The sequence below is a fragment of the Hyposmocoma kahamanoa genome, unplaced genomic scaffold (assembly GCF_003589595.1).
Source record: "Hyposmocoma kahamanoa isolate Upper Pololo Valley unplaced genomic scaffold, ASM358959v1 92, whole genome shotgun sequence".
Taxonomy (NCBI): domain Eukaryota; kingdom Metazoa; phylum Arthropoda; class Insecta; order Lepidoptera; family Cosmopterigidae; genus Hyposmocoma; species Hyposmocoma kahamanoa.
The window spans coordinates 15,049,574-15,121,662 of NW_020654748.1; the positions used below are offsets into that span (position 1 = coordinate 15,049,574).

Here is a 72,089-nt window from a genome sequence, read left to right on the forward strand (position 1 = left end):
TCACGTTGGGAAACTATGTTCTAGTATGTACGCATGAAACAGTAGCTAGAATGAGTACCTGGTTATCGTCGGCTCATTATGATTTTTGGTAACATAACACGGTCGGTTAATGAGTACTCAGATTAATATACATACATATATGATATAATATGTGCCAGACAATCACACCACTTGCCTAGTCTCAAACTAGGGTATTCTTTGTATTATAAGTACAAGAGCAACGAAATTTACTCTGGGCTACTTCCCAGAACATCCGGACTGAACTAATTTAGAAAAGTTCACTTCCCAAATTGGTCCTACCGGGAATCAAACCCGCATCCAGCACCAAGGAGTTTTGAAAGAGTTTGTCCAGAGAAGTACTGCCACCTTACCTATTTCTACTGCCAAGCAGTAATATGAGCATTATTGTGTTTCGGTTTTGAAGGGTAAGGGTGCTTGTTTACTTATGTCTCAGGGTGACAGGTGCAGTAGCACTGTCCCTCAGGTCTTCGCGTTTTAAAGCTCTGATTGGCACTGCAACTGCTATGGATAGGTGTGTCGCTTAATACCAGGTGAACGACTTGTTCGTCCTGTCATTTAATGTTATAAAACCAACTATATAAACTTTTAGGCCTCGACAAATTCCTATTGTCTCTATCCCACGTATACATATCCGAATTGTGTAATAAAAAAAAGAACATTACACCAACTAGAAGAATTACCAAACGTTGATTTAGTAACGGTAATAAAAGGTTCAGCATTCTAACAATAAAGTATTGCTAACCATCTGTCAAAGCATTACCAATTATGACATATTTATGAGTTCAGTATACAAATTAACACGCACGTTAATAAAGCGCTACTGGTTCTGAATCGAGGTTACAATAGTTGTTATATTAGTAATCGTATAAACGTTTCGGCTTTTTGATAGTGGTCAGTAACATTTCGCCGGATAGACGGTAAAAGAAGTGAACTCAATGTCGACAGAATATATTCCCCACATAAAGGCGGTTCACAGGTCGCTGGCTGATATTTGCTATGACATTTGCACACACGTTAGCCAATCGAAACACAGAATCTACCTTGCTCAGTCTTCCTTAAGTGTTTACGCAATTATGATTCAGACTTCACTCACAACCATTTTAGAGAAATTTGGATATAATTTACAACAAAGGTTTTGGAGTATTTTTTGTTGGAAATGCTACTAGAAGATGGCAATCGATGTTTTCGTAACTGCTATTATGAAACTGATGTCCTATTGCACTAAACTTAAGTACGTCTTAAACCAACGCTTAAATTGATAAGATACTCTAAACACAATGATTATAGAGTATCTTTTACATTGCAAGCATTGGTTAAGATGTACTTATTATTATTATTACTAGGATGGCATCATTGGGGACCTATGCGGCCCCTCATCACTGCGACCATTGACTGATCTATTGTGATCACCACTAATTACAGTTCGGAGGCAAGGCCAACAGCATTAAAGAACTGTAGGACTTTCCTGGCTCCGACAGTTTTTATGCCCTCTGGATGTGGCCTGTGCCTACCCAGTATGAAACTTCGCCCATTAGAGGGCAGCACTGGCTGAGGAGATGCACAGGAGTTTCATCCGCGTCGTGGCAGAATCTGCATTTTCTGTACGCGACTTACGTAAGACGTACTTACGTTTAGGGCAAGGGGACAATTAGTATCTTTGTGATAACTTGAAAGTTATTTTGCAGGTTGACTGTCAACCGTGACCATGGGAACAAATATACGCGATTTAAATCCGGAAAAATAGTTTCATTTCCTATGTGTAACAATCGCGAAAACCTAAGAACTCGACTATAACTATGTATAAAGTTGTTTCGTACATCTTGTATTTATCAGTAAATTGTACTATTTTGGGTTCAAAACATTTTTTGCATTAAAAAATATAAGGTTGTTTGGAAACTTGTAGACATAAGTAATATCTTATGTAAAGTGCGAAGTGTGACAGAAGAAATATCTATGTAACTAAGTAAAATATCCAGAAGCTTTACCAATAAGCCCGCAGAAACTTATAGCTCACCTGTGGCTGGAAGCCGTTCTCATCAGCTATGTAGGTAAGCGAAATGAGGTTGCCCTCTGGTGTTTTAAAACTGAACTTTCCTTCAGCCACTTGAACTTCTTCTCCTTCACCTTTCCCAAAGTTTTTCACGTATCCCGATTCTTCAGCATTGATTTCATTGCCTGTCTCGTAACTGAAGGATTGTAAAGAAATAGTTTACATTTATTAAGCTGCCATTACATCTAAGCCTCTAATATTCACTCCAAAATAAACTTTATGAGGAGAAACAATGGTTTTGACGACCTTGGTGGCCCAACGGTTTGCACTGTGCTGATGCTGAACGCGGAGGTCCAGGGTACGATTCTCTGTAGGACCAATTTGGGTAATAAACTTTTCTAAATTGGCTCTTCTCCGGGTGCTGTGGCTAGTGTTTCGGAGTAAATTCCGTTACTCTGATACTTACAGTACCACTTATAGTAGATACAGGGATTTCTATAGTTTAAGAGCAGGTAATTGATACAATTGTTTGGCATATTATTATTTCTTTTATTATTAAAATTAATTATGGAATACAAAACGACAAGCCATCCACATTTCTATATACAGTGTTGTTTGTAAAATACTAACAACCTCGCAGATCTATATTACTAACATCATAAATTTCATTTTTGCTCTGTGAATTTTAATAATTCATAACATTTTACTTTCGTACAAAAATAAAAATAATAATAAGAAACGATGACTCTGTGCAGTAACCAAAGAAAGCGCTGGCGTAAATACCAGTACGATTCAAAACGCAGGAGCCGGGGTTGGTCGTCGGTAAGGACGCTTGCACATTCGAACTTACTACCTTACTACCAAATACAGATCTACAAAGTGTCAGATAGTACAATAAAAACTTATTCCAAAATTTATTTTTAACCTACTTCAAAATAGGAGGTAATTTTTGTAAGTATGTCTCGCGATAACTCCGATATTTGTCAACCGATTTCGATAATTATTTTTGTTGGAAAGAGGGCACTTCAGTAGTGGTTCCATTTAAATATGAAGAAAATGTTCCATCTCTACTTTCGGGCAAAAAGCACACGAACTTTTGAGGTCGGGTTTTAAGTACTCTGTGCTGAGATTCTTGGTAAAAAAGTCATGGAACAAAAGTTGTTGTAAATGATGTTAGTAGTATAGTCCTGGAAGGTTGGTAGTATTTTACAAATAACCCTGGTAACAACCTAAAGTAAATTCCTAAGACTTCATAAAGTATAAGTAAGTATTTAATCGCAATGGATGTTGTCACAAGGTGATCTATATTCAAATGGATGCCTCTAACAATATCCGAAATATGCATTTGTACTTACAGCCATTTATAAGATCCATCAACATTTGGTCCATCAGTTTCATATTTGATAATAGGTATCTGGTCACCGCCACTTGCGCCGGGCTTTTGCGAATACGTTACTACTGTTAGTGAAAGCAACACCAGGACAGTTGCAGAGATCTGTAACAAATGAAAAGTATTTACCACCTGTAAGTTTTTGTGATTTTGGGACTACCACAGAAATTAGTAGCAGTAGAGCTCCATGTGAAAGAGATCGTCCAGGGAAATACTGCCACCTTACCTATTTATATGCCGCCAAGCAGTAATGTGAGCATTTCTGTCTTCCGGTTTTGAAGGGTATTACGGGTGCTGGTGAAATTACAGGCACACTGGACTTGTCAACCAGGGTGACGGGCGCAGTAGGATGCCCTCAGATTTTACGATTTAAAGCTCTGAGTGGCACAGCAAATGTTATGGACAGGCGTGTCGCCTTCCACCAGGCGCATGATTTGTTCGATCCATCACTTGGTATTAAATGAAAAAAATACGCTCTAAAGCCATTTCTAAAGCAAATAAGTCCATTCTGTTTTACAATAACTAAACTGCCTCCGTGGCCGAACGGTTACCATACCGGACTGCCATGCAGAGGTCCCCGGGTTCGATTCCCGGGCCGGGAGAAATATTTGTATGGCCTACATTTATTTCTCTCGTGAGTTTGGGTGTAATTTGTGGTTGTCTATGTGTGTGTCCATGGTACCCGCGACACAGGGTTTCCCTAGTGCGGGGCTATGTTGAATGTGTGCGTTATTATATTATAATATTAAGTACTGAAATATTAATAATAATCATTTATTTATAGAACATTGTGTAAGTATTTACAAAAAAACTAATATTAATCATTTTTATAAACTAATGTTTAAAAGATTGAGAAAAATTAAGTGTATACATATTTTACGCATAGTGGCGTAAAAAGAATTCACATTACCTTCAGCAACTGCCAACCATTCCTAATGCACTGCAGAAGCGCAGCAGCCCAACGCCTAAACGCGTTTGACAAAATGCCTGAAGTAAAATTAACGGCAAACCGACGTCGTTGCGTTTTTATATTTAAGGCGTTAAAATTCATTAAGTATTTAGTCGTAGATGCAGATTTAAAAGCATATTTAAGCATGTCAGTCGATTAGATGTTTGTAAAACATTTTAGGATTTGAAACTGAAAGTTACCGAATAGATTTTCAGTAACTCTAATGTACAAGTATTGTTATAACGTGCGCCTACGAAGCACGCTTATTCTAGCAAAATGTACTGTATCACGGCGCATTCAAGTGCCGGAAGCGGTAAGATTCGAAAGTGCTTTCTCAACGTACAATGCTTGGATACCTATACATCTTATATTTGCAACGATGCATTGAATGGCGAAACCACACATTCATATAAATGCACGCATATAAATATAACGAATAGATAATATGCTTTAAAGCTAAGAGACGGCAAAAGATGAGGAAGTTACACGAATTTAAGTACCTATGTATGTACCATTTACACAGCCGCAACTTTAAATTTATTATTCCTTTAGTGAAAGAAAACAAATGAAAATGTCAAAGACTTTATAATTCCACTAACGTACGAGTTTCGATTATGATCTAGAACTGCTTGACTAAGTGCACAGTTACCCTTTACATTGATAGTGAACACGTGAACCGTCCTGTCTGACATTTCATTCATAATGTCGGCAATTATTTTGCACCACACGTGGATTACATTCGTTCATAGTAAAAGTTTGTCGAATAGAACCTACACTGAGACATTTAGATTAGAAACTCGTGTTTGAGGCGTCGTTTTGATACCATTAACGTTAGGTATTTCAAATGCAGCGTCGAATGATATTTATTGCTTACAGCCTTAAAAGAACAATAAAAATGTACAATATTTAGTTCAACTATACAAAAACGTAATATACAGCCGATCGGACAGTTCCATTAATAGCTGAATTATGGTCGCACCCCAGCATACCCTGTGTGCGTGGGTAATGTGTTATTAAAGCGGTGTTTACAATGTGTATATTCTTCAAGGTGTAATAAAATTTTACTTAAAAGATACATTTAAAACTTACAAAATAATGCGCTACCAATCGGACAACTCCTATACTAGCTGAATTATAGTCGCACACTAGTATTTATTGGTCTGTGCTGTGGTCGCATCTTATTGGTACACTCTGCGTTCGTATTTAATGAGTTATTAAAGCGGTATTTATATTATTTATAAATGTAGTATTTGTCATGATGTTGTGTTTTATCGCATTTTAGGTCTAACGTTATTACTTTTTTTAAATTACCTTTACGAGTATTTCTAAGCACAGTTTAGAGAGGAACCTAAGTGCATAATACAAGGAGTGTACTCCATAGGTTATTTTCATTAGCACTCATGGCGTCACCTGCGGACTCTGCCTATAGTTGAGGTAAGAATGTTAAGTGGCAAGTCATAAAAGCTCTACGTGAAACATTAACTTTAAAACTTAAATATCTGTTTGTTTCCGATGGATGTTTGCGTCTAATGTGTAAAATTTATTCTGTTTAAATATGCCTAACCGACTAGTATGCTATAATACGGATTTAATTATTAAAATTATTTTTAAACAAATGAGACTACACTGTTCTAACCCTTCAATACATATATGTGTCGTTGCCCATAATATGCTGCCGATCTCATTGTCTTCTCTGAAGACGGTTTACACTAAACACGAGTCATCAAAAAGTGTAAACTAAGCAATGAAAACATCGCGATTAAACAATTATAATATGTTGTTTTTATTTAACATCCAATAGATTAAGTAGTAGGCAGTTGGCTAAGTTTCCACCCCTATGTTGTGGATATTCCAAGGAGTCGCCATAAGCGCCTCGCTACCACATTTATACCGCGAACGGCTATGGAATTTAATTCCCAACGAGCAGACTTGCTCTTTGAATGGTATACCTAGAGCCCATTCAAGGCGAGAGCGAATAGATATTGTTTAGATGTGCATGTTCCATGCCGACTTTATCGTCACTTTCGATCAGATGAGATGGAAGTCAAATGCGCACTTATTTTTTAATAATAAAAAGAAAACAAAAAATTACTCCTAACTAAAAAGATTACGAAATTTTCACTCATGTTTGCAATATTTAAACCCTATTACTATAATTTAGATTGTTTAGAAACTTGTACGACTCTATTCATCTAGATTATTTTATTTTGTGCCCTTGTATGTAGTAATCTTACTTTACACATTCAGAAAGTGAAATTAAACAAACAAAAAACACATTAAAGGAAACGTGACCAACTTAGGGCTTTGTCAAATGCGGGAAATAAAGGATCCGTGATACGACAAACATCTTATTCAAGTAAGTGGATGCACGTGCTGACTTTTGCCCCTCGCTCAGTGGTGATAAATTCACCTTACTTTGCATGAAACGCTAAATGTGTTCTCAGAAATGGCTTTAGAGCTTCCTTGTTAGTGATAAACGGCAACGAATTGTACGGCACACCTGTGTTACTTGTTGTTCCAGTGCACAATTTTAGCTTAACCTATAACGTGCTCTTCTTGTTTTGTCTAATGCTATAATCGCGACATCGAGTATATAACCGGAAATACAGAGACGAAATAAGGGCCATCTATCCCTGGCAACTCATCAAGCATCAACTCAGCAATTGAGCCTTATATCACTTTTAAATATCAACTTTCGTTTGCGCTGAAATCACAAATTAGAAAACTGAAATAGTACAGCGCCAACAACTGACACTGTGTACGTCTCCGTATATTCCAAAAATATTCTGTAGTTAATGTAATAACGATAATATCTCTAACAATGGGGCGGTTCCATTCGGTGGTGTGGGAAAAACAGCAAAACATCTAATTACAAAACGAACGGAATCATATTTCATCGGTAATTAAATATGTAATTTTGCAGTTTTCGTCCATTATAGCAGAGCTCTAGTTAAACTGGTCGATATGAAATGAAATAGTTGACGACACCCGTCAATTGTTTTGAATTCGGGCTGGCCAATCGGAGCGCAGTAATGATTTGGCAGAATAGTTTTCAAACAAATTAAATGACATTTCGTCTCTATTTCTGGTTATATACTAATGAATCGTAGCTACCATTCAATTAACCCTTATTGTTTAATTGAAGGGCTTCACAAACTTTATTAAAGTTAATAAATCTCTTTTATGCAAGTCGTCGAAAGGATTGTATGGAAAAAATGCATACAGCGAGTATATATAAATCAAGTTTTCACTAACACTAGTTTAGTGTAATTTTCTCGAACACTAGTTCACTCATTATTATTTGCCTAAGTTGACGATACACAAAGTTATTAATCCAGCATGTTGAGTTTTTACACAACATGCAAGATTACTGTTTTGATTGTATGCATACTGTTTGGAATTCTGTCTGGCTTGAATGTTGAGAATAGTTATAATTGGGATAAGATAGCATAGATAAGCCTACTATATTAATTTTGAAGTATTTTCTATGTTTTCTCTATTGTTCGTGTCGCATACCTGTTATTAGGACATTAACAAAAATAAAAATAAATAATTTAACAGACAACAAGCGGTGCGCCAGTGTGACCAAGAATGCCTCAAATCTACAATGGAAAGTATATAGGTTCATACAGAGCAATAAACTTCTCATCTCTCATAGAATACCTGCATAAAAGCTAGTTATATCTTTAATATGAACTGTTTAGTCGACCATTTAGTAAGAGGTAAATATTAAGAAACTTGATTGAATCGCTTGCAAAGTTTTGTACGTCTACCAATTGCAGTAATGTTCAATTATATTTAATTACATTTTGTTATTTGTATTGCCTGAAAAATAAATAAGTATAATTTTGTTTCCAATACTACAAATAATATAACATTCTGAACGCACTTTCACCATCCCCGTGAATTTATATTTAACACTTGTGACAAAATGCATATCTCACCATGTTGGAATGTAGGGCAGGAATCTCAAGTAGGTCTGGATACAGCCACGGGTAGAATAGGTGTGTGCACGGTGACACTGCATGGGGTTTATATACCGCTCATTTACCTATGAACTTCGCGCGACCTGCGCGCGCGCATCCCGATTCATCTCAAGCTCATAATGCACGACAGCTATGCAGTTGACACCACGTATTTGCTTTTACTCTATTCTTATTCATGAGACGTTATTTGTCCTATGGAGCTTTGAAACTTCGTTAAGTCGTGACGCTGCTAAATATTATTATTTACAATTGAGTGAGTAATATTTAGGTCATAATTCTGTTAACCTTAAGTTTAATTGAAAGTAAGTTCTACTACTTCAGAAAATAGGCCTAACTATTCATGTGTTTGGATTTGGAATTAAGATTTTATTTTAAAATGTGTATAAAGCCAAACGTACGTAACACCAGACTGTTACACCATATCATAATACCATAATACATATATAAAAAATGCTAGATAATTGGATCGTTTTCAATAAACAAAGAGGTAACATGCTGTTACATTGTAAAACACAACTCTAAACAAAATTCCTAACCGGTTGCACTAATGGAAAACAAATTACCTGCAAGGTTTTGTTGAAGATGGAATCGAATTATTTTATACAATTCCGATTGCTTCACAAACACCATGCCCTTTAGTAGCCGCTTGCGTTAATGTTAACATCCTCTCAAGTTCTGAATGTATTAAATTTAAGGGATATATTTGCAAATTTTAATTAGATATGTCTTAAATTAACACATCCACATGGTATGAGTGACGTTTTCTAGGAGACTCCGTTTGCAAAATTTCCGTTACCTTTTAATTTCCTTTTAAAAAAAATCTTGTTAGGCAATCTAAACGTTTTTAATTTCTTTTTTAATTATTGTCTATTTTAACGTACAGTTGTCGTTAGAATAATCCATTTTTTAAATTATTGTCTATCAGTTAATCGCGTTGTTCGACATATATATTACAATACAGCATAAATTATTATAATACATTTACGCATGCACTAGCATTATGCGTAAAATTTATGATAATTAATTTACAACTTGCTTATCAAATAGAGCATCATCCGATTACCCTATTGAGCGGCGAAGGGTCCTCTCTAATTGTATGCTTACAAAACAATTTACTACGAGTACTAAGTAGTATATCTAAATAAGTTCTCAGTTTTAAATTTACGGAAAGAGCATGCAATTTTGTTGCTTATGGGAAAACCTCATTTGTCATATCGTACCAAACTGACAAATTTATTAATAATTAATTTACATGTTTTACTACCATTGACTAATTATTTTACTACCGTTTTTATTAACGATTTATGACTCGACCAAATAATAATCTCAGTACAGAGTACTAAAAAATCGGCCTCAAAAGTACGTAGAATTATATGATTACCAAGTTTTATTGAAATCGGTTATCGGAAACTGCGCAAACCCGGATTCATCTCCTAGTTCGCTATACGGGACTTGACACTTTATCTCCTGATAATAAAATCGGTTCTCACTACTCAAAGTATATTGAGAGAGAAAAACGCTTTGAATTGGAGAATATCAAAATCAACCATTAAAATGATTGCTCCTCATAATAAAATTTAGGCGCTATTTATAAAAATGAATCTTCATGCGTGAAGAGAACGAGATTATGTCTTTATACCAATCTAGGACAACTGCAAAAGTTGCAAATAGTTTATAAAAATAATTTTTATATGTGTGCGACCTTTGTACTACTATTTAATTTTTATTGATTTTATTAATTATTGTAACAGATGTTTCATTTTAATAGATAATCAAACTATGCTTAGTGTAAAAAGACTTCCTTTGCTACTTTTACATCAAAACATTTTCGTACCAGTACAGCCCATTTGAAAGAGTTCGTCCAGGGTAGTACTGCCACCTAACCTATTTCTGCCGCCAAGCAGTAATGCGATGTGATGCATTACTACGTCACTACTACGTAAATATTTTGAAAATCAAACATTAAAAACGATGTCCTTATGTGATAGTAGGCCTCTCAGAGAATTATAATCAGTAATCGTAATGTAGATTATGTTCGCGATATTCACTAATAAAATATGGAAATTTGTCTAACGTCCAGTATGTTCGTTGTGACATACTTTAGACACATCGTGGTGTCTGCAGATCCTGTTCTGCGGGTGGCATGGCGAAACTGATGAAATATTACAGGGCAATAATGAGCGAAGTTTATTTATCGGTACGTTATGTGCATCTAATTTTATAAAGTAATTTGAAAACGCTATGGCTACGTGGGTCATTTTGTAAGACGGAGGAAATGAAAACAAAAATTTTACGGGGTTTCCCAATCTTATCTTTTTAACCGACTCCAAAATGTTTTTTTTTATGTATGTTACGCGATAACTCTTGTAACCGAAATTTGTGAACCGATTTTGATGATACTTTTCATGGAAAGAGGTGAGGTACCCTCATAATGTCCACTGGTAACGGTCCACTTAAAATTTGAAGAAAATACTCTACCTCTAAGGGTTGTAAACTAGGGGACGAATCCGGTTTCGCGTACTTTCCGGTAATGTATTTCAATAAAACTTGGCAAATAGATGTAATTCCACGAACTATCGAGGTCGGTTTTTTTAGTACTCTGTACTGTGATTATAGTTATAAAATTTGACATATTTACTGATTAGCGCATATTTCAAAAAGTTATCATATGCAAAGTAGCTCGTTGTGCTTTTTGTATGCTGATGCCTACCCTGTTTGAAAGCATTTTAATCTAGGTACTGTTAAAAACTTGCGACAAACGATACGAGTGTTCATTCATGAGCAAACAATACAATAAATCAGCAATAAAAAAAAAGAATAGCACGCTTTAGAGAGCCTCCTAATAGCTATACAATATTGGCATCAAATATTTGAGCATATCAGTTAGCTGCTTAATTACTGCACTTTTTACGGAAGGGAAACTGAAAGGAATGCTATGATTTTAGTAGAGTATGTATATCCTTCATCATATCAACCGAAAGACCCCCACTGTTAAACTTAGACCTCTCTCAAACATCGTAAAAATACTGACATAACTGATAGAAAGGACTCTTTCGCCAAATTTAAAAACCTCATAACTCCGTTTTTGAACAAAATTCCTTTTCTACTCTTCTAATAAAAATATAGATATAATTATAGATTTAAGGTAAAACCATAGGATGGTAAAAACCAAAGTATTATAGTGATACACAAGTAATTAAAATAAGTCATTGTAACCAGCGTGAATGTCCGTAAGTGATAGGTGAGTATTTTTCAAAAATGTAATAATATGGTTTTTGTGTTACGCTATAAAGTAATGGACAAAAGAATTAAAAAAGAAATTGTTGATTTCAAAACAATTTCAAAATGACTAATGCCGGAATAAAGTTCGGAAAAAATTAAAATTTAGATTAATTAATTCAAAGTCAAAGTCAAAGTCAAAGATGATTTATTCCACAGGTAAAATAAATTTACACTTGAAAACGTCACATTTAAGGTTTCACAATTCATAATAAATAGCAGTAGAACTCCTTATGAAGCAGTTTGTCCAGGGAAGTACTGCCACCTCGCCTATTACTTCGGTTTTGAGGAATAAGGGTGCTGCCGAAATTACAGACACATGGGACTTGTCAATATGACTCATGGTGACGGGCGCAATGGCAGTGCCCCTCCAATATTTGTGATTTAAAGCTCTGAGTGGCACTACAAATGGTATTGCCCGCCTGGCTTACCATCAGGCGAAAGTTCGTCCCGTCATCCGGTACTATAAAAAAATTAAGTAAGTAAATAATGATACAATTGTCTACTTTAGCATTAAATATACTGTTGTATACGACTGCTGTTTACTTTACTTTACTGCAATTCATTTTCAAATTTTTCAAATGTTATGCTTACTGTTTATAAATTTGTCGATAGCAATATTGAGACTGAACGATGAGCAAGTTAGTTCGTTTTGAATAAGGCGCACTGTAGATAAATTTGAAGAAAAATGAAGTCACGTATCTATGAAGTGATATTAAACTTTATATGTTGTGTACTTTATTATTTATTAATGTATTGCGAAAAATAAGTGATTTATTATTATTGTAGTTTGAGATAACACAGAATCTTTTTCAAAACTCATTTCTTTGATAATGCGGCTTAGAGACAAGACTGCAATTCTTAGAATATACGAATTTTATTCGTCATGCATCACGTTATCAAGTTGTAGTCGAAGGCTACCATATTATGGTCGTGGAATATATTTTGGCGTCACTGTCCCCGGATTCATTCATAAATCTATGTCTGGTGGACAGAAAGAAATGGATCACACCCATTTCGGGCTGTAATCCACAAGAAATATTTCTGAAATATACAATTTTGCGTCAAAATTAAATTTAAATCTTCCCCGTTAGATTTATAATTTTATGAAGTAAACTTTTTTCTTTATTTTTAAAGGTATTACGAAAATGCTTGTCGCTTATACGGAAATGTTATGCAAATTACAATGCAATTACGTTTAATATTCAGATGATTTACTGATGATATTACTTGCATCCACCATGTCTTCCTTAAAATTTAAATGTAAAATATCCTAAGATTTCGTATTATCGGTATTTGTAAACACAAAATCTATACGGCAAAAATTACAGACCTAAAACTATATTATGTTCTTCGCGCTTGTTACACATTTGAAATTGGAATTTTTTTTTTTTTTTTCAAACAAACCAACGTTTGTCAGCCGTGACCACAGAACCTGTACAGGGCCCGAAACGTTGGTTTGTTTTAAAAAAGAAGTATACGCGACTTAGATCTAAAAATTAGATTCATTTCCAATATTAGTTACGATTATGGTGATAGCTAAAATATTTTTATTGTAGTGCACCAAGAATGGCCAGATTTATTATTAAACATATGTAAATAAATTTATACCTTATGGTAGCCTAAACTGTGTTTTCGTGATAAGACGGTTTATCAATTTCATATTCTAAATTGCTGAATTTCTATGAGTCATAAAGCTAGCACAAGGTCAATAACAATTTGGAAATGTAACAATTTTTAATGGATCCAAATCATGTACATTTTGTAGTTTCAAACAAACCTACGTTTCGGGTCCTTTACAGGTCGTATGGACACAATTGGCCGACTGATCATTATGCCATGATCATGAGACCAGTAAAGAGCCCAAAACGTTGGATTATTTGAAAATAAAAAATACGCTCTTTGGATCTGAAAAAATGGTTACATTTCATATGCGTAACACTCGCGAAAACCTAAGAACGCAAAAAAAATTGTACAATTTCTTACCATAAAAGGAATCGAAATGAATGTACAACTATTACACAAAAATTAACATTTTATTCATACATCAAACACGAAGATAAGTTAATAAAGTATATACAAAAGTACAAAATAAACACTTCTGTGTTGTATCTCAGTTTCAAGAATGTAAGAAAAGCCTCATGAATATTTACAAATTGATTACATTACATAATTACGAGACCTAGTGTTTAGTATTCACCAAAACGGATTGGTAACAAAGGAAAGGTATGTGTAACATTCAATAGGTTTACGTTGTATTTAATAGGGGGATTGATAATGTTAAAATAACTTATTCCCATTGGTTGTTTAAACATATCTCCTGTTCTCCAGTTCAGTAGATAGCACAATAAATCTTATTGTCTCTGGTAGATCTTGCAAATTCTTTTTAAGGAATCAGTATGAAAATATTTACGTGACTTGCACTAGTAAAAAAAATTCGTTGCAGATGTAGATTTTGTACGGTTATATGTTCTGGTGGTCTTTTTTTAAGAATCTTAGATTGTTAGGGTAAAGCTGATTGTTGTGACGTCACTTTTTTATTATAAATAACGCTGGCAGTCCACGGCTCTTACTACAAGCCATATAAAATTTTTATACATTAGTATATCACTTAATTCACGACCTAGTTCATAGTCAACACTTCGTCAGTCTAATCTACTGCTGGTAGTAGAGACCTTTGTAGTCGAGAGCCGCTTTCTCTTCTTGTTGTCTAGCGGCCTCTGGATTGTTTCTGGCTTCAATTTCTTGACGCTCCTGAAAATGTAATACAATTTTTATGATAAATCTTATAAGATATTTACTATATTTTTTTATTCTTGTATAATCTATATGTATTATATGGATTATACAAGAATAAAAATATCTCTCAGTTATCATCCAATAAAAAAAACGCTATATTCGTTATATAAAAACCTACAGCTATCTGCTTGTCGGCGGTATTCCAGAACAGGATATACCTGTAATGAAGTGTGCCATGGAATTGTATGATTTAATTCCGCCTTCCACTTTCCATTATCGGGAAATTAGACGTAGGCTAGGGTTCCACCCCTTTGTTGTGGATATTCCAAGACACGAAGCGTTACGCTTCCACATTTATGTGGCGAACGGCTATGGAGTGGAATTCCCTGCGTTCACACCTGTGCCCTGAATGCTTCAACTTGAGCCTTTTCAAGGCGAGAGTGCATAGGATTTATTTAGATGTACGTGCTCCATCGTCGAGCGCATTATCACTTTCGATCACGAGAGATGGAGGTCAAATGCGTACTTATTTATCTTATTATTAGGCATATTATCTAAAATTGACTTCATGTACAAGAAGGCACTATTTTTGGCCACAAACTAACATTACACAACAAAATTGGAAGTCTGGATGAAAACTGAGAACCAAAAAAAAGATTAATACACGCTTCAATCATTATTCCTCAATCACCGAATTTACAATCGAATACGTGAAGACAAAAATCGTTAAGAATCGTTTTCAATATGTAGAAGACCTTTATCTAAGTTTGGCTCATCGAGAGCCAGCATGATAATTATGTACGAATAATCTTTGGGCTGTGCTACATTTAATCACTCATGTATATAGATGTACATCTATAAACATCCGAAATCTAAATATCACAGCGAGCCCATTAATCAGAAATCGCGGCCAAAGTCAAATTTTGCATATGAAGATAATCAAAACCGTGATTTGTGGCGACTACTTTTATGTAAATTTAGAATCGATGACAAACGACGCTCTGTCCTTGACTTTTTATGCAAAACTGTTTCGGAATAGGTATTTTTATCATTTGAATGTAGTCAAATGGAAAGTTCATGTCCAATAAATATTTCTTTACAATTAATTACATACTCAAGTTCAAAGTTCCGCTCAATGACGCAAATGACGACATGGGCGTAATATAAATTCAATAATTTTGAACAAATTTGTCATTGACGAGTAACACAAGAAATATGTACCTGGTTGGCTTTGATTCCAGCATAGATGAGGTCAAGACCCTTCTGGATTTCAGGAGATACGGGGGGAGGTGTAGGAATGTGATCTCCCTTGACCCTGAAGCCGAATTCGTCAGCGGTGTACTCTACAGTGATTACTTGACCATCGGGCGCAGTGTAGGTGTAAGAACCGCTCTGGACAAGAGCAGATTGATCCTGGTTTTCACCAACAGTCTTCAGGTAACCTTGCTCTTGGGCCTGGATGTTGTTACCGGTTTCGTACCTGGAATTGATATGCATACTTTGAATGTATGAATGATTCGTTATGTGGTAAGCGGGCAGTAATTGTTAGCTGAACTATGCTATTAATTACTTAGTAATCAATTAAAATTGAATTATGCATCTGTTATACTATAGCTTCGACTGAACAAAACATCAAGTACATAACAACTCGCCAGTTTCCGGCACTAGTTCATTTCGGACTAATATATAATCTTTTCGAATTCGAATATATAACGTATTTTATTTCATGTTCTAGGTAAGGTAATTCAATAAATTCCATCTACAACGACTTGCTTATAAGAATCATCAGTAACTAATATGTTATTAAGAGTACTTACGCAGTCTTGTAGCTTCCATCAGTCCCTTGTTCCTTGTCAAAACGGATAATTGGGATGAAAGTGGTGGTCTCCAGAGAGACTTTGGGTCTGAAGTCTTCAATCGGCCTGGACTGCTGCTGCTGAAGCTGGTGTTGTTGTTGTTGTCTGTACTCCTGCTGGGACTGGTAGTTATTGTAGTTCTGCTCCGCCGTCGCCTGGTCGTCTGCGTGCTGCAGCTCTTGAGGCTTAAGGGACACTCTCCTTTGAGGGAGAGCTGTCGCAAAGGCTAAAACTGCGGCAATTACCTGAAATTTTCATGAAAAATACACACTACATTTAAAACATATTTAAAAGCAATGCACTTGAAATCAAAATACAAAAAAAGAGTAAATTGTATGCCTTTAACTTCAATAATATACTTAATTTTGAGGCGGCCATAGTAATGATATAATATAAATTAATCAGAAGTCCTTGAGACAATTACTTTTTGACCTATACGTAATAGCCACCGACACCATGCTTAGAAATGCATTGGGTACATTAATAATGAAACGAGATGATGTCAGACAGAAGAGCTTAATCATATTCGTAATGTCGCAAGATAAGATGGAGCGGATACAATAGGCACAATGATTGTGAAACAGCCTCATTCGACACGCAGGTTGGGCGAAAGTGGGCTCCGCATAACGTGTATTGGCGTATCCACAACTATGCTATTGTTTTCATTCAGATCCTCTTGCATATTGGTTATGCTTTGTTAGCATTGAAATCTTCCTTGTTGGTCATTAGTCACCGTTGTGTAATAATAAGCTACTTTATTTCATATCAAAATGTGCGATTTTTTTTATTTACTTCCCGCACTTTATACTGTTTATATGAAAGCTTATCTATATTTATGCAAAAGTTAGCAGTAATTGTATTGCAGAGCTTAAATAAATAAATCAGACGATTAAACGTTACTTCACCTTCTTTCGTACGTATAATAACCACATGTGATCACACGTCAAATAATCCAAGTACAGAATGCTAAAAAAATCGACCCCAAAAGATGGTGAATTTTTTTAATAATATCAAGTGACGGAACGAACAAGTAGTTCGTCACTAGCCAAGCAGTAATGTCAGCATTACTGTGTTCCGGTTTTGAAGCGTAAGGGTGCTGGTGAAATTACAGGTGCATACATGGGACTTGTCAACTTATATCTTAGAGTGATGAGCGCAGTGCTGCCAGATCTTTGCGATTTAAAGCTCTGAGTGGCACTGCAACTGTTGGGGACAGGTGTGTCGCTTACCACCGGACACACGACTTGTTCATCCCGTCACTTAGTATTATAAAAAAGAAAAAATTACATTTACCTATTTAAACCACTATACATTCGCCTGTAGAGAAAATAAAATTCAAACTTCAATGTAATCTTAAAATATGTAACACAGTAATAGTCCGACATACATTTCGATATTTACTTTATATTACTAGCCAATCCAATATTAGACCATATAAATATTACTTTCATTCTTTCTTTCTTTTGTTTAATACCGAGTGACAGGACGAACAAGCCGTGCGCCAGGGGTTAAGCGACACGCCTGTCCTTAGCAGTTGCAGCGCCTCTCAGGCTTTAAATCGCAAAGATCTGAGGGACATTGCCAATCCGCGTGTCACCCTGAAATATAAGGTGACAAATCCCACATACCTGTTATTTCACCAGCATCCTGCAATTCAAAATCGGAACGTAGTAATGCTCACATTGCTGCTTGACGGCAGAAATAGGCAAGGTGGCAGTACTCCTCTGGACGAACTTTTTCACTAGAAACTCTACTTATTTCTAAAAATTTTTTTTCTTTCTTTCTTTAGTGCCTAGGTTCGCAAACTTTCTGGCTCACCGCCCACTTAGGCAAGATAAAAAATTTCAACCACCCACCAATACAAAAATAATTGAAGACACGTATTCTTTTAAATCACAAAAAATTACAAGGAAAAATATTATATATATGTTGTGTAGTTTATATTGATAATTGAGATTTTTTATTCCCAAGGACCTTTCAGCGCTCACTGAGGGTGGTAGAGACCACTTTGGGAAACTATACTTTAGTGGATAAATTATTGCAACAATGGGAAAAATGGAGATACTTTCGTTGTAATTTTATTACAATACAATATAAGGCGTTACCAGTTTTAAATGTAGGTAAATATAATTCTTATAGTTTAATGTAACACAGTCTACGTATATTCCCATAATTATACAACTATGTAATAAATGCCCCAATTGTGTAATATTACATAAAGTTGGATGTTGCTGACCCTACAGAGATGGTAAAAGTGAATTAGCGTTGAATAAAATAATTATCATATACCGCAATACAACCTCGCTACCGGAGTAATAGTAACTTGACGTCGTTTATCAAATTGTTTTCTACAAAAATACTCTGTAGCTGTGTTAGTTAATCCATACTATATTTTAAACGCGATAGTACCTCTATCTGTTAAGTTTTCAGGCTTAAGCTGCTGAACCAACACTAATGCATTTTGGTATAGAAACAAATGTAACCTAGGAGAAGGACATAGGCTAGTTTTTTAAAGAAGGTGAAATAGGGGATGAAATTTGTATGGAGAACCAATAAAACTACGTACGAGTATATAATTAATATAGTACAGTATGCTACTCGACGTACTTATTCTATATAGACGAAGTCGCGGGGACCACCTAGTATTATAATAATAAATAATAAAATATATAGGGTGTAATTTCGTAGCGGTAAAGCTCCTTGTGAAAGAGCTCGTCCAACAGCCCACCTACCTTACCGTACCTATTTCTGCCGCCAAGCAGTAATGTGAGCAATACTGCTTGGCGGCAGTAATGCTCACATGATAGATGCGTTTCTGTATAAAAGGGTAAAAGTCCTGGTGAAATTACAGACACATGGGACTTGTCAACTCATGTCTCAGAGTGACGGGCGCAGTGGCAGTGCCCATAAGATTTTCGCGATTTAAAACTCTGAGTGGCAATATAACATAAAGCATGACTTGTTTGTCCCGCCACATGGTAATTAAATTATAAAAAAAAATTGTTTCACGATATTTTAGATGTTGTTTCTACTCACCAACACAAATTACTATGGTGAAAAATGAAGTTAATATTCCATGCTAATCATTTTAGTTTAGGCTGCATAAGCCTTGAATGAAGCCACTCTAATAATAATAATAGCATGGGCTGTGTGTTGCCACTACCGCCCACACTACCTCTATCGTCACCCATGTAGGAGCATGTTTATATTGCTGTGGAATGAAATGGAAGTGAATCTTTGTAACGATATTGTAAATAGCATAATGAATTTTATGGTTAATTGTGTAACGTACAAACTAGATACGAGCAAAAATCTTCCGCGGAAATCTTGGTAATGCACAAGCATTCTCGAAAAAAAAATTCGCTTCCATTCCGTTCCACCGCAATATTAATTGAGCCTTACGTTAAGGTGCACCGAAAAATTCCCCATAATAATAATAATAAAATAAATAGTAAAATAAACAATAATATTATACTAATCTTGACCAAACGTATGGAACAGGTTGTTTTTTTAACAAATTTCAAAGACGAATGTTGTTCTTATTTTTGGATAGGATCACAGCCTAAAGCATAGTGCAATAATAAATTCGCACCCTCAGCGTTATAACACCACATCTGCAAAATGACAACTTTTCAAGAAAGTGATTTAAAGATTCTACGAACGAAATTAGTCGACAACTTTTCATGCTTAAATAGAAAAGTTCTAAAATTTCATTATCATTTAATTGGTTTCATGTGGTTTGTATTATTTTCATGACTTTCGTGTATTAAAAGCACTTTTGACGTATGATCGTACACGTAGTTTAGTAGCAGTAGAGCTCCTTGTGAAAGAGCTCGAGTTACCTACCGCCAAACAATAATATGAGTATTACTGTATTTCAGTTTTGAAGGGTTAGGGTGCTGGTACAAGGACAGGCACAAAGGAATTGTCAACTTATGTCTCATGGTGACGGGCGCAGTGGCAGTGCCCTTCATATCTTTGCGATTTAAAGCTCTGAGTGGCACTGCAAGTGTTATTGATAGACGTGTCGCTAACCACCAGGCGCACGACTTTTTCGTCCCGTCACATGGTATTATAAAAAGAAATGTTTCACGATATTTTAGATGTTGTTTCTACCCACCAACACAAATTACTATGGTGACCCTATTACTATGTCTGGAATTCAGAAAATGGAGTTACTATTACCTACTAATAATTATAGTGATGAGGGACTGCATAAGTCATGAATGAAACCTCTCTAATAATAATAATCAAATTAATCTTTTAGGCCTCGGGAGAGGCGAGAGTCTAAAATTTAGATATATTATTATATATAACTATCTAAAATAATAATAACAGCGCGAGCTGAGTGTTGCCACTACAGCTCACACTACCTCTGTCATCATTCATCACCCATAATAATAATAAAATAAATAGAAAAATAAATATGAATACTAACAATATACTAATCCTGGATCATTTGGTCCGATTAGTATATTAAAGAACTTCATTAAATCACAATTTCATTGTTCATACCGAATTACATAACATTTGTTCGCTTCACTGATTTTTAACGCCTTCTTCACACATACATAACATTTCAGTTGAAAACTACAAATTACATGTCGAATGAACGATATCCCAAACCAATTATAACAAAAAAACGCAAATAAAAACAATAACCAGATAAGTACGTCAGTGTTGCTACATTAAGTAGTGACGCATTAGTGTTTTTAGGGTGTGGTACTGCTATTATCGAATGTTATGGAAGCTATTGCAATTTTATAATGCCGCAGATTACCGAATGCATCTATAGAACCAGGTTAATACATTTATCTTTTTACCTCTTGACCACTACAAGTACAGTACAAGTGTAAGTTGTACAAAATAAATAAATCAACTATCTGGAGCAAAGATTGGGTCTACGATGGAACGAGCTCGCCTAGAAGATGCCTATTCAATCGCATCTCAAAGATATTCGGATTGCATGTGCTCGGAAACACAGTCGCAGCAAAATTTCATTTCTGGGCTGTGCGCATAATAAAAGATGACGAAAAACGCTTAGTATGCCAGAAGAAAATATCGACCAAGTAAGGATGATATCCCGCCGTGCGTCAGGATGTCCGATGGTAAAAGGGGGCGGGCGGGATGATGGAGCTCATGGGCACACCCACCACAATTATTCTGTAGAATCGAAATGATCATAAAAAGACACATCTAACAGACGAACACTCATTTCGAAATTTGTAGTTTCCTTGAAATTGTGCCAAATAACCACAACATTTACCTGGCCTCAAACTAGGTGAAATTCCCTGTAGTACTAGAACAACGGAATCAATCTTGTGAAGTTAATTGCCCACAGATCAGAACCTATTTTGTGAAGTTAATATCCTACATTAGTCCTACCGGGAATCGAACCCGGGACCTCCTAGTCCAGCGTCCACAGTGCAAAACGTGGGACCACCAAGAAATATTACCCATTTCATAATATCAAACCTTAACAGGTACAATCAAAGTTTCCAATAATTTTATAATGTGCCATCTGGAGAGGGTGATAGAAATTGTCTTAATTGTGTATTACAGCTGCCTTTTGTTTCCATAACTCTACATACAAAAAATACTGCTACGATGTTCTGTAAATATTGAACGAATCTTACCACACTAACGGATTTGTTACGTAATATTTATGAAAGTTTTGTATGAAAATTGTAGAAACTATTCAAAAAACTAGACTTGCCACTTTTCCTACATTTACACGCGCTCAAATATGACCTAGAAATACATTATGCAATGCAAATACGAGATCAAGATCATATCAAAACAACTAATCAAACGATGTTGTGATAGAAAAAAAAAGAGAAATTGCTTCTATTTGCAATCATTAATTGAAGTTTTGCAATAAATATCACTATTATTCAATTTTTATGAGTTTAATAAAAAAGCATTTGACCTATTTGACTATAATGTAAAATTTTACCTCCAAAAAATTAGAAACATTCCATTGTATACTAAAAAAGACTCCAATCACGCTAACGACATTCCATAGCAACACAGACAGCTATTCATTAGAATATCACTTACCTTTTAAGTAGATACCCCAATAAGCATGTTACGAGAGATATTGGTCAAGTATTTGTAATATAAATAAAATTATGTACGACAACGCAATTAATACCCTATCGTAACGCACTACGTTCTTAATCTCCAATAAAACTGTAGAGTATATAGTATGAAGCAATAATTAAATGCAGGTATACGAAGATATATGTCAAAGTTCAGCATCAGACACGTTTGACCAGGCTTATTCAGCGATGTCTCTCGCAACAGCTGATCTAGGAAAATCCTTTACACAAATACTACCTCAACCTTTTAATTGCTGCCACTCACTATTAAATTGTCCAGTTCGTCAAACACCAACATTGTTAATGACCTAAATGTACTACATTAGTAATGCACGTATCATTTGGCATTGACCTAATATTTTCAAAGGGTCTCTAAGGGTTTTTGTGAACTTACCAGAACTTTCATTGTTGTTTTTGTAGGGTGACGTTCGACACTGAAGCACGTGGATGCTTGTGAACTATGTCAGAGTGGTAGAAGTGCGCTCACTTTTATACTACACCCCTGCCACTTACCCGCGCTCAGCTCCGAACCATCACACTTTCATACTCGATTTGCCTCTGTAATACAGTGCTGCAGCCAACGCCTCGATTTTTGTGATTTCAATATCGATATAAAAAATCGTGACTACAGATTTGTATGTAGCGTCACATCAATTTATTTTTGGCAGCCATGTAGAACGTTAGGCGTAAGTGCATCATGTGTGCAATCATTATAAACGAGAAAGTGACAACAAGTAACATTACAATAAAATATCAAAGAGATATATTTCGTGATATATTTTGTCCTAATTTTATTATTTGTTTCACTTAACATAGAATTCTATTAAACAATTAGGTGTAAGGAAGTTATAGATAATTCATACACTAAAAAAATTAGAATAAATAATGCTATATATTTAATAATCAGTAATCAACATTCAATTCTAAATTGCGTTCCGAAGCATTGAGTATTCTTCAATTCACAATTAAAAGTGTTTGAACTTATATTAATAATATGAGTATTATGGCATTAAATGCAGAACACAGTAATTACTCATATTGTTAGTGTTTGAACTTATATTAGAATTTATAATCCATTCCATCTATCGAGTAACTGTAAGTATGATTTGCAGCCGTTGATGTCAAAATCTTGTGTGAAATTTTATTTTAAAATGTATAAAATTACTACATTAGTAAAACATGTTATCTACATAATTTTTTTTTGAATGGCCAAGTTGGCGTCAAAGCAGAGATTAAAATGGGCAATTTCTGTTTTATGACTTTTGTGAACACACTATTTTTTTAACAGCGAATTCAATACCTACATTTTCGTAGAACAAAAGATCTTCTTTTCAATAATAATTTAATATGTAAAATTTTATTCTATAATAATTTAACATAAAATTTAATTGTGTAAAATGTATCGAGTTCTTAGGTTTTCGCGATTGTTACACATAGGAAATGAAACTATTTTTCCGGATTTAAATCGCGTATCTGTAAAGGGCCCGAAACGTCGGTTTGTTTGAAAAAACAAATATACGCGATTTAAATCCGGAAAAATAGTTTCATTTCCTATGTGTAAAATGTATTTGTTACTAATATTAATTTTTAAGTGACATTGTAACTAACACTATGGGTCAAAGTGATTTGAAATAAATGAATTATTATTATGTATTATTATTATACACAGTCAACTCTAATGGCGCCATACATATGCAGACAAGATCACATGTCTACAAAATAAACTAATGGGAATATATCCAAGACAATAATAAAGCACCTGAATCCCAAAATAAGGTTAGATCTCTAAGAAATTTGTTGCGGTGTCTTGTTGCGGCTAGTGTTTTACAACATCGTCCTACATAAAACAAAGGACTTAAGTTAGATGGTAGTCAAACCTCGTTTTCCTTCTGAACTAGAAATGTCGAAATCTCGAAAATCGTAGAGATATCGTCCTTCAGGGACGGAAAAAAAACCAATGATACATGATTACCGGTATACCGATTCATCGGACAACGTTTACCGCCGATTACATAAACGGTAGGCGTTGTTCGGCTGTGGAGCAACGAGTTAGTATCAGTTATCAAGGCGCCTTGTGCAATAAGTTCAAAAGGGTGCGTGCGCGCAGCCGGCCGATCTGCCTTGCGTGCCGAATTATTCGGCCTAGCTGGTTGTATTGAAATTAATAAATATTAAATCTTTTGTTGCAATTATATAAATACTAGTTGTAAAGTAAATGTTAACGCACTTTGGATATGAGATAATTACGTTTTTAAGATGACACTTATTGACAACCATACATAAGAATGGTTACACACGGCGGCTTTTAGCTTTCAGCGCGATTGCATCGCTACACTTGCGATTTATAGGCGCGTTGCAATTTCTCGTTTGTATCGATGCAATCGCGCGTTTGCATCGATGCAGTCGCGCATTTGCATCGCTGCTAACACTCGCCATGTGTAACAGCTCTTACATTATGTAAGCCAATCTCTACTTTAGATATAAACTTGGCACTACGTCGATAAATCGGACGAACCAGGAGCGTTGACAAGAGCGGGCGCCTGCATCGTCGCAGCATTGCGTGCAGTGTAGCGGTCGTGAAGAGATGTCCGTTACGTAGCACAGGGTCATTGACCCCGCGCGTGCCGACCGCCTGCCCGACCGACCTGGTGGTACTAACGACCACAATAAACTACTATCCTACTTGAATTAGAGTGATATCGATTTCAAATCATGCTCAGCTTTCAAAGATTTGGCCACAGGAGGACATTTTGTTGTCATCCTTGAATTAATACATACATACCTACTTTGTTCAGAAAAAACAACAGCTGGTTCTTGAACTTGACACATTTTTTTAACGAGTTATTATAACAGTGTATACGCTAAGTCGTTAAAATTTGAAACTAAATTATTTGAATAATTTTCACAGTTTAAGAGCAAATACACCTATCGTTAAAATTCAACGAGAATGTCATTATTGACTTAAAAACAAAGCTTCTCGATTAAACAGTGTCAAGAGCGCGAATCACAAACAGTTGCTCAATTAAAGTGAGAGTCAAATTTTACAACTGATGGTTAATAAGCAGATAGTTTGAATTTCTTCATCATTAAATAGCGTATTATTAACACGTTAGTTAGGTGATGAGATTATGTTAGTGAACAGCTGCAGTTTAGACTACCATCATTTGTTGCACAATAAAAGTGAGAGGAGGAACGAACGCTTCTTCACGACTGCGGTACTTTGAAGATGTGAACTGATCTTGACATTTAATTCTGATATTTTAATTTGCGATCGCGTGAATACGCTCGAAGGTGTTTGTGTTGTTTGATAGAATGCTTTCTTCTCTTCACATTAGGATTATTTTACTTAACGAACCCAGACGAACCGGGTATCATTGTTACGGTCATTGCCCGTCGTTTTAGTTACGTAGTTTCCAATAATAATGTGGATTAATAGAGAGATTGTACTTTATTAACATAAATAAAAACTTACGAATATTTACAAAAACTTCATCTTTCATTAAATGTTTAAAAGATACACAATGCAAAAACAAAACTATTTACATTTTTATACAGGATTAAATAGGTGAACCCGTACCAGATATCTACATTACATACATAACTTTCGTGATATATTTTGCCCGTGATAAGTTTATAACTAAAGTTAATATGGCGCAAATTTTACGAATGTAGGAGGGCTCATAGAAATCTATGACTACAATGGCAGTTAACTTTTATTACTAATTGATTTATATAAAATGTTGTATTATACGGTGGCTGCAGCAGCTCTCGATGCTTCTGTCGTTGATACATTAGCACCTTCCATGTTTGCTTCGGCCTCTTCTGTAGTTTTAATAGCTTCAGTTGTCTGAACCGCTTCAGTAGTGCTTGCTTCTGCTTCTGTTGTGACTTTAGCAGCTTCTGTCGTTGATGCATCGTTACCTTCAGCTGTTTTAGCCACGTCGGTAGTGCTTGCATCAGCTGCTTCAGTTGTTTTGGTTGCTTCTATTGTTGATACGTCGGAAGTTTCTGTTGTCTTAGCCGCTTCAGTGACTTCTACAGCTTCCGTTGTTGATGCACCAGCAACTGCTTCTGTCGATTTAGCCTCCTCAGTCGTTGATGCTTTCGCCGCCGATTCAGAGGCTTTAGCCTCAGCTGTTGATTTAGCAGATCTCGCGTCGACAGAAACGGGTGTCGATTTTTGGTCACCAGAACCTTCTGATCCAGGGTGCTCTTCAGGTGCTTCAGATTTTTGTGCTGACTTTGAAGCGGGTGCGGAACCAGATCCAGCGTTATCCGCAATATTCAAGGCACGCCCTGACTTTTCTTCTGTTGAGCTTGAAGTACTCAAGCCTGGTACACGAGGAATGTGATCACCAATAGGTTGAAATCCATTTTCATCGGCTATGTACCTGTATCAAATTGTTATTATAAACAGTAATTTAACTTCGTTTGATTCACTTCAAAATAACACTGAAAAGCGATGACAAAAAAATTCTGGTCAGACGTGCGTCTATTTTTCATTAATAAAAATAAGTTTTGATAATTCGCAACAAATGTGAATTTTTTCAGTCAAGTGTGGATACCAATTTTACAAAGTGGCAATTGTCCACCGTCCTACAAAACTGTTAGTTAATAGACCCTTGCTCTTACAAGCATAAGTGTATTTAATTCATAGTATTTCGTTTACCTAACGCTGATGAGAGTGCCATCAGGGGCAGTGTAAGAGTATGACCCAATTTGAACATGAATCTCGTCGCTCTCGTTATTTTCTCCTCCCTCGTTGCTGTCCGCTGACCGCCCTTTTGGTAAAACTTTGTTATAAGACGTTTCTTCGCGTTTGATACCGTTCGCAGTCTCGTAACTGAAAATATTTATTTCCTCATTGTGATTGCCTACCATAAAACCACGAATGGAAAAGTAGGAATTGGTAGTACTTCTTAATTACTACCAAATAAATTTGTATTGCTTTATTGTTTAATTTTCGTGTATTGGTGACAAAATGACAGCTTTTATAACCAACAAGACATAATTATATTGTTATAGTTACACAATATTTTCGTCATAATAAATGTTAAGACATTTATTAAAATAATGAAAAATAATGAAAAATAATAATAATAAAAAAGATTTTAAGAAATTGGATGCCCTCCATACTATTTAAAAAAATAGTACTTAATCTGTAAAATTATCGTGTATAGAATTTATTACGACAATGTCAACAAAGGTAATTTGTCTGGTATAAAAATAAATCGAACAGAACAAAAACTTTGTTTCATTGACTTTTTTAAATTACAAAGAAATTTATTTACCTGAATTTATAAGTTCCATTTGACTCCAATTCATCAGATTGTGAAACTATGGGTATGACCGTAGGTTGTTGCTTTTCTAAAGGCACCACGTCCGTATTTGCAGGCGCAGCCATCACACGCCCTGCCCAAAAGAACAAGCTAACCACTATGTAATGCATATCTGCCTAATTTGTACACACTCCCGAAATCCACTGATGAATGGCACTCCAGACCTCTTTACCACCTATATGTAAGTGTCATCTATTTACACTACCCCCCGCCCCCGCCTTCCAGTGGAGCGAACCTTAGCGGATGCTAAATACTTCAACCTTAGCGCTTGACTGAGGTGTTCTTCAGAAAAATTTCACAACCGTAAAGGTGTCAACAATGAGACATGATAATGTGACGCGACATGATTAAAATACCAGCCTGTACTATTACTGTGCAAAGTTTGCTATTTACCACTTGAGCTATCTGCAGCGCAAAAGTTACGTATTTGATACAAGTATGAGTGCGTTCGTTATTATATCGTTTTGTTATATATACAGTGGTGGTCATAGAATTAAGAACGCTTCATAATACGGCACCATTTCGATATACAAGTGTTCATAATAAACATAATAACCCTTCCTGGACAAAAAATACTATAGTGCTAGCAGAAAAATCACACTATTTAGCTAGTACACATTCAGGGCTAACAAAATCTTAAAATCTTAATAATAATCAATGTTAAAAATACTGTTAAAATTAGAATCATTTCAATTTTATTTAAACTGAAATAGGATGAAGGCTGGACAAACAATTAAGAACGAGGTAGGGACTTGACAGTAGTATTCACAATATTTCAATAATTTGAGTAGTGGTATGTTTAACAACATAACAACGTTTTCTTAATAATATAATGATAAATAAAAAAGAAATGTAATATTTAGTAGCCTGTCCTCGACGGTGGATAACGGTATGGCAGCGGCGCAGCTGCGACTCTGCAGTTTTCAAGTGAAAAAGGGTTCCACTCTCCTAAAAACGCATCGTACAACTCGTTCACGTTACTACACCGTCTGTTTGCAAATTCCTTTTTGACTTGACACCAAAGATGCTCTATTGGATTAAGACCTGGGATGTTTGGTGGTCAGTCCAACACAGTTACCAGTTGGCTGTTGAGGAATCTTCGAAAAGAGTAGGCTGTATGTTTCGGGTCATTGTCATCCTGGAATGTTCAAATTACCGGGGGATTATCATCAGCGTACGGTAGCATACATTCTTCAATGATGTGTTTGTATTGGTACTGGTCCATATTACCTTGTCAGTCTAGTAGGTCCTACGCCATAACTAGAAAAGCAACCCCAAATCTAAATGTTTCCACCACCGTGCTTGACCGTCTTTTTCGTATATTTTGGATTAAATGCCATATCTTAGGTCGCCGTACGTACTGCTTGCCATCAGAGCATAGTCTGTTCATTTTAGTTTCATCCGAGAAAAGTACATACTTCCACTGCATCTCTGTCCAGTTTTCACACTTCTTTGCAAACACAAGTCTGGCCTGTCTAGGTCGTGGTGTCAACAAGAGCACGTGTCTTGTTACTCTTCCATATAAGTGTGCCTCCACCAAGCGTCTTCGGGTGGTGCGCGCAGAGACTGTACGAGGAATATTCTCACCAAAAACTTCGTTTTTTATTTGATTTGAGCTTTTGAATGGATCCTGTCTAGCGAGTTTAACTATTCTTGAATATTCTCGTGGAGACGTTTTTCTTGCTTTAGGTTTACGGGGAATATACAAAGTTATCTGTTGTGTTTTAAAATGTTTCACGGCCTGATACACCTTCGTTTTTGATCAATGCAAATGATCTGCAATTTTCTGTTATGACCACTTACGACCACGCAGGTTTATTATAACTTCTCTTGTAGCAGAGTCACAAGATTTATTTTTTCCCATTAAGGTCTAACCACACATATCCGGGACGTGCCCGGGCAGTGGACGGATCGTGCTCCGTCAGGGGTTTAAAAAAATATCGTTGCGTATATTTTGTATGAACTTGTTCACACATATCCGTGTCCAGGCCATCGCCGGGATGGGCCCACAGTTCATACAAACTAGCACGCCCCGTCCACGTCCCGGGCACGGCCCTGATGTGTGTGGATAGTCCTTTATTGTCTATCAATAATCGCACAAAACGTTTTTAAACCAATAATACCGCGCAAAGGACATAAAAATAATAATTGAAGAATTATCGCATTCCATTCTCAAAACAGTAAAGAAGAATATTATATTTTAGTTTTAGTCCTTAATTATTTGTCCAACCAGTGTTCCGTGAAGTAACTAAGATTTTGATTTAGTAAAAAAATATATATAGGTACCATTATGTAGACAAGATTATTACGTTAAATAAAATAGGTCAGTCCACAGTCCAGATAATATTGTTTGACACCATTAAAGAATATACATAAATTCATTCTACACTTAATGGTTATTGCAAAATAATAATGGCTTTGTGTCATTAATCGTTCTTATTTCTATGACCACTACTGTTTATATGTATATGTATGTGTGTATAGCTGCCTGCGCTATAAGCGTAAAACATGAGTTTAAAATTAATTAAAGTTACGAACAATTTACTAATTAATATAGTTATTGAACAATGTCCAATACTTACTTCCTCATACTGCAAGTAAAGCGTGTTTACGGCTTACGTCAGCAATCGACGTTTCTGATATCTATAAACTCGTCTCAGCTGTTTTTTTATGATATCAAGTGACGGAATGAAGAAATTGTTCGACTGGTAGTAAGTGACACGGCAACCCCTATGGGTTCCCTTTGGGTATGAGTGGGTGGTACTATTACCAGCAGTGTCTCTCAGAGGCTCTAAATCGCAAAGATCTGAAGAGCATTACCATTGCACCCGTCACCCTAAGACATAAAGATGACAAGTCTTATGTGCCTGTAGTTTCACTAGCACGTTTACCCTTCAAAACCAGAACGCAGTAATGCCTGCTTGGTGGTATAAATAGATATGGCAGTACTTCCCGGACGAGCACTTCAATAATGAGTTCTTCTGAAATATGTAAGTATAATATTGTAGTTGCTGGTAATAATACGACCTCCACTCGATCTTTTGTTTTAACCGCGTAATCAATAATATTGTTATTCATCCAAGTCAGACCTTAATATTTATAAAACTTATAATATAAAATATATATTCATTAAAATCTCGTTTGGCTAGTATTTTTTATTAGCGTAGGTATAGATCGCAGGTTAGTTTGTTAAATGGTCATCATTACGCTACCAAACGCGTAAGTGATTTGTTGTAGAGTGAAAATATAAGTGTTACTAGACATTATGATTGGGAATATAATTATAATTACAATATTTATAAGCTTCGTTCTTCGAAGTGTAACTAGTGACAAAGCATGGGACAGAGTAGATATTGAAAGAGCTCCAAGACACCACTATAAATATAATCAGCCAGTAGATGAGATTTACGCCGCTATACCAGTAGCAGTAGTATACGAAGACAAAGACATACATGAGGAAAAATCTTCAAAAAACGAGCCTACAAGAACAGGTAAAACCAAAAGTATTGTAATAGATCCAAATCTGAAGAATATTTACAATATTTCTGTTCCATTCTCGAGAAATGTTAAAGATGAAGTGGTAGATATTACAAGCAAACTTAAAAGTAATATAGACGCAAAGAACACAAAAATAATGAATAATGACACGAAGATAGAAATTACTACAATGGAGGACACTGATGATATTTTCATTAATATATCTGCAAATACTTACAAGGATCATAAAGATACAAATGCAGGCGAAGTCGCAAGTAAATCTGCAAGTGATAATTTCTCGGAAGGTCATGAAAACATGAAGAACACAAACAATAAAACAGATACTACGAATGAAAAGCTTGCAGACCATACACGCTTAAGTCCTAAGATCGACAAAAACATAAAATTATTGTCTCAGTACTCTACAAAGGAAATTCATATTCCAGTAGTAATTGTTTACGACACAGATAAGGACCCGGTCAAGAACAATAATGATCAAATTTTTGCTACAAGTCCTAAGACACAAGTACCAAAAACCTTTACGCAAAGAACAGAAACAGATAAAGAAAAAGAAAGTCAACAACAAAAAGGATTCATATTGAGAGCCTCGAGTTTCAATGAAGATAAAGTTGACACTACAATTTCTCACAAACCTAAGCCTCAAGAAAATAATGAAGAAGTACTGCAAAGTAAGAAGCAAACCTCTTTTCTATCAAAAATGGAAAAAGTATCTGTCACTCCCCAAAAGCAGAATATGACTATCGTTCCACAAAACGAGCAAAAGACAGAAAGTTCTCAAAAAGAATTGAAATCAAGAACAACCGGAGAAACGGTTGAAACGACGAATAAGAACAGTACCAAAGGTGGGAAAAAAAGACGAGAACGTGACCCTGTTGTTCCTATCATCAACTCAAAGAACGAAATCTATTCACAAACTGGTGAATTTAGTTACAGGTAATACTGAAAAATAACTTTATTACCTATGTACTTGAAAAAATTACATCATTATGAAACGGGATACTTATATTTCAGTTACGAAGGAGGAGACGGCACGAAAGCTTTCAGTAAAGGAGAATTAAAAACATTTGACGACGATAAGACTGGTGAAGCTGTTGTCGGGAGTTTCTCATATAAAGTGAGTAAAAATATGCAGTAATGGAAAACGTTGTTTATCCGTGAGGTTATATTTTTAGAATTTATTCAAGAATTTGTATAACTCTTGTATGTGTAAGCTTATGTTTATTTATGTTGACACTTCATCAAAAGGGTCTTGTCAATTGACATTTCTTTGCAATCAAGCAATTTGGAAACTTGTTTGATATTTTTCAGGATAAAGAAGGCAATGACTTCAGTTTATCGTACACGGCGGACGAGAATGGTTACCGGCCGGTAGGAGAGCATCTTCCCACGTCACCTCCCATTCCGCCGGCTATTGCACGTGCGCTTCGCTACCTTGCCACTAAGACCACTCCACAGCCCGTTACAGAGGCACAAACATCTTGACCAAATTTATCATATGCATCATGACGAAGCAACTACTAAATAAAACAGCAATTTCTTTTCAAATGACTTCAGGGGTATTAATATTATGACTAGAAATCACTTTTAAATCTTGTGGGCAATAATGTGGAAAAGATATTTTGACAAATATATGTGGAAATTCATTAATGGCATTTTAATACTCATCTTTATTGTGTTAATATATTTCAAATTAGTAATAAGACCGTAAAAGTCTCAAATTTATTAAAAAAAACACTGAAATAAGATATAGGTACTTTTGTTAGGTTACAAATTTTGTCTGATATTTGTGTTTTACATTTTTTGAACCAATGACTTGGCTGTATGGTTTTATGCCTTTATCTTTTCATCAGCAAAGAGATATTAAAAAAACAATATCCAATATTTCTGTAGACATCAAGCGTTTGAACAATGTTGTCCGCCAATAATGAAATAATAATAACAATGATGTCAAAGCTACTTGCATGTAAGCTTATTTTTAGATTAAAGCTTGCTTATACATACGATTTAAAACATGATTATTAGCGAAATCGTATGTTGTATCCGATGAGTCACCATTATATTTCTGTACCTCCATTGTAAAATGGTTAAACTCGAATTTATCGAAAATGTGGATTTTGATACAATTGCGTGTTTTTCGTTTTTTACACTTGTGGTTATGCGATCATTGGCTGCGGAGATAACGATTGTGCAAAGGGATTAATGTTAGCAAAAATTTGCAAGTAATTTGTTCAAAATGGTTTATTTTTAATTTATCTCACAAGCAATAGCGACATTCGCAAATCGTATGTTTTAATTATGGTTAATCTCTACTTTTACCTGTATGAACAAATTAAATGTCGTACGAGTGTTGGTGTAAAGAGATGAAACTATACATATTTTGTTTTATAATGCCGGCCTAATATTGTGTAAAGCGGTAAAACTTATGTTTTATTGATACCCGCAAACAATGTTAAGAGCGTGAATTTATGTAAAGCGGTACTATTTTACTTTGACCACTTTTTGATAACTTTTTGATTTCTTTAGATAAACTCTACTTTAACCATTTTATACATTTCCATTTTTTTGTATAAGGGGTTATAAACATTTTATGTAAGCCAATATCTCTGTCATTTTTGCAAAATACAGGTTCATTTTACAATCAACTTATTACTTACACTTTATTCTATCTGAAAAGATTTGAAAAAATACTTTTTTTTTTGTGAATGAGTGGGAAAAAATCTGATTCAAAACGAGTTTTCGCTCTCATGTAAAATAGCATTTTTTGAGTTTAACCCATTTACACTGGAGGTACAGATTTACCTGTTAAAGCTTTTGTATTAATTTAGGTTCACAACATTGATTGTCTGTTTTAGGTTTGTGCTATATTTATAAAACTGCTTCTATCGAGTTTTTAGGTTTTGGCGATTGTTAAACATAGGATATAAAACTATTTTTCCGGATTTTTTGGTTTCCATGGAACCAGTAAAGGGCCCGTACGTTAGTTTGTTTGAAATAACAAATATACGCGATTTAAATTCGTAAAAAATAGTTTCATTTCCTATGTAAAACTACTTCTGTTTTTGTACATTTGCTTTGCCATTATCGTAGAAAGGTTCAATACTACCTGGATTATTTTCATTAGTATTTATATAGCAAGTTTTTGAGTCCAGAATTCGATAAATTTACTACGTCACTAATAATGATTTCATCGACGATGACCTTGTGAAGACGCTCACTTTAAACAGGTTGTATGAGGAATGTCGGAGGGTACTTACGCCTGCGACCGCTTTTGCCTTCTGAAGGCTTGCTCAAAACATTTTCGTAAAAATATAAATTTCATTGTCATGCTCGTCAACGTATAATTTTCCTTTTTCTATTGATCACGTTGTTGTATACTTAGTAATCGTAGATGGATTGTATTTGTTTTAACCACAAGCCTAATGCGCACATAATATTATATAATAATAATATTATTTAATAATAGGCGTAACTGGAGATTCATTGTACCAGTAGAGTTCCTTGTGAAAGAGTTCGTCTAGGGAAGTACTGCCACCTTACCTATTTCTGCTGCCAAGCAGTAATATGAGCATTACTGCGTTCCGGTTTCGAAGGACATAAGAGTGCTGGTGAAATAAAGCACATGAGACTTGTCAACTTGTCTTAGTTGACAAGTCGAGTTTGGTCGAGTTGTTTCGGAGGGATATCGGACTACATGTTCGTCTAGTCACTTAAGTAATATTAAAAAAAAAATTCTCTTATAGAATGAGTTATGCGCGAACCAATTCTATCAAAAATCTAAGCAGGTTTGAATCAAAATATATAAAGCTAGTCGATGTTTTTCTACACGTCGTAAAACGTTTAGTTCAGTGACAATTTCCGTAAGGTTACCTACTTTCTTTCAATAGAAAAAGAATACAGAAAACCCGTTCATAGGTTCAAATTTAAACTTGTCGATAGACTAAGTAAAACAATAGTATTTATTGACCTTCCAAAGTCCTTCTGTTTCTCTTACTTTTCCACACGATGTATTCATACATACGTGACAAATTTGACCATTGTTTTTGAATTAATACTACACCGTTTGTAGGAAGTGACATCAACGTTTTAGCACGCGGGTGTTGGCCGGAGCTTGTACATTTGGGCGCTAATTATTATACCTACTACGACGTTGTGTAAGCTTCTATTTCAGATTGATACTGCTATTTGCGATGGTTATTATAACTATACCCCCATCATATAACTTCTTCCACTTCCACACCTGAAACAACTTTATAGCTCCCGCGAGACCCTACTGACTGCGACAGTACGGTACTGAATTTAAATAACATGAAAAACATCATTTTAGGTGATATTAAAAATAATGAAAAGATGGGATTATTTTTATATAGAAAAAAAAAATTAACGACATGATTTTGCAATGCTTCTTTGGCACTGATTATGCTGTTTAATAATAATATATAGTACATATATCGTTTCCTCATATTTAATTCTCATTATCACAGATCAGTCGGTTTGCGAGTACATTCATTTTTATATGTTTTTTTTTTGCTTTATTCTAAAATATATGTAAGTACAGCTGTTGGTAACCAAGCCTCTTTGGGCTGATAATTTAAATACTAGAAATAATTTTAATACAAATCAACCAATTTATACCAAAGCTATTACCAACGGTGTACTTAGCTGCCGTCATTCAAGGAATACAATAGTGGTCGTAATTCATCAGAATATCCGTTGGAGTGTTTTCACGATATATTGTTCTACTTATTTCTTTGTGGCGGCAGTGTTGCTAGAAAGTCCAAAGCTTTTTGAATCGCAGGTGGTATTGGAGGTGGAGTCGGCAGATGAGCACCCTAGAAAAGAAAATAGAAATTCAGAATGAATCGCACTTGACTGAAATAAATATCGAAGTATTCTATAACTTTAACTGCTTCCGTTGCCATTGACTATGAGTTGACTGTTACGCAGAGGTCCTAGGTTCGATTCCCGGGCCGGGCGAAATATTTGTATGGCCTACATTTATTTCTCTCGTGAGTATGTGTGTAATTTGTGGTTGTCTATGTGTGTATCCATGGCACCCGCAGCACAGGATTTCCTTAGTGCGGGGTTATGTTGAGTGTGTGCGTTATAACTAATTCATACATGTATTGATGAGAAGAGACCTATCTCAAAAGTATCCCTCATAATTTGATTTGGTTGTAAGAACCAATCAGGAAGCAAGTTTCTATGAAAATACCGATTGTTACTTCAACGCGTGACAAATTTATTGCGACTGGTTCACGCTTCTGAGGACGCACTTAAATCAATGTACTTTACATTTTAAATCCCCACTTAAATTGTTATGCCTAGCCTTTTAACAACTTCTGACATTTTTGGATGCAACCTTTGACATCCCTGTTGATCTAATGTTTATTTAAAGTAAATTTGCATAAAAATGTTTTTTTAGAATAATAATGTTTTTACCGACGCTAATTTTCCGCTTTATATTTTCGTAAACTTACGTAAGGTCTATGCGTTTTGGTTCACTAATGTCACATGTGAATGGTATTCTTTATTAGCTATGTAAATAGCTTATAGAGTATTTATCTTAGTAATTCGACGCTTTATATGATACCAATGACCTAGTAACGAGCATGATAAATGACCTAAATTACGTCACTATTTTTCACTTTGAATTAAATTTTCCTAGAATATTTTCTTGTAATTATAGATTGAAGTCAGTTTCAGCGAAAAGTAAGTAACACAAAGTAACCACCAAAATTAGGTGCATCTTTTTTCTAAACAAATCAAAATATTTGATTTAAGTATATCATAACATGGAACGAGGAAATAAACCTTCCTATTAGAATTTTACTGACTGAATCTGATCACCACTATTTTTCTCACAAAATATAATGTTCTCTATATTCACACAAAGATAGCTTAGTTATAAGAACGCTTGCATTTTATGTAAGAGGTTCTGTGATTGAATAATAATGTAATAATGTGCCAGACAGCCACGCAAATTGCCTGGTCTCAAGCTGGGGAATTCCTTATTCTATGAGTACCAGAGCAAAGGAACTCACTCTGGTGCACTTGTCAGAACACCCAGACCAGAACCAATTTAGAAACGTCATTTCCCAAATTGGTCCTATCGGGAATGAAACCCGGGATCTCCTCATCCAGTGCCCACCGTGCAAACCGTAGAACCATCAAAGTTGTCAGATTACCACCGCAGAATATTTTGGATTCGCCTGTAGTTTCTTTTGCTAAATTATTGCTTGTGTTACCGTTGAATGAAAATATCGTGATGAAATCTACATATTAGAGAAGGTTTCATGACACGTGAAAACTCTAACCCGCGTAGTGTAGTTTAGTTAGTTTATTTCTCTCAACATTACAAATTTCATACAAATACAATTACATGTCATTTTATACAACTCTTCGAAAAGTGATCGTCAGTTTACAAAACAATGAGAAATAATTAATTACATATAATTGTAAGCCGTAGTACACAATAGTGTACATATACAAATCAAGATATATAATGAACTAATAAATAATCGAATTAAACTAACAATGTCAAGTGTAGGTACTGTATACAGGAAATGTCAATATGGATTCTTAACTAATAAATGTAAATGAAAGTATAATAATACGGTGAATGTCAAATTCATTAATATAATATATAATAATTTAATTGCTTAAATAGTACTTTCAATGTACTCTGTTACTGAGTAAATGGATAGATAGATCGAACCAGATATTTATGTGTGTGTGTTCAGTTGGCAACTGTGACGTCCAGAAACACGCCCGGATACATATCCCAACAATTGCCGAAACAGTGACCAATAGAAAGCCGCTGCTGAATTACCGAAACCGTATCAACCATAAGCTAAATAATTATACTTAAGCTTTGTAGTGGTTAAACAGTAGTCAAAATGTGTGTGTAAATTGTGTTCTTCAAACCAGTATTAAAATTTTATAATACATATTCTGTTTATATTGCTTTATGCCTAGTGTTGATTACTTCAATTAATCAACGAGGTTAGAACAGTGTTTCTCAATATGAACAAGTTTTACTGTGGCGATCCCTGTAAAACTTCAAAATCAGCTATTGCAAAAAAATGCTGTAATCTATTCATCCAAGATAAAACAGCTAATATTTTATTGGCAATATACCACACTGGACGAGCTCTTACAACCTAAATTTTTCCTTATTTTTCTTTTTCTTAGAAAAAGACCCGTAGTAGCTGGCAAAGTGATATACATACGATGTACAGTTGGATATAAAAGTACTCAACATAGTTCCCTTAAAAAATTATAATATACGACGAATGGAACTAAATATTTATTATTATTGTATCGGTTTGTATAACATTTCATTGTTAGGTACGTACGACATGACCCACCTTGGGCTCTTATTATGACTTGCACGCAAGGCGACACCAATACTCGCAAAAGAATGACACAAGAGTGTCTGGAAATAATATATCTGTGAATCATCTACCAAAAAAGACCTTACATAACATCCTGTACAGTTTATTTCGTATGATTTAAAAAAAGAGGTTATTGATAGGCATTCATGAACAAAACCACTTAACTTCAAAAACTTACAAAAAAGACTGTCATAGTAAATTAAAGAACTAACCTCAGGTCTGAAACCATTTTCATCATCAGCAATATAGTTAAGGTTGATCACAGTGCCGTCAGGTGCGGTGTAACTGAACCCTCCCTGTGCTACGATGACGTCAGTCGCATCAGGTCCACTAGCCTTTTTCAGCGTTCCAGTCTCCTCAGCTTTTATACCGTTTTCTGTCTCGAAGCTGTAATGTTAAAGACATATTGTTAAGTCAGGTTACTATCAGCGTGGAGTACGATTGTCACGTAAGCGTCAAACAATCAAACAATAATGTGTAATCCTGTGGTTACGTGGCTCGTAATGAAAAGCTAAAATCTAAAATAAAAACTCATATTGGCTTTCTAGTCGAGTTATGAAGCAATGGTACATCGTTTGCTTTCCTGTACTTCAAATTACAACACTAATAGCGACCAAATTAAACACATAAATATAATACCTAAGTAGTTAAGGTCGTAAGACTTTATGATTCGACATAAAGCGAAATATAAGTGTGTATACCCTAGTGTTATGAGCTAAGAAGAATCTCGAAAAAATGTCCCCATACTCAAGATTTCAATGACAAAAGAGTTGCTTTGATACAATTCTCTTGTTATCTAATATGGAAAGTGACGTTGGAATCCTCGACCTCGGTGACCGTTTGTGTCATGTATATTTATGCCATTTGTATAATATTTGGAACTTATTTTTATTCATGATATTATATTTATAGGAATGTGGTAATCACCTGTATCTGTAAGACCCATCGACCTGCTGATCAAAATCCTGCTTGATGATCTCTATGACTTTCTCAGACTTTTGCTGCGGCTGTGGCGCCGATGTTGCTATCGCTATGATGCCCAAGAAAAGTATTACCCTCTGTAACAATTATGTGCAGGTGAGTAATAAATACATTGCAACTAAATACTAATTATAGTATATTAAATTCTATTCAAATAATAAAGCACTGGAATTAGGCCACATTAATTCTGATAAGATATAAATAGGTATAGATTTACCAGAATATTATATGAGAATAAGATTTGACCGTTAACTAAGACTATACAATGCAAATATAATATAATGAACATTAAGAAAAAATTTCTAAGATCCGGCTGGATTCGAAACAACGTTTTCCAGCAAACCGTGCCAGACGAGGTGCCAATTAAGCCACGGATTATTGGTGCGAATCCAACCGGATCGAAGGATTTTTTGTTTATGTTCGATCTTTTTATTAATAATTATAACAAACTAGTGGAGTAATTTCACAAAAATAATTGAATATCATAGTGGTCAAACATTGAGATATTCAAGAAACTAAAAAATTACTTTTGATACTTTTAATTTTATTGTAATTAATAATAATTACACATTTAAGTTTATGTTAGATATTTACTCATATTATTATATTTATTTGCTTTCCACCAGGCGCACGACTTGTTCGTCCCGCCACTTACTATCATAAAAAAAATCTATAAATTTGTACTTGCAAACTTGCACTTTATATTGCTATTGGAATAAACAAAAATTAATTTATAGATTTTTTTATGATACTAAGTGGCGGGACGAACAAGTCGTGCGCCTGGTGGTAAGCGACACGCTTATCCATAACAGTTGCAGTGCCATTCAGAGCTTTAATTCTCAAAGATCTAACGGGCACTGCCACTGCGCCCGTTACCCTGAGACATAAGTTACCAAGTCTCATGTGCTTGTAATTTCACCAGCACCTTACCCTTCCAAACCGGAATGCAGTAACGTTCACATTACTGCTTGGCGGCAGAAATAGGTAAAGTGGAAGTACTTCCCTGAATTAACTCTTTCACAAGGAGCTCTACTGCTTGCAAATTATAAACCAAAATAGGAAACCACAGAATAAATATAGTTTCTGAAAATCACAAAGTACCTAGTATCTACTTATTGTCATAATACCTTTAGGAGTGGATTTAATATTTATGTATACAATTTTTGGTAGCGCTCAGATAGTCCACAGTTACTTGCTAAAAACGTTAAAATACCCTCTGGATGCCCAAGGCATGCTACCATTTATATAGGCATGCTATCTCTAGATTTACCATTCCGCATGACCACTCTTGACTTTAATTCCTATGTCCCTAGGCTTCGCAGATTATAGCGTAGATTTCGTAGCATGCTTGTTTATATACAAGTACATATGGAAGAAACATAGACTATTGTCATGTGCTTGTCATTTTCACTCGCTTTTTTTTTTAGGTTATGAAATATTCTCAATTAAAAAATTATCTTCGAATATATCACATCTTTTAATGATATTAAATGTAATAACAGCCATTCGAGTGTCAGATGTATGTTTACACTCGGTTTACTAACTTTTTAAAATAGATTTTTTTATTCAGTTCTTAGGTTTTCGCGATTGTTACACATAGGAAAAGAAGCTATTTTCCCGGATTTAAATCGCTTATATTTGTATTTGGCCCGAAACGTCGGTTTGTTTGTTAAAAAAAAAGGGACGCGATTTAAATCCGGAAAAATAGTTTCTTTTCCTAGACTTTTTATTATTTGATTCTGACCAAGATCCTTCTTTTTAATTATTATTATGTACACTGTAGCGGGTATGTTATGGAAGATATAACAACAAATGATCTATTTTTACTTGGTATAATAACATTTGATATAATTTCTAAGGATATAATTACTCACTGTATATAACAACAAAAGACATAATTTCAATGTGTATAATGAACCTTCAGTATAACAAACATTCGATATAATGATTAAGTGACATAATGAACAAATGGTATAAGTACTACCAGTACAAAGTATTACATAATATAACACAATATTTCATTTTACGAATAGTTGAAGCGCCGTACATAATGTTGATAAGAATTTTTTTTATTCCATTAAATGTGCAATCGCAAAATATAATTGTTTTTGTATAGCTTTTTGTGCTTTTTGTGAAAAAAAATATATTTATTAATACTTTAAGCAGAACATTTAATGGCATTATTAACCTAAGCTAACCCCACAGGAGGAGGACGAACCAACTAACAAATGCAAACAAATTCGATTCTGGCACCTTTGTCATATACTAACCTAACCTAAACCCACAGGAGGAGGTCGAACCAACTAGCAAATGCAAACAAATTTCATTCTGGCAGCTTTGTCATATACTAACCTAACCTAAACCCACAGAAGGAGGTAGAACCAACTAGCAAATGCAAACAAATTCGATTCTGGCAGCTTTGTTATATACTAACCTAACCTAAACCCACAGGAGGAGGTCGAACCAACTAGTAAATGCAAACAAATTCGGTTCGGGCAGCTTTGTTATATACTAACCTAACCTAAACCCACAGGAGGAAGTCGAACCAACTAGCAAATGCAAACAAATTTCATTCTGGCAGCTTTGTCATTTACTAACCTGACCTAAGCCCATAGAAGGAGGTCGAACCAACTAGCAAATGCAAACAAATTCGATTCTGGCAGCTTTGTTATATACTAACCTAACCTAAACCCACAGAAGGAGGTCGAACCAACTAGCAAATGCAAACAAATTCGGTTCTGGCAGCTTTGTTATATACTAACCTAACCTAAACTCACAGGAGGAGATCGAGCCAACTAGGAAATGCAAACAATTTCGGTTCATTCACCGTTGCACCTAAACACCACTGGAATTATATTTTTTTTTTCACACATACACATTCAACATTATACTCAGTGAATGTTATATCTGAAGTGTTTATATAAAATGAACAATATGCCATCGGTAAATTAGATTGAAAGTTGTTATGTCAATCGTCTATTACACCCAGTGACCTTTATATCATGCAAGAATATGAGAAATGACCGTATACCATAAATTAATTATATCTGTTGAGCGTTATATCGACAAAAAATATGTCATTTGTTGTTATATATTACGAATCGCATATGTATGTAGCAGTAGTAGAGCTCCCTGTGTAAGAGTACGTACAACGAAAAAATACAACCCCACCTATTTCAGCCGCCAAGCGGTAGTATGAGCATTACTGCGTTCTGATTTTGAAGGATAGGGATGCTGGTGAAATTACAGGCACATGGGACTTGTCAACTTACGTCTTACCATCAGGCGCACACTTGTTAATCCCGTCATTTGGTATCATAAAAAAAAAGATTTTTCTTTCAGTTTTCGTTGGAGAATTAGTATTTCCTTACCAATCGAACTTCAATATTTAAACCAAGAGGCATGCGAATTCATCAGATACATGCAACGTTTCTATCTACCGAAAACACACACAGCGGCATACTTAGTGGAACAAAAAGAGAGGTAAAATAAAATAATAACGCTTATTTTTTAATAAGTAAGAATTACACATAGAGTAGCAATGAAATTTAAACATACTCAAATTTTATTGAAAAAAATCGATAGAATGAAATCCATTTTTATAGATTTTTTGACAACGCTAAAATAGCTAAAATTGTAACAAATTTAACATTGATTAAACAAACTTTAGTCAATGAAAAAAAAACTTTTTCAAGTAATGTTTACGAAATTTCTAAAATCGCAAAGTCAATCTCTTACCAATCGACGAACCCATACTGGTAAGAAATTAAAACTTTGGAGATTTTACTAGTGCTCCAATAAACGTGCCTGTGTGTTTATTTCGAATATTAAGTTAAGGACACTTTAACCTTAACACAATGAATAACCAATCAAATGCTTCATGATTATGAAATTCACATGCCAATGAACTTTTTGTTGCTTATGCAACATTAGTGTCCGTTATATCTTCAAAAGTCTCGGAAATAATTATTGATGGTACGATAGCGCCTGCTCTTATTTACTGAGCAAAACTTATATTGCTTATCAAACTATTGGCTAAAATATAAGCAACAGGCGCGTTAATTAAATAGTAGTACAGTTTACATAGTAACTGTTTTAAATAATCTGTGATACAGTCAACAATTTTTACTATTAATAGTCTCAAATGAGCAACGAAATTCACTCCGGGGCACTACCTTTTACTTTGAGTAGTAGTAGAGCTTCTTGTGAAAGAGTTCGTCCAGGGAATTACTGCCACCGTTCCTATGTCCCGCCGTCATGCTGTCATGTGAGCAATACTGCGTTTTGGTTTTGAAGGACGACATGGCACTTTACAACTTATGTTTCAGGGTGATGGGCGTAGTGGCAGTGCTTCTCTCAGATCTTTGCGGTTAAAAGCGATAAGCGTCACTGCAATAGTTATGGACAGGCGTCACATATGTCGCCTATCACATAGGCGCGTGAACTTTTCGTCCTGTCACTTAGTATCATAGAAAAAAACCAAACCAAAACCAATTTAGAAGTAATTATTTTCCAGACAGGTCGTACCGGGAATCGATACCGGGTGTCTCCTGGTACACCGTGCCAATCGTGTGCCACCGAGGTCGTCAAAGTCAAAACTTTTGAAGTGTTTAAAGACAACATGTTTTCAATATTTTGTTTTCGATTTTTCCTTTTTCTCTTCTCCCTACTCCTCTCTATACAAGTAAAAATGAATTGACAAGCGTATACAACTTATAAACTTCTGCCATCAAAGAAATTTTTCGTCAACTGTTCAAGATTCACGGCCATTGTAATTTGATTCTAATAGCTGAGTGGGCACAGTCAAACGGCTGCCCATGCCATTATGCCCATTATGTCTTTGTAGAAACAAAAGTGGGTCAGACACGCGGCGTATAAACAAACACCTAATGTCCACCTGTTAAATTGTATCCACAAGACAAAGTTTACTATATTGAGAGTCTCATGACAAAGGCTTAAAATAAATCAATCAATGTGTAGCTACCTCATACGTAATTCACATATTAATGCACATAATTTACATTAAAGAAGTACATATATTTTGTACACGGCACACTTTTTGCCTTTATTTAATTGTAATTAATTAGAAAAACACATATTTGTACTAAATTGCTATAATTGAAGGAGTTCGAAATTTCATCACTCATTTATAATATATATTTTCTTTGATAATTAATAATGATAACTATCCTATAACGCATATCCGAAAATTATCCATGCTGATTCATAGCTGTCTTTTTAATTTTTGAATAAAATGAACAACAGTGAGAAAACTAAATAAACACGAAAAACAATCATTGAGAAAACGATTCTTTTTTTGCTACATCACATACGTTGCTTTAATCCCAAAGTTAGCAGCTAAGGCACTTGTGTTAAAGAAATCGAAAACAACTGCGACGCTACCATAAACACCCAGACCCGAGACAATATAGAAAAGTTAGTTTTCTACACTGACCCACCCGGGAATCGAATCTGAGACCTCAGACATGACAACACTATGAAAACTTATTATTCTAAGATGAAAACCGATGTGCAAGCTACTAGACCACAGAGGTCGTCAAATTTAACTTCGATATTTTTTTTTGAGATTGACATTTGACACATTTGAATACGTGTCTGATACAAACATATGGTACGACATTAAAAGCAGTAACATTGTGGTGTTTCAATTAATTTTATTAATATCAAGATTATCATCAAGGTATATTTATCAAGATATTTATTGTGGTAATAACATGATAATTATCAATGATAATTATCAATTCGAATCCCGGTTTAATCTCATTAAAATTGAAACTGCGGGGCTTTAAACACGGCGATATGACAATTATATTGTTATATTACTTATAACCTTATTTACGGAAGCAACTTCGGTGAAACTGAGCATACTAATAATAATATTATATCCACTTTGTTATTGATATTTTGGGCAACCCTATCATAGACACCGTCGTCCATTTGTGGCACGCGGCCTTCAAACGATGCACGCGAAGATGCGCACGCGTCGCCGACGTGAAAACATGGACATTATTACAGAACAGGTTCAGGAAGTAGGTCGTTCCCACGAGAAAACCTTTCGCACAGTAAAACGAAAGGTCTAGACTATTCATTTTGTTTTAGGCATGAAGACACTACCACCTTTCGAGTCACGAGGTGACTTAAACTCCTACCCTTTGCTTTGCGATGAACCGAAAATGTCAACGTAACCATGACAGGTTGCTACAGTAAACAGGTTATCATTGAAAGTGGTTTAATAAATCTAATCCCAGTCTATGTATTCGTATAGCCAATGATATTATACTTACTAGCATATATAACCAAATACCTTTATATAATAAGGACTTATGCAATATTAAGTTTATTGAATATCACAATGTCTTACTACTACGATATTCATTTTTTTGTGAAATTACTCCACTAGTTTTTTAATATAACTCAGAGTTATAAAAAAATTAAATTAAGAACGAAACAAAATGCTTCCGTATGTTACGCCACAAAAAAAAATACCTACCCACATTTTTGTTTTTTATTTTTATTTTTCTTTATTGTTATTTTACTTGCATTTTAAATAGCAAGAATTAAGTTAAAAACAGCAATCAAATGAGTCACGTTAGCTTAATTATTAATATTCTTTTTTGTTTGTATTTTTTCTTTATGTTTATAACCAAAAATGGTTTATGTTACACCGTTAGCAGGCCAATATTTAAGTTTTTCTTTTTGTACCTATTTCTTAATAAATGAATAAATAAGGTAATTATTAATACAGAGATCGAACATTAAGAAAAATTCCTTGAAAAAGAGTCGTTTAAAACAAATATCTCCAACAAGCACGAAGAAAAATTCTTAAGGTATACGGTAAGGTATAACGCGTATACGGTGATGATACCTACCGGAAAGTATTCACTACAGCGATGAATGAGCGGCGCAGTCGTTTAACGTTTTTTTTTGTTTTTGAAATTTGAATTTCGGCAAACTCCTACTGCAATAGACGTTCCTTTAAAATATACGAATATTTTTACAAGATATAATAAAGCCATTCATTTCGCCCCGTGTTGCATAGAAGCTTATTATAGGCAGGAAACGAATAGAGAAAGGAGAAGATAAGAGGCTGACCACAGCGACGTAGACACACACTAACTACTATTAAGCAACTTAGGGTAAAATAAAACAGCACATTATCACACATCGGCCACGTATATTATTACGCAACGAAGATAACATTACAATATGAAGGTTAGCTTCGCAGGTTATTGATACCTCATTTGTAAACGATCTTTACACCTTATTGTTTAATTAATTTTTATAAACTTCTACGCTAATATTTTTTTTATAATGTCAATAAGTGATGGGGTGAGCAAGTTGTGTGCCTGGTAATAAGCGGCACGTCTGTCCATAACAGTTGAAGTGCCACTTAGAGCAAATATCTGAGGAGCAACGCCACTGTGCACGTCACCCTTAGACATACATACATATTAAATGCCTCCGTGACCGAACGGTTACCATGCCAGACTGCCACGCAGAGGTCCCCGGTTTGGTTCTCGGGCCAGGATAAATGTTTGTATTGCCTACATTTATTTCTCTCGTGAATTTGGGTGTATATTGTGGTTGTCTATGTGAGTGTCCATGGCACCCGCAACACAGGGTTTCCCTAGTGCGGGGCTATGTTGAGTGTGTGCGTTATTATTACATAAGTTGATAAATCCCATGTGCCTGTAATTTCACCAGCACCCTCTGGCCCTTCGAAAATGGAACACAGTAATACTCACATTACTGTTTGGCGGCAGAAATAAGAAAGGTGGCAATACTTCTCTCGGCGAACTCTTTCACAGGGAGCTCTACTTCTACTCAATTTTAAAGTTACAGACAATAACAGGACTTTGGATTGTCTAGTGTTGGAATAGAGTTGACATAAAATAACTTCTGTGACATGTTTCACTGAAAAAAAAACCGATCTCAAAAGTTTGAATATCGGCTTTTTTAGATTTCCATGGGATCTCCTCATCGCATTCTGACTTCTTGGTGACAATGGAACTGTTACTGACTCCTTTGTATATTTTATACTTTTTTGTTTTTGACATGGTGACGGTGATTTGTTGATGTATGTATGTGTCAAGTGAAAAGTTGACTTTTGTTGTGAAAAATAATTAGTAATTTATGATTGCCGAAACGAATCCGAAAAGGCTTCATCGGCATCAGGGACCACCTCGATAGGTATACCCTTTCAAGTAAAAAATAATTTTCAAAATCGATACATAATTGATGGAGAAATCGGTAAGTACACTGAACACATATGCCTATAAAATTCACATGCCATGCCATTTTCATGGGATCCGTTCATCAGATTCCGATTTAGTGACATAGGACCACCACGAAAGTGCACCCTTTCAAACTAAAAAAGAATTTTCAAAATCGGTCCACAATTGACGGAGAAATCGGAAAACATACATACAGCCGAACGTTTAACCTCCAGAACGTTTTGAAGTCGGTTAAGGAAAAGCGAAACGTATCGTTGGCCGTACTTTTATCTATGATTACTTATTTCTGTCTTCATTATGTCAATACTAAAAGTCGGGGTAAAGAAGTCATTAAAAATAGTGTTGTGTGCATTTGTACCATTTTGCTAAAAATTTAAGCCAGGTTGAATGAAAATGGAAAGGCCTTACCTATAAGACTAACAACAACGTCAACAACAAAAGTTATGATACTTTAACTAAGTAATTAACGATCATTTAATTCTGTTCTATTAAGTATTTTCCCGTACTCATACGAAACTTCTCTAAAAGCAACTCATCATCTGGATTTATTAATAAATTTATATAAAACAGCATCCAAAATATAAAAATGCATGGGTGCCACAAAAAGTAAATTAGACATAACTCGGCAAATTGCGCAAGCGTTTGTGAGAACGGCGCAGAATTTGCTGATTGCCTCCAAAAGACAATGTCATACCTGCAAAAACAAAAGGTGGCACCTCAAATGAACTCTCGCACCATTCTAGAGGAATCCAGGCGCGCATTCCGCGACAGTCGCATGTTATCACAAACTGAGTATTCAAATGAGAACATAGTATCGCAATGTGAATATAGTAGTGTATTAACACAAAAAGTGTATTTTGTCAGAATCGATGAAAAATGAATTAGTCGCTTCCACGCGAAGCTCATTAAATCTTATGTACTGGTTAAAGTTTATATCCGACATCTAAACTTGCCAAATATACTTAAAAATAAAAGTGAAAAAATATTTCATATATTTAAGTAAGGACTGTTTGTTGGAACTAGCTCACATAAAGTTTGTCTCATTTTGAGCTAACTAGATATTTTTACTTGTTTCTTAATATATTCTAACCACAGTTTTATTCAAGTGTTCATAATCCAATTTTACGTTCAGCAATGGTAAAATCCCGAATTTCACATATTTTGAATTACAAAACTATTGTAATAGCAGTGCGGTATAGTGGTGAATAGAACTGTTATATGATAAAACTTATTACTGAAAGCAATTATTGCGTAGCTAACTCATCACCACCACCACCAACTCATTTATAAGTCCCACTGCTGGGCACGGATCTCTTCTCAGGCAACCTATGGCTCAGGGAGACAGGTGCAGCGGCAGTGTCCCTCAGATCTTTGCGATTTAAAGCTCTGAGTGGCACTGCAGCTGTTATGGATTAGTTACTAACTCACAATGATCTAATTTGCAATATACTTAGAGCTATGACAATTTAGTGAGTAAGATCTTATTTAAATAAAAAAGTAAAATGTTCATTTTCTCTTTCTGTACTGACCGATAAATTTATGACCTCTTTTGTACAAATAATTCACGCATTTGATGGTACTTTGTACCATTGCTACCTGATTTTATTTATAATTGAAATAGATGACATACTTGTAGCCGAGGTAAACGGCAAAACTGGCAAAGGTTAAGCATTATACACTAAATGTTCACTGCAAATTGCAAAAGGCGCGCGATGCCCGGACGCCCTAGGCGCCAACTATGGGCACATCCTCAGAACGAGCCAAAAGGTCGCCGCCATATTAAATCTATTTTAAATTATATTAAGTTTACCATTTTTGAGGTAGCAAATTTGAATTAAGTATATCAGCAGTTTTCAATCGCCTTCCTCGGTAGCTATCAATGTTGATATAATAAATTCGAATAACAAATAGTGCTACATCAAAATTTTATTAACACCTATAACGCAGTAGCTGTAGAAATCCTCGTGAAAGAGTTCGTCCAGGGAAGCACTGCCACTTTAGCTATTTCTGCCGCCAAGCAGTAATTTGAACATTACTGCGTTCTGCGTGTGTTCAAAAACACACCTTAGCCTTATATATAGCATAGAGAAGAAATTTACAGCTTCGAAATGTAAACAAAATAAAATAAAGCAAACAGGTAGAAAAGGCGTAACAAATCTAAGAACTCTGGCTCCTAAATTTGACAAATGACTGTGTCACAGGAGACAGTGTTAAATGAAAAATGTGAATTTGTGTTATATACTATGTAGTTTATAAATATTTTGAAAATGAAAGTATTTTTTCGAATCTGAATCGCATATATTTGTTTTTTTTTTCAAACAAATGAAACGCAGTTTAGATCCAAAAAAAGAATTACATTTAAACCTAATAACTTTATAAATATTTTGTTGAAACTAGAATGAGGCTTTAAATGACTCCTATCAAATAACTAAAATCATTTTAATAGTATCTTACAAATACCTTTAGTATCATTATAATATCTTGTAAAACTATCTTTAGAAATTTACTATTAAATTGTAAATGAAAACTACTGTACTGTTCATTATAACATTAATTCTAAATCTAACCATATGACTGGACTTCATTGTCCACAATGGCGGAAGCATAGTGCACAAGATGCATTGACATAAAAGAAAAACATACAACCAACCAACAAAACAACCTTAAAGTACACGTAACATTTAAGAAAACGATATCAACTTACCATAATGATTGCTGCACTGTAATTACTCAGGATGCGCAAGAGTGATGATATCCCATGTGGTGGCGGTTGGCGGCGTGTGCGCCAGTGTGTACTTGCTCGGCTAATCACCTGTCCCTTTTATAGAGACGCGGATTTGTCTAGCCATTGCATGCAGAAGGGGAGCTTGCATCGACTGCATAGCGCAGATACGAATTTAGACACAACATCTGTGAGAAAATCTCATTTTCTTTGGCCAAAACTACAATTTTTACCGCATTATGAGACCAATACAATGACACAATTAGAAAAAGTTTATTTACTCATAATTATTTTTATTATTGACCGTGTTTACAATGTTTTCGGTACTTGATTTGCGAAATTTAGGTTTTATTATTTTAAAAAATCCGCTTCTTTATCGTATTAAAACAGAAACTACAAAACCCCAAATAATAAAAAAGTAAAGAGTATTAATATAAGAAGTCGAACATATAATATACGTATTGCATAGATAAAGTTGTTTACGTCTTTATTATTTAAAGTACTGTTAACAACAGAATACAGAAGCGTAAACAGTAATAATCTCATAATGACATTCATTATTGTATTAATTACCAATTAACGACTAAATACAGCCCATACACGTAACATTATCTTGTTCATGTACAATGGTATAACCATTAAGAGACTCGTAAAGCGACGATCCTACTCAGTTTAAATGGTACGCACGTTTTATGTCAAATGCATTACAAATTGCACCTAACGTACCTCACCGTTTATAGGTGTTAACATTTTAAAGATTCGCCTTAACGTAATGATCATTTGTAGTTCACGTCAACTAATTATGTTACCGTCTGCAAAGTTATGTAACTTCCTATTTACACATCGTATGCTAAATTTGAAAACCGAGAAATTCCATTCTTTGGACGAGTTTCCTTTTTTACTCTTGAAGCGCAATATCGGGCAATTAAATCTTAAAATTATAATTTCTACACTCTTTTTTAGTTACAAAGTGAAAGTATAATAAATATAATAAATTATATAATTGTTTCTAGTAGTTATGTTTATGTGCCTAATCAAAAGTTTACAACAATGACGGCTACGAGTTTTCAAATTTAGTAAGACAGTCATTATTATCATTTTATGTAGGGTCCAAATCAAGAGTACCATTTTGCATTAAACCTTTTTTTTTTAAACACAGGGTGTCCTACGAATATGGGACACGCAGGGGAAGTACTTAAATATTCTGATTCATGGTTACTTTATTTTCAAAAGTAAGTAATATACTGCGGAGAATCAAACCGACCAAATGCATAAAAACCCTGTATTTTTATGATGCCCATCGAAAGGATCAATTATAAGGATTATGAACTTATGAACAACATTGAATCTTATCGAGTTCTATTTACTTACATATCAATCGTGACCATGGGACCTGTAAAGGGCACGAAACGTTAATTTATTTGAAAAAACAAATACATGCAATTTACATCCGAAAAGATAATAGTTTCATTTCTTAAACATAGAACCTTAATAATTATTACTAATAAAACAGGTTTTCCAAAAAAAAACAGGTTTCTTACAGTGTTAAGAAATAAATATGGAGATTTTATTTTCCCCATATTTATTTATTATTACCGTAATTAGTGCTAATAATTTTGTGAATAACCACGAAAACCTTAAAATGTATATAGAATCTTAATTTAAAGAAGTACCTTTCAACTATACATTTAGTAGCAGTATAGCTCCTTGTGACAGAGTTCGTCCAGAGAAGTACTGCCACTTTGCCTATTTCTGCCGCCAAGCAGTAATGTCAGCATTACTGTGTTCCGGTTTTGAGGGATAATGGTGCTGCATGAAATTACAGACTCATGGGATTTGTCAACTTGTCTCAAGGTGACAGACGTAGTGGTAGTGCCCCTAAGATCTTTGCGATTTAAAGCTCTGAGTGGCACTACAACTGTGCGTGTCGCTTGCCATCCGGCGCACGATTTCTTTGTACAGTTACTTGGAATTTAAAAAAAATTAAATTCCAAGTCCATTCCACTCCATCTATTGTGGTAAATTTCTATTTCGTTACTTGTAAAATAAATTATCACATTTACTAACAAATTAGGTAACAGTCGTTTGTGAATATTACTTATTTTAAAATTTTGCACATTCGGGCGTTAGCGCAAAACTTAACACTTAGCACAAAACATTATGTTAGCTTTACAGGTCATCAGAGCATAATTTAAACAATAAAACTATTGCAGTATTGTTCGTAGCACAAAAGGCAATTATGGTAACCGTCTGCGAATTCCACTGAGTAGATGCGTGATTAGAGGAAGGACCTTTGTGAGACGGTTTCTCACACTTTTGTGTATCTTGTAGGTTGTTTGGACTTGTGTGCACTTGACAGTTTCACATGAGGTCTAAGAACTAAATCCACTTACGGGAATCGTTTGATTAAACGGAATTTTAAATATCGTATAAAATTATTTCCAATCACTTTTCATATTTGTGTTCCGAATACTCACCACTAGTACCAAAGCAACACAACCAGGACTAGATCAGAGTAAAGGATTACCTAGTCTTTTCTCTTCAGAGGAAACCCGTGCCTAGAGATATGGAGGGACCCGTGCATAGAGGATTTTAATTGTAAAATACTAACAACATCGCAGGAATATATTGCCGGTGTTTTGTAGAAAGGGCGAAAGCACCGTTTCTTTCATTTCATGTTTTAGAAACCTAAAACAGAGTAGGTTATTAACAGCAAACCAATCAACTACTTTAAATATAGCATTGTTCACATCGTCGTAGGAACATTGGTGCCTTTTAACTTTAAATAATAAGGAAGTATCATCAGCAAACAATACTACCTCATGTCTTATACCCTCCATTAGGCAAAGGTAGGTAAGTCATTAATATAAACTAAAAACAACAATGGGCCTAGATTGAACCTTGAGGGACACCCATGCTAATTGCAGACCCTGATGATCTCGTACCGTTAACATCGACCCTCTGAACCCCACCTCGCAAATACGATTTAAGAAGGTCGAGATCACGTCCCGCCCCACCACAATGGTGAAGTTTCCTGACCAGTGTATCATGGTGCACACAATCAAAAGCCTTGGAAAGGTCACAGAATACACCACTAGCATCATGTTTCCATGCATCAAACATATGATTAATCAACTCGACACCAGCATCGGTTGTAGAGCGACCCCGAGTGAAACCAAATTGTTTAGGAGACATTAAGTTATTACTATAAAAATGTGCACACATCTGATTTAGAATAATTTTTTCAAATATTTTACTGAGAGTTGGTAGTATTGATATAGGTCTGAAATTGGTGGGGTCAGAAATACTACCAAATTTGAAAAGTGGAATAACTTTACTTTGCTTCATGAGGTCAGGAAAGACACCATTATCAACACATTTATTAAAGACACAGGCTAAGTAAGGCGCAATACAATCAACTATAGAACTAATTACTCTGACTGAAAGACCATCAAGATCAGCAGTATTTTTTATGTTTATAGACTTAAAGGCATTAACAATGTCGTTTGGAAATACATGACGGAACCTTAAATTAGTGATATCAACTGCATTATTTTCTTTTAGTAAGGGTTCAGCGGCGGTGGAAGATGAATTTAACGACTTAGTAGTCAAAATTGGAATGTCAGTAAAAAAATTTCAAATATTTTAGCAACTTCTGCGTCTGTGTTTACAATTTTGTCATTAAATCTTAGTTGAAAATCTAAGTTACGAGGTTTGACCCTTCCAGTTTTGCTGTTTAAAAATATTCCAAGTCATTTTTGCTACATTCGCGCTGCTTTTAATTTTATTATTTATAAACATTGCTTTGGCTGCAACACAAACACGTTTAAACGTTTTCGAATATTTCCTAACAAAAACATTAAAATTGTTACTAGTGTTATAGGTCCTTTCATCGTAAAGATCATATAGCCATTGTCTACTTTTGTGAATTCTCACAGTCGCCTAATCACTAAATTTCAATGAATTATTAATAGTTATGATTTTGGACTTAAAAACATTATCACGTTCACTTTTCACTATGTTGAAAACTGAATTATACAATTTATTGGGATCGTTAACGTACGAAATGTCAGTTAGTTTAAGCATTACGTTATTTCTATAAGCTTTAAGTCGACCATTATTTATCGGAACACATGTGATATTCCTTTTTTGGCATTTTGTCAACAGTTATATTAAAAGTGGCCAATTGACCGCAGTGATCAGAAGGTAATTTATTTATAACAGATTTATTACTAGATACGGCGTTAGTTTATAAAAACTGTTTAGACAACATTTATATGTTGTCTAAACAAGTGGCAGTAGTAGAAGTTATTCTAGTAGGCACCAAGAAAATATTCACAAGAATATAACATTGGAAAAATGATATGAGCCTACTGCTAGCACTGGAATCTTCTAATAAGTTAACATTGAAGTCACCACAAACAGCAATATATTTATTTGGATTATTTAATTTGCCTAAAACTTCATCTAATCTTTTTTCAAATAGTTCGTAAGATAAATGAGGGGGTCTGTACACGCTCTATTATAACAAGTCGTTCAAGCTCTACGCAGCATATCTCTAAAGTCCGCTCAATAGATAGGCACACAATATCAAATTCAAATTATTTTTAATAAGAAGTAAAGAGCCGCCATGAATAGCTTTTTCTCTGCTGAACGAACTAGCCAGCTGGTGATTGTTGAAACTAAACATGAACTGATGTTTTGATAGAAAGTGGTGCTCAGTAACACAAAGAATATCAATATTATTACAGTTAATATATAATTCTATTTGTAACTCTTTGCCTTTCATGCCTTGAATATTTTGGTGCACCAGGTTTAATATACAATTTATTTTATTTCTATGTGTTTTAGGTTGGTTTTTTACTGTCATTATGTTGCAAGAGTATCTCTCCGTTGTCTTATTAATTAATTTAAATAATTAGAAATTGAATTATTTTCAACAGATTGATTATTGTCAGTAAACTGACATATGTCAATGGACTGCTCAATAGAAGCAGCCGGACTGGTAGCCAACGATTTGGCTGAATTATTAATATAATATGATAGCAACTCTGCTATCTGTCTCCTAAAATAACTAGTAAGATAATACCTATCTTTAGTCAAATAAAAATCTTTACTAATAAAATTATTAGTATCCATAAAATGAAATTTACTATAATGAAATGTCAAGCTGTGTAATGTTCTATTTAAGTTATTCCGCAAATTATTTTCACTTGTTGTGAGGCTATTGGTGAAGGGAAAAGCTAACAAAATAATATCTTTTATATTAATTAAATTATTCAATTGTGAAAAATATTGTGTTAAATCTTTTTTGTTACATTTTCCTCTTCTGCCAATTAAAATTATTATTGAAGTGTCTTGGTCAAATTTAGTTGACAAAATACTATCTAATATTTTACAGTATGTTGCACCTGGCATGCAAATATTTGTTAATTTTATTCCTAGGTGGTTACGTTGCAAACCTATATTTTTACCCAAATTTATTAGTATTCTTAAAGTTATGCATCCAAATTAATACCCTTGATAAGAAATTTAAAATAAATAGAAAGTTATTTATTTAGTTTATTTAGTTTTGCCATCTCCTGATAATCACTCTTTTTAAGATACGAGTTAGTCAAACCACCACTAGTCCATGAATGAAATAGCAATCTTAGTGTAATAAGGCCATATCTGCGACATAACAATTTTTCAGAAGAGAGTATAAAGATTCTGCGAAAGAAATGAGTCGATGGCTTTTTGATGCTTACATAGGAATTTTAAAAATTCACATATACGTAGTACGTACATAAATATACACATACATGAATATAGTTCGTATTATTTTTATGACATTCATGTGATAAAAGCACTTTTGACGTTTAATTAATTAATTTATTTAAACGTAATAAAGTTTAAATAAATTAATTAATTTACAATAGTTGTACAATAGTTGAGTTGTACAACTATTGTGTGAGAAAATGTTGAGTGTGTGCGTTAATAGTACAACACACTGAAGTACAAATGGCGGACTTATTGCCATAAGGCATTCTCTACCAGTCAATCATTGGGCCAAACAGAAGAAAATACACAACAGAGTGGTGCTACACTTAAACAAGAAGAACAATAATAATATACTAGAAAGCTAATCGATAATTTGTATGGTATATATTAATAACATAATATAAACATACTTATTATAAATATATAATAAACTTACATATATATTATAATAACAAATAATATAATATATGTACCCAAAGCAACATTATACAGAGTGTTGGTTTTGACAATTGTCAAAGAGATGCTTGCGCAACATGCGCTTGAAAGATAATTTGATCTGAGCTTGTCTTATATGGAGCGGGAGCGCGTTCTAAAAACGGATTACATGAAGGGTAAAAGAATTAGACAAAAAATCAGTGCGGTGAGAAGGAATAGATAGCTTAAGGCTACGGGAAAACCGAAATTCGCATCCCGGCCGAGCGGTTTGAAATTGAAATGAACATTTAAAATAATCAGGTGCAGCCTGGTCGAACAAGATAGTGAAAAGAGTGGTTAACATTCTTAAAGACCTGCGTTCACGTATGGGAACGAAAAGAAGAGATGTGGTCCTACTTCCGCAGACCAAAAACACACCTAATGCAGTTGTTAAGAAGACGATCTAATCTGTTCAAAGAGACTTGATTTAATCACATATCGATGCCTTACTTTCTCAAACTCGTATCTTATAAAGAGTGATTATTCAGGAGATGGCAAAACTTTCTATTTATTTTAAATTTCTTATCAAGGGTGTTAATTTAGATGCATTACTTTAAAACCAGTGTGTGAATATGAAAGAAATGTGATGTGAAATTGGGCTCTAAAATTTGTATATACAATATGTTTTTTACATTTCAGTATTTTTGTGCTTTAAGAAACGAGCTTGAGAAAATAAGGCAACGAAATGGCTTCATTATACCAAGGGCATAAAATTAAAATGTGCAATTTTTTAAATGTATCGATTCTTTAAGATCATTATGTAATTAAATATATCTAAATCGATAACTTGATATTTCAAGTATCCATTATTAGAAGTACACATACAGTAAATAATCCTTATTAGTTACAACTCTAGAAGGCCCGTGACCTCGTAGTCGTCTTCAATTACATAGTCGGTAACTTTTGCTTATTATATAATATACATTTAAACCTTTATAGAAAAATGTGAAATATTGCATGTAAATAGCATCAAAACTTTAGCGATTGTTTGTTACGCATGAAAATAGCATCGAAATAAAATTATGTACACACGCTAACACATCAAGCTACACATTGACGTATCTTGTTCCGTTGCACCGGAGGCGATTTTCGAACAAAAATCTGTAGTCTGATGTGCCGTTGTCCGTACATTAGTATCATTTTAAGTAAAATTTGTAAAAAAAAAAAAATTGAATGTGAGTTACACCAGTTTTGCACTCAATTATACTCTCGGCTCCCGACTTTAAAAGCAGTAGAGCTACTTGTGAAAGAGTTCGTCCAGGGTACTGCCACCTTAACTATTTCTTCTGCCAAGCAGCAATGTCAGAATTACCGCGTTCCAGTTTTGAAAAGTAAGGGTTCTAGTGAAATTACAGGCACATGCTACTTAAGTCTCAGGTGGAGGGTGCAGCTGCAGTGGCAGTGCCCCTCAGATGTTTGCGTTTTAAAACTCTGGCTCTCGTGACACTGCAACTGTTATGGACAGGCGTGGCGCTAATCACCAGGCGGACAACTTGCTAGTCCCGTCACTTGGTATCTCTATATATAGTCTCTCTATATTTATTCTATGATTTTTGCCAAGTATTCAAATATTTAAAAAACATTTCTAAAAATAAGCTACTTATTAATCATATGTTTATTTAAAAAATCACTGAGAACCTTTAAGTTATGTACAAGTTTATTTTTCAAATATGTGGTTTGTCGTGCATACGCCACTTACTTCGACAACCAACGACAGTTGAGGACGTTGAATAGGCTATAAAATATTTAACTAAAAGTCAGTTTTCGTTCTAACCTACAGGCCAACTTATTATGTATTCAAATTTTATTAGTAAACTTTGTCAAACCTGTCCCCAACGGGTAAACTCATCAAATTGACGATTAATTCTCTAAACTACAAGTTTGCAGATATGTAGGTATGGTATAAATGATATATACACTTATCGAAGATAAATCCTGCGCAACTGTGCGCCTGAGTTCCTTCTGTTCTCACACGCATGTTTCGCCTCATACTTGAGACTGTTGTAGTTCCCGGGTCGTGGAAGTTGTGCCTAAAATAGGCAGCAGAGCTGACCCTGTCAACTATAGACCTATCTCAGTAACTTCCATACTCTGCAAGACTATGGAACGTGTACTTAACAACCGTCGCGTCGTACCACGAACATCTCCTCAGTGGTCGCCAGTATGTATTCCGGCGAAGGCGACCTACTGGGGATCTTCTTGAGTATGCTTCTCACTTATAGAGCTATTCTACATAATGGCATGGCGAAGCACATGCAGTGTCTTTGGACATTTCTAAAACCTTTGACACGGTCTGACACGCAAGCCTTTTAAGCAAGCTTCCCTCTTATGGGCTTCTCACTGACCTTCGCAATTGGATCTCTCATTTCTTGAGGAAACTTTCGGTTCGAGTGGTCTTAGAAGGCTACTCTTCATAACATAGGGCGATAGAGATTGCGCGTCTCTCAGGATTCCGTACTGTCCGTAACGATATGTTAATTCCATGTACCTTCGGGTATGCTAATGACATATGACGTACAGTTGTAGATAGGTACTTGACCAATGCAAGGGTTAGTGGAAAAGAAATACGGTCTTGTCGAGACTCCATGGTTAGTCATTGAACACCGCCGTAAAGTTGGCTACTTATCGGTATTTTATAGGATATATCACGGAAAGTGTGCGAGAAAATTGTACGATACAATTCCGCCTTTCCCTTTCGACCAGGGAGGGACCAGACGTAGGCTAAGGTTCCACCCCTACGGTGTGGATACCCCAATGATTTACCGAAGCGTTTTGCTTTTACGTTTATATGGCGAACGGCTGTGGAGTTGAATTCCCTGCCTGCAGACTTGTTCCCTGAACGGTATAACTTGGGTCTTTTCAAGGCGAGAGTGAATAGGCGTTATTTAGGTGTGCATGCTCCAACGTCCACTTCATTGTCATATTCCCTCAGATGCGCACTTAGTTTTTAAATAAAAAAATAATAAAAAATCCACTTAAGCCCTAAAAAAACTTTTTTTGATCACGCAATAATTGTAAGATGATTAAGACTCATCGACGACTCCCGGCACGACGCGTCACGGGCAAACGTACAACGTCTTATAGCAAGGATCTAAAGCATTTTGTGGCAGGCTCAACCCAATTCGGCGTCGATAAATGTAGCGATTCCCTCAATAACCGATTAACGCATCTTTTTTTTGGCACACACTCATAGCCCCGCACTTGGGAAACCCTTCTTCTTAATATGATGTGCTCATCAATAATTATAACATTTATTTTAAAATCTATAATTAATTCAAAATAGTATTTATTGTATCGAATTGGAAAAGGCTAAGCTTACTGTAGGGTATTTGTACTGGGGGCCTACTGTCACTTTAACCCTACATTGATTTTTCGTACCATGACGCGCTTAAAGTAAGCTTATTGTAATGTTAAAACTATGATGTTTTATTAGCAGCTTTGTGACTATTCATTCACTCAATTCATAGTATGACGGGACTTTAATATTAAAGTAATATTATTCTTATGTCAAATTTAGCAAATTATTTACTCGGACGTAGTGGAAACAATGTTATTTTCGAATTTATTGTCTAAATATTGATTTGTAATGATTAAAAGTTAAGTTGAACTTATTTATTTACATAAATCTTCAATATTTTGTTTATTTTATTATTTAATTGTACATAGTAAATCATTTCTCGTTAAATAAAAATACACTATGTTTATTTCGTAAAATTACGACAGCGACATCTATAATATGCTCCTTGGTGACACTAACACTTGACACTAGACTTAATTCCGAATTCACAACGTGACTATCCAGACTCAGCTTGTTTTATTTTTTTTTTCATTTTATTAGATTTTATTATTACAAACTTTTCTTTTTTTAACAGTTAAATTTCTCTGCATGTAATTAACATTCAGTACTTAAACATTATACTACGTTAAGACGATTCGGGACATCAACAAAAGAAAGAGATAACATTATATACTACATATAGCGTTATTTTTTTCCTACTTTTAGTAAGGAATAGACAATATTGGGAAATCATTCGTTCTTTCAATCACTTTAGTAATACCTAATACATTACTTGATTGACAGATTTGTCATGGGACGAATATGAGTAATATTATAATAAGTTTACTTCAAGCTTACATTGAAATAAGATTGTTTTGGTATTTTGGATTGGAAAGGTTATCGTAGGACCCCAGTATTTTTTTATTCAAACTTTTTTGCGCAATACTTTAAAGTCCAAATGGCGGATAAAGTCATAAGGCATTCTCTAACTATCGACCATTAGCGAAACAGAAAAGAACAATAGGTTGGTGCTACACAAGACTAACAAAATACTGTAAACTGTAAACCAAAACTTGACAGTTACTTTATATAGTATAATAATAAAATAAATACAATATAACATAAACATACGTAATATACACACATAATAAACAAACATATATATTATAATAGTACATATGTACTCACAGTAACATTATGCAGTCTTGATAATTGTCAAAAAGATGCTTGCGCAACATGCGCTTGGAAGTAATTTGGTCCGAACTTGTCTTACATTAACAAACATAATATTCTGTTAGGGTGTAGCTAAAAACTTAAAATTAGGAAATAAACAAAGTAAAAATAATTCCACGTCTCACAACCCAGGTTTTTATTATATATATATACACTATTATACTACAATATTTAGTTAAATCACGTAAGGTTGGACATCTTGTGAATTGCTCTGTATATGTAATTCGTTCATCAGGGCCCTTGCTTGTACGATATTTAGCGGGATGCTGACATTTTAGTGTGACTGCCATCGGCGAAATATTCACAACGATGTGATCGCGTGGCATTAGCATTACCTACATTCTAATAATAGAGGACACTTGAACCTTAATCGTTGTTTCTATGAAGATTCACATTATTTCTGACTAGCTAGCTATATCTTGACACTACATAACATTAAATGTATGTGTTGTGCATATCCTGTCACGCATCTTAAAGACGTACAGTATCCCTAACGGTTTTGGTAAAAATATTTTTTTTTATAAGAAATAAAACTATTGTTTCACACAAACTGACGTTGCGAGCCCTTTACAGATTCCATGGTCGTGAGTCAGTTAATTTAATTTTCTAACCGTGTCATAATCGCGAAAACCTATAACGCCATTTTTTTTAAATATATTTTTTTTAAATGGTGGTGAAAACATAGCTACGCGTTGTAGAGGGCAAATTGCTCGAGGAGGGTCCGTGTCATGGAAGCGTGACGGAATAAAATAACTGAAATAACCACATTTATGCTTGTTTATTGAAACGTTTTGTGCCATTTACATGTGAAAAAAATGTGAAATTGATTTGTGTTAAATTGAATTACAGCCCTTATGTGCATGATTGTAGTTGTCAGCACTAAAGGATGCTACAATGTCGTGAAACAATGAGTAATTACATTTTTAAATCATTCATAACTTTGGTATAATAATAATAATAATAATGTGATCATATATCAAAAGTGTTTTTATATATTATACGCGTATAAAAGTTATTGACTAATTTCGTTGCTATCTCTCTTGTAAAATGTCAATTTTTGTGACTTTATTACACCAATAGTAGGGATTCAGCAAGAGAAGGAAAACATATTTCATCATTTGACAAATTTTAAAAAGCTCTGCCTCATCTAACAAAATGTTAGATTGTTACGTTGAGCTTAGGCGTTGGTATTGGTTTTAACAAATACACTTTTTTATATATATAAAAGCTGAATCAGTGTCTTTCAGATAAATTTAATAATGTACGTAGCAATGTTAATAACATTGACGTCGGCGTCGATTCAAGCAAACACAAACTTCACTTAATTAAAGTTCAATGCATTTGTCTTTGTCATCATCGGCAAGAAAAGGTCAGGATATTAAATTTAGAGCTGCCAAATCAGATCTTATAAATTTATTCGTGACGCAGTTCAAAATAATAAAAGTCTTTGTCCGTCCACCAATATGACAGCTGTTAATTAAAACGACGTTTTCTTTACTTTTTTTTACGGCGAATAATAGAAACAGATTGCTCTGAATTTAAATTAAATTTAGAACATTTCACCAAATTTAACCCTTAATAGACAAATACAGTACAGATAAATCAGAAATTCTTCATTCGTCACCTGGAACGTTTGAATAAGTCTATTGAATACATCAACCCATATTCAGCTAACATGGCAAATTATAACCTAATAAGCCAGAGAACAATAAACAGCATTAAAATCTCATCGCGCATTATTAACAGGGGTTGACATAGAATACTGAATATTTAGCGTCCAGTTAAACGAGGCGAAAGTTTTCACGCGGCCACCGCGCTGCGTCCGTCCAATTGCCACGCTTTGACGTACATTAATGGCGAATCTGAATTGTATTTGCTAGGCAATAAATCATATTTAAATTCTTCGGAAGAATACAACCGCGCAGCCGCCGCGTAGACCACAGATCGACACCTCCAATGAACACTACGCCATCTTTATTTTTTGGTCGTCTTCTGTTATTTTTGTAAACAGCCATATTTATTTGCCTTAGTAAATAAATATGGCGGTTTAATATAAATATAATCTTATCCCTCCCCGAATTCTGTGAAAAAAAGAAACAAGAACAAAAAATAACGAATTTTGTAAAAAAAAGGAAAAACCAAATAAAAACAGAACAGGTCCAAAAATTAAGTTGGCTTAGTGTTCATTGGAGGTATCGAGATAAGCCAGACTTGCGCGCGCGCCTGTGACGCTCATGTCAAAACGTAAAAGCTAAATAAGAGCGTATTTTGCCATGACAGTTAGATGCAAGCGATCGCTGCGCGGCGACCGCGAGTTTGAGCGCGATGAAATTCGTGTGGAATAAATGCGCCCTTAGTCTTTTGCCTTTTTATCGAATTATATCTCAAACTATGATTAAAAAACATGCGAACTTAAACATTGCTATCTAATCTTACGAAAAACTTTATACATACATTCAGTATGTAAATATTAACCCTAGGTCATTTACAAGAAGCTAAAGATTTACGTAACTTTTTTACAAAGTAAATTATCTCACAAGGAACGTTACAAAGACAACTTTATTTTTGATTGACATTTAAATGTATTTGTCATTCATTTAAATAATAGCTTTTTAATGTAAATTATTCGATTGTTTTGTTTAAAGTCAAGCAAAATTAATATTTATTAATCAACATCCGCTTAATAATAATATGGTAAACATAATATGCATCAATTAATAAATGGGCACCTACAGAAGATATATTGATGCACTTACTTAATATAAATCTTCAAAAAGGCTAAATGCTAAGTATGCGCCTAGGCAATATCCCAATGATCTCCATGACCCTATTCTAATGGTGGAGCAACGAGGTTCAGCTAAATTATAGCTTACATATTTGGTATTAAAATAGTTTATATGAAATTATATACTACGTTATAGATTATATAAAACTAGTAAATCAAATTTAATAATATGCATATAAAAGTTTCCTCAAAATAGAGTAAGTTTTCAAAACAGAGCACCGAAAGAATTTCTTGTCAATATCAAAAGCACCTGATATAGAGAACATTTCAAAATGTTGATTTACACTAGCACAGTACCTCCACCATGAGTTTACATTCACAGTGTTGCTAGAAATCGCTTAAATGTAAGTAAACAAAATATTACACCTTCTTGTGACCGCTAAGAAAAATTAATAAATAGGAACTTTAAGCGCTCGCGAGCAGTAACTGTCAGTGTAAACTCATAGTAGTGGCACTGTGCTAGGGGCCATTACCATATGTAACGACGGTGTCATGAAAGAGACCACTAATAAATCTTTTTACATACGACTCACGCAATTTGTGCAAAGTTAAAACTTTTATTAGAGGTTTTCCAAAAGTAAGTACATTTTTTGTTTTTCCTGTAGTTATTCTGTCTGAATTATTTCAAATGGTATAAAAGTAATTGTCGATGTGAACCGTAATAATTATGCGCCAAAAATATAGAAAATGAAATATTTTGGTACGTATAAAGAAAGCCTTTTCAACAAGGACTCTTTTTTACCGCGATTTTCAACAAAGAATTTTGTATATCTTTCGGTGTGTCCCCACATAGTGTTATAAAAACCCCGTTTTTTTTCTGATGTGAAAAAAAGCAGTGAAAAAAACATGGATAAAATATTTTTGTATAAAAGTATGAAAATAAAAATAAGACAGGGGTATATTATATTTTTAAGACTTAATTTGCCACCACACTACCTCTGTTGTTCATATACATACATATAATATACATAAATTGCTCAAAGTAAATGGACAACACTCACAACGTCATAAGAAAAAAAATTCAGTCATTGCATAATTTATAATTCGATTGAATTGGGAGCACTGCAACGAACTCTTCGTTGTTGTTGAGTGTCAAGTGATCAATAAATTCAAAATTTATATTTACAGTATTCATAAAGTAAAATAATCACAGTGAGTGTCTTATTAAACCTCAGTGATTTTACATCACTTTTTCTTAAAAATAAACACTTTGTAAGAAAGTCTACCGTGCTGTGATTTATTCTCCTTTTTTTTCAAAGATGTGAAAAAAAATTTTTTTTTTAGTTATGTAACTTTAAAAAAACATTTATTTTTGTGTTTAAGTGATGTCACTTGTCTACAGTATATACTGATTATGAATTATAAAATATATAACACAAAACTAATGCTGTCGTTGCGTGCAGATGAGAGTGAAAACCGCGTGTCTTGGACAGAGCGTAGTTCTCATATACAGATATGGTTTGTAGATATTGTTCATCTACTAGGCAGGTGAAGACTTCATAAACAAATTTAAACACTACATAAAGTATTTTTTTAGTTTTTTTAATAATATTAAGTGACGGGACGAACAAGTTGTGCGCTTGGTGGTAAGCAACACGCCTATCCATAACAGCTGCAGTGTCACTCAGAGCTTTAAGCCGCAAAAATCTTAGGTGCACTGCCACTACGCCACTACTAACTTCACCAGCACCCTTGCCTTTCCAAACCGGAACGCAGTAATGTTCACATTACTACTTGAAATAGGTAAGGTAACATTAACATTATACACAATAACATTTCACACAATGGAGATACACTACTGTGTTTATTGACGCGGTAACGATATGCGCGGGCGCATCGCGGCAAATGCTAAGGTCGCTAGGGACTGCATAGCGGCACGAATGCCGTAGGTGAAGAGCAAACCTGTCACATCAATGTAACTTGCGTATGTTTTGTCTCTGGTTCATGATTACTGATGTTGTGCATCGTTTGTACAGCGTTGTAAGACGTAAATATTCATAGTTAAGTTAATACATTTTAGTTGCACTAGTATAGTCAATAAGCTGAAGAAAATTTACATAAAGCACGGTTATTATTAGAGTCAAGAAAGGGACTTGCTAATGCTAGGACACTTTGTTGTGATGGTGACTTTTGCTAACAAACGTTTACTAACAAATGACTCTAAGTGCCTGAGTCAACAATAAATTAATTATTATGTTATATTACATTACATTACATTGCATTAAATTACATTACATAATGAATGAATGAATTAATGAATGGATGAATGAATGAATGTTACAAATAAACAACTTTTCCCCGTCTCAAACTTTTCATATAATATTTACTAAATATTTTTTTAGCGCATTTTAGCATTTTAACGGGCAGTTGAGTAGCCAAGTTTTTGTAACTATTTTGCAACCTATTTAATAAATAAATAATGCCTACTTAAAACACAATATCATGGAAAATATCAAGTCAATTTAAATACTTGGACAGCAAATTATTAATATCCTTGTTAGAAACTTTTTGTGACTGACATCATTCTCAACTTTTGACATAATTTGCTATTTTATCCATAAATTACTAAAGATGTCGAAATACTAAATGCGAAACATATATATTAAAAAACAACTTGGGCGATATTGTTTGCTAAACGACGGTAAGTAAATTAAAATGAAGTGTATAAATCGTAATTCACACATTGGTGTTAATATAGTTTTAAGTAGACGGATTCAAATTGTACCCTCAATAAAGTCACACGCATGGTGTAATATCGCCAGATTTGCAAAACAACAATTTTTTTCTTTTTTTTCCTTTTTGTTATAGCCCCGAGCTAAGGAAACCCTGTATCGCGGATGCCATAGACACTACAAATTACACTCAAACTCACGAGAAAAATAAATGTAGGCCACATGAATATTTCTCCCAGTCCGGGAATCGATCCTGGAACCACTGCGTGGCGGACCAGCATGTTAACCGTTCGGCCACGGAGGCAGTTGCAAACTCAGTAAATTAGTAATATTTCTTAAATTAGTTGATAACTTTTTGATGCTTAAATGGGAGAGTTATACTATTTCACATATGCCTTTATTATACCAAGTACAAGTAGCGTCTAAATTCATGGTTTTTCATGGGTGTATAATGTATCTTATAAATATTTTTAACCTAACGCCTAATTAATATAAACTTTTTTCATATAATAATTCAAACAATCGCTCTATTGAATAAGAAGTTCGATAATCGTGTAATCTCGCGAAATGGTCCGATCGAATGACCACTTCGCTCATGGGATCTAAAGCCGTCGGATTGTTTTTTATGGGTTTGCGTTAAGTCGTCGGTTTATTCCAACAAGCCAACAATGCTAAGCTTACATTCTATAATTTCATTTTTGATAACAGTCATTAACCCTAACATTTTTATTTCAAATAACAGTCATAATTTTACATAACTAAATAAACTATCATGTCGGGAACTCAGGCAAATTCGGTTCTAGCCAGTAGTATATAGATATCATTGGTACCACGCAAAAATTATCTGGATTGGCTATAGTTATATAACGTGATTGGTATATGACAAAAGCTTAGCAATATATAAAGTGACAGGTATATGACAAGAGTTTTATATAAAATGTTCTTATAAAATGTGAATATTAGCAAAGAGAATTATATTAATTTATTTTTATAGGAACTATATAACGACATCTATTAAAGTTAGTTTATATTATATTGATTTCATACAAATGAGGCGCACCCGTTTTTCATAACAAATAAAATAAGCTTGATTGTTACACTACAGTTAATGATATTTTAATGATACATTATAATGCAGCCGCATATATTTTAAATCTAATAAAAAACAAACATTCCTGAAAGTTTGGCATCGGCTGCTTCTTGACCTAAGTGATATGGCATAGCGCCATTGAGTAAATGCTACCATTGGTGCCCTTGCTTGTAATAAAATTTTCTTTTTACCTGTTTTTCTTCGTAACTGAAGTCCTTAGCATTGAATTTAAAGTATGGTTTCTAAAAATAGCCTGTAACTATCTTGACTCAATTGAATCCAATGAATAATTATAATTAATTAAATGCTATTTTAGTAAAACGTCGTTATTTTATGGAGCTAATTTTGTTAAACAAAACCATAAGGTCAACTGAGAGATTAATCTTCCTAAACGTTGTTGTTTTTTAAATAAAATTTCTGTGCGATTGCGCAATCAGTGGCGGATGGCTTAACACGTGGGATTAAAACCATATTAAGCTGCTGCCACAAGGTGTCTTTTGTTCGTTTACATTCTTTAAATGGTTAATTTATCCCAGGTTTAACGTGATATTTCAAGTCTGTTTATCATCATCATCAATCCATTTATACGTCCCGCAGCTGGGCACGGATCCTCTCAGGCACAGGCCGCCACGCCAACTCAATACAGGTTGGGAACTTCACACGTTTTCCTGGGGTTGTGGGTTGTGAACCTTCTAAGATGTCTTTCTTTCACCGAAAAACATGGTAAATTTCAAATCGAATTTCGCACATTAATTACATATAATCCACGGCCTTGAAAGGCGGTAGGTAGTAATTTGATCACTAGGCTACTACGGCTCTATTCAAATGTAGTAAAAGGTTTTAAAGTAGTGTACTCCAGAATTAATGAAAATCCTGATACATGTAGTATATATACTTCATCCTTTGTAAGTCCTTTTATAATTGCAATATCTATTATTATTGAATACCATGATGTTTTTACTACCACGATGTTCTTATATACTTTTTGAAAAATCCCACTTGTCTGTCATTATGATTGATACAAAGGTCGGACAATCACCAAGAAAAATTCCTTCGTTCCTACTGGATTCGAACCAGTGTCTGTTGCCACAACGTGGTTTCTCACGAATATCCATCTCATCTTCAATCATTATGAACCTCCATATAAAATATTCGGAAAAAATGTTTGCGAAAGGCAAAAGTGAAACAAAAAATAAAACAACAAAAAAACAACGAAGCAAAGTTATGTTCACTTCGTTGGATTATTCCAATTTTAAAACAGTCAACTCAATTCAAATAAATGTCATGTGTGCGCCTGTGGCGTATGTAAAAGGATCTCAGGGTCAGGGAGGAGGACTCAGCTAATGTCACAGCCGAGTAGAGACGCCGTCAATGAGAACTGATGAAAGTTAATTCATTCAGCCAAACACCTATACACTTACCAGAAAACTGACTAATTTGAAAAAACCATGAGGTGGTTGTTTTAGTCAATCGGTCATCTTTTTAAATTTTTTTGTAATAAGATTTAGGAATAAATTTTTTATCAGAGTGACACATTTTTTATTGGCAAGGACATTTACTGTGCGTTCATTAGTTGTTAACTGGTTAGTTAATTAGTAGGTTTTCGCTGTTAATTATTGGTAGAGAAATTCTAGTTTAGATTTTTTTAGTAATAATTGTAATGGCTTTACTATGAAACATACTATGCATCATATTTCTTGAGGATTCTGTCAAGTAAACTAATCACTGTTGTTGTGTTTAAAAACAAAAAGTAATCTCAAATTTTAAAGACACACTTCCCTTAAAATTTTAAACATTGTTGTCATAAATTTTAAAAACACAATGTACAGAAATGGAAGGATGCGAGAAAACTTTTGCCTCTGTGACACCGATAATAAGGTGCTTTAACAAATACTTTTTTATAAAATGTATGAATGTGACCACAGGTTTACCTAATCAATGAACCAAGCATGATCTATAAAAATCAAGGACGAAACCTGCAAACTCTATGCGGTTCGGCTCTTATCGATTTATAACACAATTAACACCGAAATGACTTTTAAACCTTATTTGAATTTCATAAACCTCATAAAGTAGTTTTCAAATCATGTCGACCCAATAGTGAGTTGCTGTTACGACAGATCTATTGTTCATGGAAATGTTCCTTAAAATTTTGTAAACATATATTTTGTATTCTATATTTGTTTTTGCAAACGAACATGTGTTTAGTAACAGCAGTTATAAATATATTAAATGTTAATGAGGACATTTAAGAGTCGTATTAACAACATCTTTCGTCGTTTAAACTAATCCGTATCATATATTGCAAATTATTATACATAATTGTATTTATTGATTGTTAATATGTGAAAAACCTTGAATATAAACTTTTTTTAAATATTGATCTCGGATGCACGTCAATTAAAAACAATACATTATGTAAATTTCTCTATAAATAACAGTCTACACTGAAAAGAAATCTGTCAATTCATATAAATTATTTAAAGAAACATATTTGACATATAAAATATATAAAACAGTGCCTAATCGCAAACCAGTAATTACACAAAACTGTATGTACTAGTGTAGTATTTTATAATCTGTTCTTTACATGTATATTATTTAACGTCATAAAAATGTTACTAGATAGGTACTGAAAATGACACGGAATAAACTACTTAATATGTATATTCATTTATAATTATTTCTGTGCTATTAATGTATAATTCTGTAATGATACAAAGCCTTATAAATACCATGGTAGGACTAATTAAATTCCTTAATTGTTCGTCGCATCTTCCAAAACCGTAAATTTCAATTCATCGTTAAAACCATATATCACTCCACTCTGCTACCTAAAACAATAACATGTTTCGTTAATCGCTTTGATATTATTTGTTGCAATTGCTGTCTGTTATTTGTAGAAATACTAGAGAAAACATTCGATCCTTCTTGAAGGTCAATGCCTAATAAATTATGATTTTCGACAATCACTCAAGAAAAATTAAAGATTATGTATTTGTGGTTTACATTCCATTAATATTTTAATTAGGTTTTGATGCTGTATTTCTGGGGCGGCCATGTTCTTTGATTTTCGACTCATTTTTCGATAAGCAAAAAAAACTTGTAAAACATTTTTTTTATAATGTCAAGTGACGGGACGAACAAGTCGCGCGCCTGATGGCCTGTCCATAACAGGTGCAGTGCCACTCAGAGTTTTAAATCGCAAAGATCTGAGGGGCACAGCCACTTCGCCTGTCACCCTGAGACGTAAGTTGACATGTGCCATGTGCCTATAATTTCACCAGCACCCTTGCCCTTCAAAACCGGAACACAGTAATGCTACTATTACTGCTTGGCGGCAGCAATAGGTAAGGTGGCAGTACTGGACGAGCTCTTTCACAAGGAGCTCTACTGCTACTAGGTGCATACCTAGCATATAACTGCCTCCGTGGCCGAACGGTTACCATGTCGGACTGCCACGCAGAGGTCCCAGGTTCGATTCACGGGCCGGGAGAAATGTTTGTATGGCTTACATTTATTTCTCTCGTGAGTTTGGGTGTAATTTGTGGTTGTCTATGTGTGTGTCCATGGCACCCGCGACACAGGGTTTCCCTAGTGCGGGGCTATGTTGAGTGTGTGCGTTATTTATTATATATAGGTATAGCATATGCATATAGGTATTATAAAGGTCTTAGTTACAATAAGCAATTTTGACAGTTTACGTCAATTTAAAATAGCCTTGCTTGTCATGAGTTTGGCGCCACGAAAGGACTAAAAACTTAACCAAAATTAATTGAACAACAATTTTTTTTCGCGTTGTAAAAAGAGAACTCTTAAACTCATTTATGTATATTGACCATTTAAATACACCCTTTATTATTACAAAGTTTAAAATTTTGTCAATCAATTTTTTTACTAAAATTAGTTTTCAATAATATGATTGATGTGTCTGCATTTCAAATTAAGTGTTATAATATTCGTCGATCGTAAATATTGTCGATATGATGTTTCTAAAGTAAATCGGTTTATGTTAATAAGGTCATTTAAAAACATAATATCTAGCCTTAATTGTACATTAAGTTACAATAATTTAATGTACAATTAAACAATTGCCTAAAGCAACTAAACCTTTCGTACATGATTGCGCAGCACGAGTATCTGTAAATAAAAGATTTTGAATTGCTACTAAATTTTTTATTTTCGTATATTTACAATGGCACTTTTCTTACAATAATTTTTATATTGATATATTTTTCTACGTAGAACTTGTTACTTGGTACAAGGCGCCTATTTTAAAATATAAAATTATAACGTTT

General features: G+C 34.5%; 6 protein-coding genes across 6 annotated transcripts in view; 1 reads left to right on the top strand and 5 right to left on the bottom strand.

Annotated features, from left to right (window-relative positions):
- Positions 1-8,359, bottom strand: part of LOC113236580 (endocuticle structural glycoprotein ABD-4-like) — a 9,886-nt gene extending 1,527 nt beyond the window's left edge. The window contains exons 1-3 of the mRNA XM_026472718.1: positions 8,295-8,359; positions 3,367-3,506; positions 2,036-2,207 (exon numbers count right to left, since the gene is read on the bottom strand). Of these exons, the coding sequence (XP_026328503.1) occupies positions 2,036-2,207; positions 3,367-3,506; positions 8,295-8,297 (315 nt within the window). The 5' untranslated portion in view covers positions 8,298-8,359. The remainder of the gene's footprint in view (positions 1-2,035; positions 2,208-3,366; positions 3,507-8,294) is intronic.
- A 5,529-nt stretch (positions 8,360-13,888) lies between these two features.
- Positions 13,889-22,757, bottom strand: LOC113236578. The gene is made up of 4 exons (XM_026472716.1): positions 22,706-22,757; positions 16,172-16,455; positions 15,576-15,834; positions 13,889-14,369 (listed from the first exon to the last, which is right to left on the bottom strand). Exons 1-4 carry the CDS (start codon positions 22,715-22,717, stop codon positions 14,271-14,273), a joined length of 654 nt encoding a protein of 217 aa, XP_026328501.1. The 5' UTR covers positions 22,718-22,757; the 3' UTR covers positions 13,889-14,270.
- Positions 22,758-25,750: 2,993 nt separating this feature from the next.
- Positions 25,751-30,381, bottom strand: LOC113236577 (late embryogenesis abundant protein, group 3-like). The gene is made up of 4 exons (XM_026472715.1): positions 30,233-30,381; positions 27,603-27,723; positions 26,981-27,154; positions 25,751-26,702 (listed from the first exon to the last, which is right to left on the bottom strand). The coding sequence occupies exons 2-4, from the start codon at positions 27,713-27,715 to the stop codon at positions 26,057-26,059; spliced, it is 933 nt and encodes a 310-aa protein (XP_026328500.1). The 5' UTR covers positions 27,716-27,723; positions 30,233-30,381; the 3' UTR covers positions 25,751-26,056.
- A 534-nt stretch (positions 30,382-30,915) lies between these two features.
- On the top strand, positions 30,916-33,494 carry LOC113236752. The gene is made up of 3 exons (XM_026472919.1): positions 30,916-32,081; positions 32,160-32,262; positions 32,457-33,494. The coding sequence occupies exons 1-3, from the start codon at positions 30,916-30,918 to the stop codon at positions 32,628-32,630; spliced, it is 1,443 nt and encodes a 480-aa protein (XP_026328704.1). The 3' UTR covers positions 32,631-33,494.
- Positions 33,495-35,617: 2,123 nt separating this feature from the next.
- On the bottom strand, positions 35,618-50,580 carry LOC113236582 (endocuticle structural glycoprotein ABD-4-like). The gene is made up of 4 exons (XM_026472719.1): positions 50,483-50,580; positions 39,470-39,600; positions 38,755-38,929; positions 35,618-35,977 (listed from the first exon to the last, which is right to left on the bottom strand). The coding sequence occupies exons 1-4, from the start codon at positions 50,483-50,485 to the stop codon at positions 35,885-35,887; spliced, it is 402 nt and encodes a 133-aa protein (XP_026328504.1). The 5' UTR covers positions 50,486-50,580; the 3' UTR covers positions 35,618-35,884.
- Positions 50,581-71,959: 21,379 nt separating this feature from the next.
- Positions 71,960-72,089, bottom strand: part of LOC113236579 (larval cuticle protein LCP-22-like) — a 2,853-nt gene continuing 2,723 nt past the window's right edge. Inside the window, exon 4 of the mRNA XM_026472717.1 lies at positions 71,960-72,089. This exon is cut by the window's right edge and continues 144 nt beyond it. The gene's annotated coding sequence lies outside the window, so the exon portion shown is untranslated.

Coding starts and splice junctions, on each gene's coding strand:
- LOC113236578 (XM_026472716.1), bottom strand. Junction 15,835..16,171: donor GATGGAAGCTACAAGACTGC/GTAAGTACTCTT, acceptor TATCAATTCCAG/GTACGAAACCGGTAACAACA. Junction 14,370..15,575: donor CTGGAATCAAAGCCAACCAG/GTACATATTTCT, acceptor TTACATTTTCAG/GAGCGTCAAGAAATTGAAGC.
- LOC113236577 (XM_026472715.1), bottom strand. CDS start 27,715: ATGGCTGCGCCTGCAAATACGGACGTGGTGCCTTTAGAAAAGCAACAA. Junction 27,155..27,602: donor AATGGAACTTATAAATTCAG/GTAAATAAATTT, acceptor AAATATTTTCAG/TTACGAGACTGCGAACGGTA. Junction 26,703..26,980: donor GGCACTCTCATCAGCGTTAG/GTAAACGAAATA, acceptor AATTTGATACAG/GTACATAGCCGATGAAAATG.
- LOC113236752 (XM_026472919.1), top strand. CDS start 30,916: ATGATTGGGAATATAATTATAATTACAATATTTATAAGCTTCGTTCTT. Junction 32,082..32,159: donor ACTGGTGAATTTAGTTACAG/GTAATACTGAAA, acceptor CTTATATTTCAG/TTACGAAGGAGGAGACGGCA. Junction 32,263..32,456: donor TCGGGAGTTTCTCATATAAA/GTGAGTAAAAAT, acceptor GATATTTTTCAG/GATAAAGAAGGCAATGACTT.
- LOC113236582 (XM_026472719.1), bottom strand. Junction 38,930..39,469: donor GATGGGTCTTACAGATACAG/GTGATTACCACA, acceptor TTAACATTACAG/CTTCGAGACAGAAAACGGTA. Junction 35,978..38,754: donor AAAATGGTTTCAGACCTGAG/GTTAGTTCTTTA, acceptor TTTCTTTTCTAG/GGTGCTCATCTGCCGACTCC.